This window comes from Nanorana parkeri, unplaced genomic scaffold (assembly GCF_000935625.1).
Source record: "Nanorana parkeri isolate BGI_ZX_2015 unplaced genomic scaffold, ASM93562v1 scaffold1345, whole genome shotgun sequence".
NCBI lineage: Eukaryota > Metazoa > Chordata > Amphibia > Anura > Dicroglossidae > Nanorana > Nanorana parkeri.
Window position 1 is genome coordinate 179,076 of NW_017307613.1, and position 55,560 is coordinate 234,635.

The 55,560-nt window shown below is 43.4% G+C and overlaps 1 protein-coding gene across 1 annotated transcript; it reads left to right on the forward strand.

Moving 5' to 3' along the window:
• Positions 1-22,099: 22,099 nt before the first annotated feature.
• Positions 22,100-45,569, forward strand: SETDB2 (SET domain bifurcated 2). The gene is made up of 13 exons (XM_018569505.1): positions 22,100-22,246; positions 23,290-23,422; positions 25,314-25,379; positions 27,671-27,722; positions 28,997-29,551; positions 31,189-31,308; positions 33,933-34,132; positions 34,827-35,034; positions 37,378-37,486; positions 39,224-39,320; positions 41,397-41,578; positions 43,986-44,074; positions 45,422-45,569. The coding sequence occupies exons 1-13, from the start codon at positions 22,100-22,102 to the stop codon at positions 45,537-45,539; spliced, it is 2,076 nt and encodes a 691-aa protein (XP_018425007.1). The 3' UTR covers positions 45,540-45,569.
• Positions 45,570-55,560: the final 9,991 nt, after the last annotated feature.

A 55,560-nucleotide genomic window follows, 5' to 3' on the forward strand; every position in this document is an offset into this window, starting at 1 on the left:
ACATCAGAGACCTCCCCCGCTTTTAAATGAATGTCCACCTTTCATATAAGAGCCATCCTGCACATCAGAAGTCCCCCATTCACACCAGGAGTCCCCCCTTCAATTTACATCAAAGCCCTCATTCACATCAGAGTCCCCCCACTGAATGTCACTGCCTTGGATTAGCGTCAGATTTTTCCATGGTGCTGGTGGCTGGCCTGTCTCGATAATGGAAAACGCATGTCGCTGTGTAAAAATACAGGGCAAACTGCATCCCATACTCCATACTGAACCATTACGAGGTGCAGCATGTTTTTTGACCGCACCGCTGACAAACCCAGATGGTACCCCGGTTGAGAAAGGTTAACCTAAATGATCGTTGCTATGGTTCAAAGGACAAATTGGAAAAAGCAATGGCTCTAAAAACGTACAATGCATAACAACAAAGAATGTCTCCCCGTTTATTTCTTTACAATCAGAATAATCCCCTCTATGGCTGGCCACACTGTCCTGTCAGAATGATCCATTTATATGGCTGAGCAAAGCATTTCATGTATTGATTGTAACATCTGAATATAAAAGTGATGGTTGCAGAGGATTCAGATGACAGTACAATATGGGTTTAAAGCTGAACTCTGAGCAAATAATAAAATACACAATATAAAGCTGAACTCTTGGCAAATAGTAAGATAAACAATATAAAGTTGAACTCAAGGCTGTGAAGTACAATGGTATTTCTTTCCAGCCTGGAGTTCATCTTTAATGAAGCTCTGTAATCATAATTATCATTAAATTTAGTTTTTTTAAAGCAAGCAGTGTAAGTACCAGAATCAGACCTGGTATCAGCCTCATGCGGTCTCTGTACAGCAGGGCTGGAGTGTGAGAGGAAAAAGCAGGGCAAGTTGCCAATCAGTTCATGTGCTGACAAGGAGCATGCTGATAGGAGGAGAAAGTGACAGAGAGATGAGCTTTTCTCCTTTTAATGTCCCATCACAAGCTGGCACAAGAGGCATTGCAAGACTTACAGTTACAGGCATGACTCCCAGAGGCATGTGGGGATTTGTAGTTAAAGCACAGCCGGAGTTGCCCATCCTTGCACTAGAGAATTTCGCTGCAATCACTCTGCCAGCCTGCTTTGCATATGCGGAGATATCGGCAACACGGTAAAAGCACTGATTCCAGTAAGCCAGCAGACCCACAGACTTGCATTGTCACAAAACACAGGAAAAAAACAAAAAAAGCCCTCCGAAGTATGAAAACGAGGCTACATATGTGACACGTAAAAATGGCTGCCCTTATGTATATACAGTATGCAGTATATTTTAAAACATAAATATAAATACACATTAACCCCTTCACCAACTATGACAGGATAATCCAGTCATGAAGTTTGAAGGGGTTACACAGACAAGCCGCCGGGAGTCTGTTTAGTTTTGTAGAGCTGGCGACCGACTTTACAGTAGAATCGATTATGCCGGCTCAGCTGCCGCCAGATCACTTCTACGATCCGGTAACCGGGCCCCCACCCTCCCTTTAGGTCCTTAAGGGGTTAATAAGATCATTTATACCAAGCTGAACTTTGTACATGAATATCTATAAAAAATAAAAGCCACTGCGAGGACTATACGTTCCATTTGACACAAGCTGGATTTCAGTGTAACAGTTGCAGATTAGTCATCACAGCCGTGTGGTATGCTGCACAAGAATGTATTTTTATCAAAACGGGTCTAGGCTGTTCATACAGGAAGCTTTGAAGGTACTCGTTTCACAAGATAATTCCATGACTTGTCTTTAGGGAAGTAAGAAGGAGCGCGCGTTTAGAATTTTCAAGGGGTTATGTGGAGTCTGTCCTTGCGGTTATAGTCCCAAGTGCTTCCAGCCATGCTATACGGTTTCACTCAACTGATCTGCAGACATTAATAATGTGGAGGTTTGGCATTACAAAGAGATCTGATCAGCTAAAGACGGTTTCCCCTGCCAGACAGTCACACAGAGGAGCACTCTGCCATACTATCAGTAGGCATATAATCAGAGAGCACCCCTCTTATCAGAACAGCAGGCCGAAGCTGGACAGAAATGGGCCGATCCTGCCCTTGATCCAATGTGGGGTCGTTTATGGGTCCATCACATGTATGGTAGAAGAAGGTCCCAGTGTGATCAAAAACCGGTGGGCATTCCTGACCCTCCATTCTCAGGGAGACACCTGCCTATCAATGGCCTGCTTAAAGAGACTCTGTCATTTTGATATGGGCAAAGTAACAGAGTCTCTTACTAGCCCACATCTCGGCTAACTTATACTCGGGGAGCCAATCTCTGTGCGAGTTCTGTAGTAAATGGTGTCGAAATGCAAAGCAGAACTCAGGGTAAATCAAAGACTCTCCCTTCCATTGGTGCTCATTTTGTCTAGGGGCTCAAATAAAACAGATTTACCTACCTGATCCCTGGAGGTCAGCACTCTCTTCCCCTTTGCTCCGACAATGGAATGTCCCTAGGCGTCCTCACGTCTAAGACAAGTCAGTGGGCCTGCATAAGACGGGATGACATCAGCAGTCCTTAGACCACCAGAGCGCAGGGGAGAAGAGGCTGCGGGGACCGGTCTAGCAGAATGGAGGATCAGGTGAATTTATCTGCTTTATTTCAGAACATTATGCCTTCGGTCCGGTGCAATCAAAATAGTGCTTGCAGCATTTTGATCGGACCGGACCACAGGCATAATGTGCCTTGCGATCCTGTGCGGCCAATCGCATTGCGGCCGAAGGGCGTGGCTATGGTGCCATTCACATCAATGGCCCACCCCGCAAAAAAGTGAGCCTGCCACAATGCAAGGCAGTGCGTTCTGGCCAGAATCAGGCCGGAACGCACTGCATCGGTGTGAACGGGCCCTAAGAGCTTAATACTGCATGTTTGAAGGCAGATCCTAAGCAGATGGAGGCTTTGTAGGTTGCCAAAAGCATTTTATTGTACACAATATTACCTTATTGAATAATGTCATAATGTGATGTGTTCTATGTTCCCTTCAGACTTTTATCCGGTAAAGGTAACACTGTAACCTAGATTTTTATGTACAGATGCCTTGTCTACCTATACACAAGCTACCCATTCTCACTAAAAGAGTTTTCCAGAGCTCATCTATGTTTGAAGTAAGCGACACTGACGCCATCCAGAAAGCCAGGTTCTGCTATGAATAGCTGTCATTCAAGTCAGCGTGTGTGAAATGTATTATGGCTAATCAATGAATGACTGTTAGAAATACCTACCTAGCAAGTTCACAGGGTCATACAAGTACAAATCTAGAATCTGAAAACATTACCGATCTCCGCCCTTTAACTCTACCAAGCTTGTACCAGTTCTGATCCGAAAATAACTAAAACAAAAGGAATCCAGAGCGCACTGACATGGTGAAGATAAAAGAAACATTTAATAATATACAGATTGAAACATACTTACAAGTGGCGTATGCAATGCACTGGTAAGGCCTTGTTCACACCAAGCGCGTTCCAGGAGCAGAGCAGAGCAGTTACAGACCGCATCAAAGCTGCGTCCAATGTATTCCAATGGTATTTTGGGCTCTTGTTCACACCACAGCGTTCAGTTCCAGAGCATGTAAAAAATCTGCAGCAAGCTCTATTTACCTTGCTCTGGAACGCATGCAAACGCATCAAACATGCATGCAAACGCACTGGAACGCACTGAAAGCCCATTTTAAACTAAAAAAAACCATTATTATTTATTTTTTTACCAAAAACGGCCCGATACGTATCAAAAATGCGGCACAAAACGCGGCACAACCCACGGCACTGCTTGTGCAGAAACTCATGCAGATCTGGTCTGCAGTTGGTGTGAACAAGCCCGAAAAGGCAGTCTCAAGGGATAAATTTCGTTTAGTTCACCATACTTCCTCGGCCTTATTGAGATCACACAAAATGATAAATCCCCCTCCTCCTTGCTACGCTACACTTGCTGGAGCTTCAGGGTATCCACCACACAGATAAGTGTTTTAATGGTATATGATGGATTCATATTTAAAGCTGAACTCCGGCCTTCCCTTCAATCATTAACAATTGTACCGGCTCGTCTCCTGGACTGCAATTGCTTACTCTGATTGCTCTGCACACTGCGAGCTTCTCACAATGTGCAGCATGTGTAGAAGCTGCAGCAAGTCATATAGAGCCCACCACATTTCCTGCCTAGAGGATGTTCAGCATCATCTAGTTCTTTCCTCCCCAGTATGTTGATGAGAGGGGAAAGAAGGGGAACCAGAAAAGGTATTTATTAAGGGCCCATTCACACCACATCCTGTCGGCTGTCATCATACCTGAACACTGCCTGCATCTGATTGGTTGTACTGTAGGAGTTATTCGGCTGACAATTTTTCAATGGAAGGATGTCAGGTGGGAGTTAGCAGAAAGGGGCCACCCATTGAGCTCAGTGAATAGCCAGCCTTAGCCCCAGAGTAAGAGCTAAACCCTTAGTAGCAAGATCATAAAAAATTACTTTTTGGCCAAAAGATAAATGGCAGGCATGTGTGGCACCAGCTCTTTGGCACGGATTTTTGTTTTAAAGAAAACCTTTACTGGCAGAAATACTTCAGCTGGTCATACACAATTGACATGTCAGCCAATTGAATATTCCTGCTGAATGGTGATGAGGCTGGGTTGCTACAAACCCAGTATGTCTGAGTTCACCAAGCCTGCTCAGAACTCTGACTGCCACCCCTTCCTTCCCACCAAATTAGTGTTATCAGTTGCATTACCGCTTTGTGACGTATAGCTGCGGGTCAGGGAATACGTCTCCCTGCAACTGATTGGGTCGGGAGGAAGCGGTGTCAGTCAGAGTTTTGAGTGGAGTCGGGCAAATTCAGGCAAACTGGGTTTCCACCGACCCAGCCTCATCTCTACTGATGAATCGGGCAAAATTGGAGCTGTGGGTGACCCTGCTGGCACCACCTAGCTCGACAAAAGTCCATTTTCAGTTGATTGTTGAAGTGGAAAAATGTAAGCTGAACAGTGATAGCAGCCAGTCTGCCACTGTGCCTGGGGTGGGGGGAATTGGTGGGAGGGATAAACTGGTTCATCCACACTGTATAGTGTAAATGGGGGAATCGGGTGATTTTTCTTGATTATGCCCAGCTTTAGGATCCATCGCTGACCTCACTCCCCTCCAGATGCCACAATGCCCTTCTTACAGGTTTCCTTTAAAAGTTAAGAGATGTGGAAATGTTCAGTAACTGGCCCTAATCTTTTCTTACTCTACCCAAGGTGTTTTCTATTAATAACTTTCCAACCTTTGCTTAGGACAGCTAATATTCTCTCCACATTTTAGTGTAGAGAAAACAGTGTCCCTTTGTTCCAAACTCATCAGGTAGCACAATGTCACATGGGAGACGGGTCCCTGCAATGCTTGCAGGCGCTATAATAATGGAGCTCTTTGTGCTGTTGTTCAGTGTATTTTCACGTGACTTTCAGGGGGATAAAGAATTCAGATTTGAGCTATTATGAACTAGTGCTTTTTGGCACTGGCATGTGATTATGAAGCAGCAATTGTGGGCGCAATATCTCCATGTTGCTTGGTTTTGGCACAGGGAGCGAGTGGTCTCAGTGTTGATCCCGGCACAGAAATGTCTGAGACCTTTAGTGGGAGAAGGGTAAGTACAGATAAGAAGGAGAGCACATCTAAACCCAACGTAGAAAAATGGACAGCGGCACTCCAAGGCAAATCAAGTACGTCTATTTATTCAAACACTCAGTGCAACGTTCCAGGGTCTCACAGGATCCCCTTCATCAGGCCAACAAGTGATGATGGACTGTATCACATCTAAATCCAAACACAAAAAATATATTGCAGCTTACCAATGTGTAGATGTGGCATCTGCATTAGTTTTCTTTATCAGGCTAAGGACATTTTCAGCAAACACAGGAAATACCTGTTGATCTTGCCACAAATGAAGTATCCTGGTCACTTCCTGTGAACTAAAAACACAAACATCCTTATCTTCCTTGTGTAAACCACTACAATCAATCCACCATTTAATGGAGATGAATGAAAGAGGATGTGCAAAGTCCAGCCTGTGTGGCAACCATGGATCCCTCTATAGATACAATGGAGAAATCAAAGTAGCCACAAAAGGGACATAGAAGGACTAGTAAGCTGCGATGCATCACATGTTTGTTTTTTGGGTTAGCTATGCTGCATCTTAGTGTTGGGGGATGATCTTAAAGTGCATGAATAGGCAAAACTTGTTTAGGTTTTCCATAGAGAAATAAAGGGTTAGGTCCCCTGTCAGGCTTTCATAGCTGTCTGGTCCCCAACTAGGTAGATCCACCCAGTACATTTTTCCTGTGACCTTGAGACAGAAAATGGGGAAAAATCCAAAATTTGACAGTTGTCACTAGAAGTAAAGTTGATGGTAATTCTTCCAATGAAGACACCTGTTCCAGCAAACGCTACCTTAATTCTGGTATACATGTGTCTATTTTTTTTTAACCTGTACGTTGAACGGAAAAAAAAAAAAATGAAACAGATTCCTACATCAACGCTTATGAGGACAGAGAGGAATCCCTCGCTGTGTCTACTGTATTCTGACAGCGGCTGCTGGAATACCCAAACAGAGCCTGTAGCCGATTGGCTGCAGGCACCGGCTCCTTTGATCAGCTGATCAAGGGATGCCGACAGCGGTGGACGTATACCTTACTTAAGAAGGAATTCACTGCACTTTACAGACTTTTCCGGTCACTTCCTGTTTCGTCTACAGGACAGAAAGTTATAGGAAATCTCCCCAACAGGACACAAACAACCAAAAGATAAAATGACAAATGTTGCCTTCTCTATTGTTACCCAATGTTCTCCCTAGAGAAGGGTTACCCAAGGGTTGTCCATAGAGAACCATTGCCTTCTCTATTCGGCATGCGTGTTGTGTTAGGCTGCTGTGCGGGTTCCTTGTCAGCTATTATCATCATGTGTGTTGGGTTCAATTCATAGGAAATGGCCCCGCACTGCGTTCACACAAACTACAAGCAGCGGAGTTTCAATTAAAATTTAAGTAAGCATTTAAAAGCTAAGGGAAATATGGAGACTGCCATTGCTGATATCCTTCTAAAAAAGCTACACGCCTGGCAGTCTCTGGCTTCTATCCTTTCCAAAATCACAGACACAGAACAAGCATGCAGTAAGGGAAGTCAGAACTCTAATCTGTATATTTATTTTAGGTCAGCAGCTGAGGAGGTGTTGAGCACACTGGATCAGTATAACAGCCAGAACTCAGTAATACGCCTTTATATTTCCCTCTGCACGGGTCTCCTTTAAAATGTTTTTTCATGTCACCGAGATTCTGTGTGTAATGGGTGACCTGCTTTGTTTTCATTCAAATTTCCCACAGAGTTAGCCAGTATGTGCGTAACACTACGTCATCACAGGGCTGGTAAATTACCATGTAATTTCTTACTATTTGCGCACACATGATAAAATATACATCTTTGGCTAGAAAACAGCTTCAAACCCCCAAACAATTATATATGCTCTGAAAGCAGAGGACCTGTAGAATAAAAAGATGCTAGTTGCAATTTTTTATGTTGCACGGTTTTTGCACAAATGTTTATCAAATCAGTATTTTTAGGCTCCAATACACTAAATTAAAACTTAGTGCACAGAAACATAATATAATACCCAATTTCTTGGTAAAATATAAAAGACGGGGACACGTCGGGTAAATAGATACCAAACATGTCATGCCTTAAAATTGCATTCGCCGTGAAGCCGCAAAAAACTTCAATACCCAAAATTTCCCATAGGGGACACTTTAAATGCTTTTACCGCTCACAAGTTTAGTGCAAACAGTGATTGATGGGCCTAGAATTATTGCTCACTCCGGCGTTCGCGACGATCTGTAAAAAAGTGTAGCGTAATTGTCGTTTTCGCACTTAGGCACACCGACACGTGTTTGCATGTGTATGTACGTGGGGGCGGGGGACTGCATTTTTTTTATTTTTCTTATATGTTACTTTTATTTTTAAACTTTTTTTTTTTTACACTAACCCTATGGCTATCACATAGGGAGCTAACAAGCCCCCTGTGTAATAGCAGATAAGGTGTGACAGGTCCTCTTTTTGGAGACATCAGGCGTCTTTCAGACCCCTAATGTCTCCTAGTGACCCCAAAAGAAGCTGAGGAAGCAGAGATCTGCTTCCCCAGTTTCTTCTCCTTGCTCTAAGAGCCGGAGACTGTAACGAGTGACACCAGAAGTTATGTAATACACATCACTTCCAGGTCCAGTGATTGGGGACAGCGGTGCCTGGTGAAGCGGCGGCAGGGAGAGGGGTGGGGGGGGTGAATGTATAGATGCCGGATCGCTTGTACAGTAACAGCAATCACCTGCTGTTAAAAACGATACCAAGAACACAGCTGCTGCAGCAGCCGCGTTCTTGTTTTAACCACTTCTGTGGGCCGCCGCCTATAGCACACTATCCGTTGACTTAACAAGTCAATTTTTGTGCATTGAAGTGTGTTGTGTTTAAATGCAGTATACTCACCTTCAATGTTTCCCCTGCAGTACCAGTCTGCCCATGGCTGGCATGGAGATGCCCGCTGGGAGGACATCATCAATCATCACACTACCTGGGCTCACAGTACTCCTGGGCTAGGAGCAAGCACTGCCCACCACTTCCACTGAAGAACCCATGACATCACCAGACTGGTCTGAAGACTACAGGTAAAAGGCATTTATAGGCTATTCAAAAAAAAAAAGGTCTGAGGAGTTTTCAGGGAGGGAAGCTGCACTTTAAAGAAGAACTGCACCCTACCCAAGTAAAATTAGATTTAACCTTTTCAATGAATGTCCCAGTATAATCATAATAATAATTAATAGCTATAGTTTTCCAAGAGCTTCCTGCCAAGTCCTCTTCCTGGTTTTTATATCGCATTCACAGACATGTCATGGGTTTTGGGATCTGGCAGATTTTGTGGTGTGTGAACGCATGTGCTGCGATTCCAGAACATGCGCAGACACACTGTGGGTCTCAGACCTGGAAGATTTTGCAGCATGTCATGTATGCACAGGAATCCCTGCACATGCGTAGAAACCTCATTAGGTGTTAGCTAGGTCCCAAAGACCTAACAAAGGCCTGCGGCATGTCTTCCCACACACAGGAATCCCCACACATGTGCAGACACCCTGCAAAGTCTACCAGGTCCCAGAGAGTGACTGCAAATGTGCCATACTGAAACTGCGCAATACTTGGCCCCACTGAGCTACAGGAGACAGAAGCTGGCCAATCTACGCCATCCTTGTGTAAGCAAGGAATCTGGGGAAAAAAAGTCATACTTTATGAAAAACAAAAGAACAAATCCTGCAAATGTGTAAGGATGGGCGAGGGAAGCAGAGGAGAGAAAAAGGGGATTTCCCCAACAACAAACACAGCTCTGGACTGTGTCACTTCATTGCCAGCCTCTGCGTGTCTCTCAGTACAGCATTCCTTTTAGTTACCGAAAAAATGTAAACTTACAACCTAATAACCTATGTACACACACTCAGCTATTCGGACTGACACATAAAAATACCCACAAGAAAACGAATGCTGTTCAAAATAGAAAAACACTTTCCAGTTCATATACAGAGAACTCTTTTTGGTAGAGACATTTATTATCTTGGTTCTCAAACTCCCAACCAGCAGTCCGCTTTACCTTCGATATATGCGTGTCAGAGGACATCACAAGTCTGCAGAGAACCTTCTAACATACACCAGAAAGCCTTTCCTCCAAACAATCACACATTTTTATCCAGCATAAGACAAATATTCCCAAGAGGCAGATTGACAGGATACATTTTACATTTCCCATCCCAAACTATTGGCCCTGCACTGTATCTGATGACGTCAGCGTCCTCCGACTCGTCTCTAAGACAAAGCATCCTAGAGAAGAGGCTTGGGGGATCAGCCGCAAAGATGGAAGGAAGCCTACCGAAGCGAGGAAGAAGTATTACACCTTATTCCTCTACATCAGGGGTCTCAAACCTACGGCCCTCCAGCTGTGGTGAAACTACAAATCCCATGATGCATCTCTCTTCGGGAGTCATGTCTGTGGCTGTCAGAATCGTGCAGTGCCTCATGGGATTTGTAGTTCCACCACAGCTGGAGGGCCGGAGGTTTGAGACCACTGCTCTACAACAAGGTAAAAACAAGCATTGAAGTTTTTTTTTTCAATTACTGGAGTTCAGTTTTAATACAAACAAGGACTAAACTCAGGAGTTCAATCTTAAAAATGCATTCAAGGACCCCAACTATTAACAAAAATGTATCTTATTTGTTATTTGTATCTTATTACACTGCGACAAAGTAAATCTGTCATTAATAAGATATACCTAAGATACAAAGTCACTGTACAAAGCAGGGCAGGTGTGGGCGAGGAATCATTCAAACTGTCATATGGCTTTTAAGAATTTTCCACAGGGCTTCCTTAGACGAACGTAACACATGAAGAAAAGTGTTGCAAAAGCTTCAGGCCCCTTTCACACAGGCACTGTCTGTTCCGATCATCAGGGGAATCGTGCACAGAACCTCTGATCGGAGCAGAACAGATGTCCCTCTTGTGGCATCCCTGTCCGCTCAGTTTTTTTTCCTCCATCGCAAGATTGAGCTTTACAACCCATGTTAGGTTTATGGGGAGTCAGATGTAAGTGGGCATGCGTCTGTTTATATCAGATTACCTCCATTCCATCACCATAAGGTCTGCCATCACAGAACTATGTTACGCTTTTTATTCCAGACCGATGCACGTCCGTTTACATCAGGCTGCCCACAGATTAACACTGGACTCCCTAGTTGATCAGTCTGAAAGACTGACAGGCGGATCTGGTCAGACTGACGGTACGAAAGGGGCCTAACTCAGTGGTGTCACGATGGGAGTGACACCAAAATGATTGACAGTCATTTTGGTTACACCCCCTCTGAAAAGTCGGGCACTCATGGAAGGAGAGCTCGACAGTTGAATGAGAGAGGAGGGGACCCGGCGGCATACCTTATCCTGCCGGGAGAACGTCCCCTCCTCTCACTGCCGGTGTCCACCACCAAGATGGCCACCGGAAGGTAACGGCGTATTTGTTTTAGTCAAGTAAATGTGACTATTGTATGAGTATTCAGTGCGATTTACTAAGGCTAAAGGCATCCAGAGGTGTGGTGTCACTCAGAGAGGCCATCGGGTGACACCCCCCACCCTCACACTCGTGCGCGATCAGGTCGCGGTGGGGAGTCCCCCGGTGGCCGCTCTGGATGACACCACACCTCGGGATGCCCCTAGCCTTAGTAAATCGCACTGAATACTCACATACAATAAAATGTACTTGACTAAAACAAATACGCTGTTACCTGCAGGTGGCCATCTTGGTGGTGACTAAAACCAAGATGACTAAAACAAATATTTCTATTTTAAAATATGATCATTGAGTCCTGAGCATAATAAAGAAATAAAATACAACGTCGCTGTACATTCCCTCTAAAGCAGGGCAGGTGTGGACGAGGAATTATTCTGGATTCATACAGGTGAAACTCGAATAATTAGAATATCGTGCAAAGTTCATTTCTTTCACTAATGCAACTTAAAAGGTGAAACTAATATATGAGATAGACTCATTACATGCAAAGCAAGATAATTCAAGCCGTGATTTGTCATAATTGTGATGATTATGGCTTACAGCTCATGAAAACCCCAAGAACCCCAAATCCACAACCTCAAAAAAGTAGATTATTACATGCAATCAATAAAACAAGGATTGTACATAGAACAATATCGGATCTCTGAAAAGTACAAACATGCATATGTACTCAGTACTTGGTTTGGGCCCCTTTTGCAGCACTTACTGCAATTACTTTTGCACGATATTCTAATTATTCGAGTTTCACCTGTATTTAGGGAGATTAGTTCATTTGTATAATAGTATCCCTCCCATCTTCAGGAACTGAGACACCATTGTTAATAGGTTATTTATAACAGCATACACAGCTCTGCAATTAGAAGCTAAAGGTAGATTCTCATTTATAGTACGGCACGGCTTCCCATTACAATGACTAAAATGTTTGAAAAAGGCGTGTCAGCCCATAATGAAACCCGTCAGCAAATGTTTTCTTGTGATTATAAAACAATATAAAGAAAATCCAGTGCTGAGTCACAATCATAACACACTCCATTGTTAGAAGTTTAATGATGTCACACGGCTTGGTCAACATCATATGAAACTGAATAGAAAGCCATCTGAAATGTCAGGATCAAAACACACTACACTAATACACAATGGGGTTCATCCACTTTAATGAATACAGCAGTGTCCATCCTGAGCCTACTGACTGCACAGTGGAAAAGCAGACATAGGCTAATGAGGTCTTCTCTCTGCTCACTCTGCTCTTCCTATTAGCATTTTCATTGTCAGCACATCTCCAAGTCTGAGTGCTGCTGTATAAGCGATAGCCAGAGGCTCATCCTGTACACAGTCAGGTACTTCCACTAGAAGCATTTAAAAATATATAAGCTCCCTCGTCAACTCCTCGCATGCTCGCCTGCAGGACTTCTCTAGAGTCTCTCCCATCCTCAGGAATTCTTTACCCCAACCTGTCGGTCTATCTCCCACTCTGACTGCCTTTAGGCGATCCCTTAAGACTCATCTCTTGAGGGAAACCTATCCCACCTCAACCTAACCACTCATCCCTCATGTTCTCATACAATTCATCCCCACACAGCTACCTCCTCATGTATCACTGGCCCCTCCCTTTTAGATTGTAAGCCCTCAGGGGCAGGGCCCTCCATACCATCTTGTCTTGAATTGTATTGTAATGTCTTCCTTATATTGTAAAGCGCTGCCCAAACTGTTGGCGCTATATAAATCCTGTATAATAATAATAATAATAATAATAATATATATTTAATGATGAATACAGAGCTGCACTAATATGTGACATGTATATTTGTCTGCAGTTCAGCTTTCAAGAAGAACTCTGGCAACATTTTTATTGACCCTTGCAGTGATGGATAGAGGACACCATCTAGGGAGGAAAAGAAAAAAGCTATACTCACCCGAACCTCCGAGCCGACTTAGTCCGGTCCCTTCCGCCTTGCTCCCCCTCCACACTGCAGCAGTCTAAGGTCCCGGAGTAATTATATTCTATACAACGTGTATAGGACTTGAAGATGCGAGGGACATACCATCACTGCAGTGGAGGAAGAGACAGGCAGGAAGGAGCGCTATCACAGCCGGCCATCTCCGAGGCTCAGGTGATTGTAACTTTTTTCTTCAATGCAGGAAAACAAGCAGTTAACCCTTGCAGTGCGTGGGTAGCCCCATTGCAAGGGTTAATACATATACATAATACTCTGTGCCAACATTATAGAGAGAATTCATAATACCGTGCACAGCAAACACTGGAATCTGGCAGAGTGCCCAGGTGACATTGTCTAAACTGACGGAAGGACCAAGTATTGTAATCTCATCATCAGATACATCGCATGTCACCCTGTGTAAACATGAACACCGACAGGACTAGCTTGTTCACAAATCACACCACACCCTCCCTTCATATGAACTCTCAGGGGAAAAAGACAATCCAAGCACATCCTTCCCAATAACTGGAGGCTCCAACAGCTACTGACAGTCACTAGATGAGCAACGCACTTTATTTATAGAATTCCAATCTACATAAAATTACTATGGCTGCATGAGGCCTGCACAGAAGTCAACGATTACCAGCTATGTGCATAAAATAAGTCAGGGGTAGGCACTCTCAGCACTCCAGCTGTGATGAAACTACAACTCCTATCATGCCTCTGGGAGTCAGGCCTGTGGCTGTCAGAGTCTTGAAATTCCTCATGGGACTTGTAGTGCCACAACAATGGAGTGTCAAGCTTGCTTACCCCTTAAGTAAGAGACTATTATAAAACCAAAAAGTAGGTGACTCCTCCTGGCTATATAGTAGTTTTTTCCTACGGCAGGATAGTCAGTGAGATCTATGTATTACCTATTACAGCCCAACTGAAGACTGAGTCAGGCCGCATAACAAAACATGGGCATGTATGGTCAAATCTAAAAATACATATTTCTATATTCAAGTTCCATGAGTTCTACCCCACTCCTAATAATCAGATCCATCTAGAAGTTTGTAAACTTACTGATTGAAGATGCCTATAGGATGTACTTCCTCAATGCACTGACACCATTGCACTCAGCCCTGTGACTATACACTTCCTGGTGTCACCACTCTAACTAAAGCTGCCCACACACCTTACAATTTTTTTTTTTAACAATGAATTTATTAGGTTTTGTCAATAGAACATAATAACAAAAATAATACAACATAGATACAGACATATAGAAAATAAAATCTTGCTATAAATACATAAACAAAATCAGTATATAGAAGGACCTGACATCTGAACTACAACTCAACATCTGAACAATGTAACATCATCACTGCTTGCTGGAAGCAATGCATGATAGGATATGTAGTCTTGAGATATGGAGATCACATCACATCAAGCAGCAGGGAAAGAGAGTAAAGCCCTCTGGGAATCCAGGAAGTTGGTGAAAGTGATGGGCGGACGGAAGGCAGCACTCACTACATAAAAGGGATTTTTTCACGTAAGCTTTGATTGCTTTATCAGAAACAACAACAGATATGTATTCCTATTACGATGCTGATGTTATAACAGGACAGTATATGCTGGGACTTTACAACTCCTTTCAGTGTGTGTGTGTGTGTGTGATTATAACTGCAAGATGCCTTATGTATGCAGCACACTTCAGTGTCAAACTGCTTTTCTCATACAGACTTCAGCAATCTGGGCTTCTAGCACAAGGGAGGCTCCATAGGGCCCTGCAAGGGAATAGAACTACCCTAAAACAGGATACTGGGGCCAGTGATCAAGGGACCAGCTGACTCTGCTAAAACGTTTAAACATATAGAAGCATTATCCATTGTAAGTGATTTCATCGGCCTCACTCTGGAGGGCCCGGGTGGAGAGACCGTGCTCCCGCTTGCATCGCCTGAGGGGTGATCCGGGGGAGTCGGATTGTGGCTTCGAGAGCTGGGGGGGGGATAAGGGACGTGGTTGATCTGAGTGGAGCTCCTTAGAACACTCCCCCCCTGCCTCTGGAAAAAGTGATTTCATCAGTATTTAAAATAGATTAAAAACCTTTTGACAAAGTTAAAGTGAACCGGTCACTTGAAGACTGTAGAGGAAGCTACTGATAAAGAAAACGTGCAGAAAAGAAAATGGGAAAAATTCAAAAGAAACCAATCAAGCTTTAGATTTCATTCTCTGGGCAAAGTAAAGGAATCTGATGGGTTACTATATTCTTTTCTCCAACTTTTTTTTTATAAAATCGCCTCCTCTGTAGTCTACATGTGACAGGTTCACTTTACTTGTATTTGATTTTATGGCTGCATGCTTAAAGGGGAACTACACCCTCCTATCCTTTACAGCAGAGGTGGAGAACCTCCGGCCCTCCAGCTGTGGTGAAACTAGGAATCCCATGATGCATCTGTCTCTGGGAGTATCTTGCAATGCCTCATGGGATTTGTAGTTTAACCACAGCTGGAGGGCCGGAGGATCCCCACCCCTGCTTTACAGCCAAGGTGCCATCTTAGCCTCTATTTGGATTGCAGTTGCCATGGTGTTACATATGAGATCAGCTATGACCGCAGAGGCGTGTCCACTTGCTCAGCCAAGCACTAAGTAGCTGTTCTGCAGTACTTCAGTTCACTGCAGCAGCTTCACTGAACACTTTGGTTGCACAGTGCTCAGCAAAATTGTGCAGGATAACATTTTTGACTAATAAATACCAATTTCCAACCAATATTTAGTGTGCTCGTCCACCAAAACATAAAAGGAGAACTATGGGGTTAAGGCTTTTAGCTGTAGCTCGCGGTATACTCAGACGCCACAGTACACCGTGAGCTACTGTTCGCGGTATACTGAGACGCCGCAGCGGATCCCGACAATTATGTCTGGATCCGCCCAGCTGCGTGACTGACAGCTGGCTCTGCCTATCTAGAGGCAGAACCAGCTGTACCCGCCCCCTCCCCCGTTTGTTCCACCAGTCAGCGCTGGCGGATCGGAGCAAATGTCTACCGGTGCTCTGTCTTCACCTTCACACTCAGCATCCACATTCACTTCCGCTGCGAGTGCTACATTAGCAGTGCTGAGCGCTGACTTTCAGGGGCCGTTTGCTAACTCTGCACACGCAGCGGCTGAGCGAATGAACACGACTCGGCCATTTGAGGGTTTGAAAGTTTGGTTGAGAGCTGAAACAAGCACACTGACAACCTTGACAGTTGGCATGTCCAAAAAGTGACAGTTTGGGCAGACATTAGGTTGGTGGGTTTGGTTCCTCTTTGAAGTATAACTAACAGCAAAACTTTTGGATTTGGATAGCGTGGTGAGGGGTTAGAACCCCTTTCAGGTTTTTATTCCTGTCCATGTCCTGGTTAAGTAGCTTCACTCTCTCTAATTCTCCTGTAGCAATGAGAGGGAACCAAAATGTTAAGTTGCCACCAAAACAGGAAAAGAGGGGAAATCTTCCAACGGGGACACTTGTTCCCATGACAACAACCATGTAAGAGGGGATTTACTTCACATTGGGAAGATATCATCTCACTTCCTGTTAAGGCTACAGGACAGGAAGTGAAGAGAAATCTCCCTAACTAGACAAATATGGTTAAAAATCGGTTTTAATCCTTCTCTACTCTATAAAAAATGTAATACAAATAAGTTTGGCCTTTAGATATACTTAAGGGTTTGTAAGGCCTGCCTGCAGAAACTCCACACATGTTCCAGCTCTTGCGCAGAGCCACAGGTCGTTCACAGCACAATGGATGGGAAGTGTCATACAGGCCTGAACGGAGCGGCTTAGTTTAGAGTCATGTCACAGCTCTGACTGCACACGCATGACCCCCTCGCACTGTCCCATGACACACAGACACGTTCATGTATGTACAGAGTGTGACAGAAAGAAAGAGCACATACCTGCCTGTAACCACCTCTGGCCGCCGCTGTCTCCTCTATCTCCCACCTCTCGTGTCAGGAAGAGCCGGTGATCGATCAAAACTACGAACTTATCGAGTTGTGGGACCGCATTACTTCCGGTTTCCTCACAACTACGAGGTTTTTAGACAAAACATGTTGTGCACGAGCGCCATCCACGGCATTGCCCTATAGACATAGACCACAGCAATAAAGTAATAAAATGATGTAGGATGACACTAAGCCAGCGCGTTCTTTATCTCAGGTGCCACACTCAAGCGGCGGCCATATTGAGTGGGGCACCGGAGATAAAGAACGTGCTGGCTTACTGTCATCCTACATCATTTTATTACTTTATTGCTGCGGTCTATGTGTATAGGGCAATGCCGTGGATGGCGCTCGTGCACAACATGTTTTGTGTGCAAACATCGTAGTTCTGAGGAAACCGGAAGTCATGCGGTCCCACAACTCGATAAGTTCGCACTTTCGACACATCACCGGCGCTTCCGTACTGGGCTGCCCAGCTGTGACACTGCTCCGCTGCCATGGTAACAGGCGTGAGTGACACGAGGGAGGAGCGGCGAGGGGCGGGACCCCGGCGCACTGTAAACAAAACCAAACTTTATTGCGCAACCGATGCACGAGAGCCAGCCAGTCAGCAGCGGGAGAGGAAGCGGCAGCTGGAGATACACTTCTGGTTGCGGCTGGACACCTGTGCCTCCGCTGCCACACGCAAGATGGCGGCCAGGATGTGCGTTAAAAGGGTTGATGCGAAAGTGAAAATTTTGTTCCGGGTTCACCGTGGATGATATTTTACGGTCGGAGGAGGGTTTGGGTTCGGTGGGTGTTAAACGGCGATGGTTGGGTGTGTATGGCTCTCCTGCTGCTGTAGAAGTGACTTCACGGCGATCAGGAGTCAGGCTTCCTGTGGTGACAACTGCTGTGTTGTGGTTTCTGTGTGTGTGAGGTGTTGTCATCGTATGTATCAGTACTATAGCCTGTTCACATTTCACAAGCTAATATTTATATTAACTTCCCATTTACAGGCAGGTAGAGCTGCCCCGGGAAAGTGACAGAGGCAGGGGTTGGGATTGACCATAACACTTCTGGTCTTGCTTTCAATGGTCACATTTTTTTCAAATAGTTTATATCTTAAAAAAGAGTGTAAACCAGAGGTAAGGCCTTACCATAACCATACCACTGCACTGGGCTTTGAATACACAGCATTCAAAACCCGGAATGTAAGAATTGAAGCCTGCAGAGCATTGCAACTGTGATCAATGCATTGCAGCAGCAATGTACAGGCTCCTATAGCCTATTCCTGCAGCCTTTCTGGTATGGGAGTGGAGGAGGAACTCAATGGACTACAGGCGTGATGATGTCACTGCTCTGCTGTTTGAGCGATCTAGGAGTCCTTCTGGCACAGTGGCAGATGGGACTTGTAGTCTTCCCATTCACAGAGCCCTGTAAATGAATGATGCAGCTGTGTGGTAGCAGCCACATACTGCTGAGCTACATTCAAAACAACACATCTATGCAGGGAAAAGAACCCCACAATTCAGGTGAGAATGGTGGGGGGCTGGGGAAGGTGACCATGTTGCATTCTGAGTAAGGGTGAAACATGGTATCAAAGGTGGACTGAGCCTTTAAAAAAAACAGTGCACAGCTGTAAAGCACAGCACTGAAGCTTCATCCAGATGAATGCATAGAGCTGGGAAGGGAGCCAAGTCAAAGTCATTTGACCAGCTTCTCCTCCAATCACCGAAGGCAGCCGTACAAGCCAGAAGTGAATCGCCGAACAGTGCTCGGCTCAGGTATTCACTTGGCAGCTTAGTGAAATACCCTCTATATGTTCAACTGGTGATCATGCTAATACCACACTTCCTGCCCTAGAGTGACAACACTCACTGTACTTTATCTATGGAGGAGCTCTGTTGTCACCCTAGGCTACTCTCCTCATTTGGTCTACAAACACCTCTCCCTTTCATCTCCATAACATAGGGAAGAGTTCTTCTTTTGTTTACAGAGGGAAAACTGAGAAGGCTAAAAACATTGCTTGCCGAAAATATACTTAAAAGAAGGAAAACTAATGCAGCCCACACATCTGAGGACTGGTATTCTGCAGTATATTGCATTTTTGTTCTTGGGTTTAGGTATACCTTTTAAGGGGGTATGGAATTTGTTGGTACTAGACATGATAGTAGCAATAGACCTATATACGGGAATGAGCGGGGACTGTGGAAATTGTTCCCAAAACAGGCCAAGCTAAACATAAAGGACTAGTCACCAGTTTTGTCTGTTTTCCCCATTCCTGCCATACCATGCCTTGTTCTGTAGTGTGTCTCTTGTGGAGGTGGCCATCTTGATGGAGTAACAGGGCTTTGCTTCATCGGGTCAGAGCTGTCACCTGATGACTGGTGGGGGGATGTTTGGGGAAACGTCAGGAGAGGTCCAGAAAGCACGGATCCTCAAAATGGATAAAGCAATGTAGGTCCTAAGGTGCATCTTTCTCTCCACCAGGGAAGACCATGAACAGCCCAGTAAAAACATCACTATGGGCCTGTGTTTTGATGTGCATTTGGCATTAACAGACAAGTTTATTGGAATGCTAAGCCTGCTTGAGGGCTAGTTCACACCAGATGCAGTCCGTTCCGTATTTGAGCTGCATCAAAAACACATCACAATGCTTTTCTATGGGATTTCTTTTGCTCTGTTCACACCATTACAGTCCGTTCCGATGCAGCCAGAAAAATACTGCTTGCTCTATTTTAGCTCTGTCGGAAAGCATCAAAAGGCACCTGAAATCCCATTTTTAGCACACAAAAAACCCCCAAAACGCATCAATCGAGGCAAAACGCATAATTCCACAGGTGTCTAGACACATGCGGATCTCATGCAGTTCTGGTGTGAACTAGATGCCGGTTACATGCAGCTGTCAATCAATTCTGAATGATCCCCGAAGTGTCTCAAAATAATGCCAAACATGCCGTCAACACAAGTCCAAAGCCTGTCAACGCGGGCCCCAAACTTCGCTCAAAATCTGTGTGGCAGGCTTGGTGGCTTAGATGATCTCACGCTGGAGATATGCGGCTGTAGCCACAGGAAGTCCACTGCTATTTTTCAGGAGGAATTGATGATAAAAGGTCCTCTATAGCATAGCAACCCTTTACAGTTCAGTCTAAAGGGATTGAAATTTTGCTGCAATGAGCTTTGGTCGTTTATGTTTTCATGTTATTTCAGGTATGATGAGAAGCAATGAAACACACTGAGATTGTGGCCGATGCCTTTGATGTTTCTCCTGTTTTTGAAGAACAGAAAAACATTTCTACCTGTGAGTATTCTGGTTTTCTTCTTCAGCATTCAAGTTTGGTCAGGGCCCATCAACCATAGGGAGCTTCACTAGGTGAACAAAAGCTGACAGCACCTCAAGCCGTTTAAATACATTACATTAAATGTGCTTACAATTAAAGTGACAAACTCGGGAATTAAATCTTAAAAATGCATTCAAGTACCTTTTCTCAAGGAGAACTATGAGTTGAGTGCTTTTCACTCACCTCATAGTTCTAGCCGACCTGTGACAATGAGACTGTCACAGGTCGGCTCAGTAGATCGGGAGGAGAGCAAACACATACCGGCGTTCGCTCACCTCTCGATCCTGTCACGGCTCTCTGCCGTGCCAGGGGAGGGGCTGGATTCCCCCCTCCCCCAGCGCTGACTGGCGGAACGGACGGGGAGGGTACAGCTGGCTCTGCCTCTAGATAGGCAGAGCCAGCTGTCACTCACGCAGCTGGGCAGATCCAGACATAATTGTCGGGATCCGCTTCAGCTGCGGCGTCTCAGTATACCGTGAGCTGTAGCTTGCGGTATATACTGAGCTTAGGGTGACGGGAGGACGCTAGTTGGTGTCCTCCCGTTACCCTAAGGAGAACTATGGGGAAAAGCCTTAACCCCATAGTTCTCCTTTAACCACTTGCTGCCCCTAGCAACTAGGTGATGCACCGATACCAAGTACGGTACGAGTACATGTACCGATACTTTTCGAGCACCAAGACTAGACTAGAGAAAAATTCAAAAGTTAGGAGGCAGCTGTCATTTGTAAGGAGCAACCGGGATTTTTAAATCTCTGTTTTTAACGTATGGTTTTGTTTTTATAATTAAAGTGATGCACTGATAAGTTTTGCGAGTACAAGTACTGATACACTTTTATTTATTGTCATGTGAGTTTTTCTAAAACAATATCCACTAATGATTTCAGGACAGTGGTGGAGCGCTAGAGCCAGGTCCCAGCTGCAACCCTGGTAGTTTTTGTGTAAATGCCAAGTATCGGCACTGGTACTCAAAACGTATCTGTGCATCCCTACCAGCAACTTTCTCTCTACATTTGCGCACACACATGATAAAATCTGAATTTTTGGCTAGAAAACAGTTTCAAACCCCCAAACCATTATATATTTTCTGAAAGCAGAGGCCCTGTAGAATACAAAGATGCTGGTTGCAATTTTTTATGTTGCACGGTTTTTGCACAAATGTTTATCAAACCAGTATTTTTAGGATAAAATACACTAAAATTAAATTTAGTGCACAGAAACAGGAAATAATGCCAAATTCTTTGGTAAAATATAAGACAGGGACACGCCGGGTAAATAGATACCAAACATTTCAGGCCTTAAAATTGCGTCAGTCTGCGGAACCACAAAAAACTACAATACCTAAAATTTCCCACAGGCGACGCTTTTAAATTTTTTTTTTACGGCTCGTCAGTTTAGTGCTAACCGTGATTGATGGGCCTAGAATTATTGCTCTCACTCCGCCGCTCGCAACAATATGTAATGTGTGGTGCAATTTTTGCTTTTGCACGAAGTCGCATCTGGCGCTTGTATGTGGGAGTGGCGGGGGGCTTAAAAAAAAAATGTTTATGCTAACACTCGGCTTTATTGCTATTGCATAGGGGGCTAACAAGTCCCCTATGTAATAGCAAATATAATGTGACAGGTCCTCCTTCCAGACCCCTAATGTCACTTAGGGGCCCCAAAGAAGCTGAGGAAGCGGAGATCTGCTTCACCAGCTTCTTCTGGCTCTAGGAGCCAGAGAGTGTGCACTGTGACATCGGAAGTGATGTAATGCAATGCACATCACTTACGGGTCCAATGATCGGCGGAGAGATTCGCGGCTAGAAGCCGCTGATCTTTCCTCCGATTATATCAGGGAAGACCCTCACACGAGGGACAGTGGAGCCTGGGAAGCCAACGGCGACATCGACGAGCATGCACTGGTGCCACCACAACATCTACTTAGCTGCTGGTGGCACCCATGCAGGAGGTGAAGGGAAAGCGCCTCAGGGACCCACTAGAAAACGAGGAATTAAAGGAATAATAAAAAAAAAAAGCACACAGGATCTGCATCCCACACGGGTGTCCTGTGTATACAAATAAGAAAAAAAAAAAAAAAGTTAAGCTTTAATGTCACTTAAAATAAAAACATGGCATCCTCTGTAGAGAAATTGTATTGCAGTATCCCAAAACGGCCACTAGATGGCAGTGATGCTTAAGTTTACAATAGCCATATACTTTTATAGTTTGACACAAATTGATATAAGGGGCCCTGAGGAAAATCAGCAGCCTGATTCATCCCATGATAGTAGAAATACAGTATCTTGCTCCACATTTAACATTTTGACTAAGGGATCTAATCTGTGAATCCAGCTAGTCTCTTCAGTACTCGGGTTCTTGAAATGAATGTGCTTTGCTCATTCTCTGTCTCCTTGCCAGAGCACCAGGATCCACTACAGTTTTCTTTCGGTCATGGTTGATAACACAGTATAGCAAACGTAGGCTGACTGTTTTGTCCCTATTTGGGGGCAAACAATCAAACGTTGGTTAGTGCAGAGATACAAATGCCAGCAAATATTTTAATTGCCCTTTGTAACCCTATTGGAGCTAATTCTCTATCACCACAAGACAAACTGAGGAAATGGTGTTACAAGGAGTTGGAGACGAGGGCAGCTGAAGCTAGGCTTCAATGTAAATTTAAACCTACGAACAGTCCAAATTATGAAAGGAGCCTAGGGTGTCAATGCTGCTTCATCGATACAGTACAGTGAATGAGAGTTGTCACACTAGGATAGGAAGTGTTACAGGCAGGATCAATAGATGAAAATAAGGTGAAAGCAGCCTGAAAAAGGAAATTACTGCAAAATTCTTTTGTGTGTTTTATAGCTTTATAAGTAACCTGATGAACGGTACTAGCTGTACATATTATTCTTAACTAACCTCAGTACACAGCTAAAAAATTTTTTTTTTTTTTTTTAAGGTGAAGCAAAATAGTAAAACAAAATCATTCTGGCTAGATCAGCAAGCACAGGGGAAGGTGGACATAATATTTAAAAAAGTAGAGAAGAAATTAAGGCTGCTGTGGCAAAAAATCAAAGATGGGTCTGCAACAGACAAAGGTAGGTTAGCAAATAATTTCTGGCTAATCCTGGATCCAATCATTTCACTTTCATTGTGCTTGAATTGGGTTTTCCTTTCTTGATGTTTGTAATGCACTTGTAAGACCCTTGTTTAAGAATACTCGCTGTAAGAGATGGCCCTTTTCCCAGAGGCATTCTTTATGATGCCCCAATTCCTACTGCAGCCCCTGAAAGATCTTATTCAAATACTGACCATACCCTCTGGCCCCCATCAGATAACATTACTTTTGCCTATCATCTGACTGTCTGCACTCTCACATTCAATGCCTCATCTCTCCTACGATATTCTTGAAACTGTCACACGTCGGCTTTATTGATCGGGAAGCCAGCGAACCAATACCGCTGATCGCTTACTTCCCGATCATCTCCCTACAGAGTGTGGTGACTATTGGTCATCGCTCGCCGCAGGGATTTCCCCCCTCCATTCTCCGATCCTCCCAGCGCTGACTGGAGGAACGGACAGGGGAGGGGTCGGGCACAGCTGGCTCTGACTCTAGATAGGCAGAGCCCGCTGTCAATCATCCAGCGGGGTGGATCTCAACAGTATTGTCGGCATCCTTTCCTGTTGCGATGCGGCTCTGCGATCTTGGTATATAGCAGGCAATAGAGTTTTGGGTCACCAGAGGACATTAATATATGTCCTCTCATGACCATGAAGTGAACTATGGGCAAAAAAGTTTGCCCCATAGTTCTTCTTTAATACTAAAAGCAGCCCCCCCCCCCCAGTTCCCTCCATATTAAAGGAGAACTATGAAGTGAGTGCTTTTCACTCAGCCTCATAATCTGAGCCGACCTGTGACAATGAAACTGTCACAGGTCGTCTCAGTAGATCGGGAAGTGAGCGAACACATACCGGCGCTCGCTCACTTCTCGATCCTGTCACTGCAGAGAGCCGTGACAGGGGAGTGACTGGATTCTCCCCTCCCCTGTCCGATCCTCCAGTGCTGACTGGCTGAACGGACGGGGAGGGGGTGGGTACAGCTGGCTCTGCCACTAGATGGGCAGAGCCAGCTGTCACTCACGCAGCTGGGCGGATCCAGACATAATTATCGGGATCCATTTCAGCTGCGGCGTCTCAGTATACCGCAGTATACTGAGCTTTGGGTAACAGGAGGACACTAGTTTGTGTCCTCCCGTTACCCTTCGGAGAACTATAGGGAAAAGCCCTAACCCCATAGTTCTCCTTTTAAAGTGACACTAAACTCAGGAGTTAAATCTTAATACATTTAATACCATAACTCTTTAAAAAAAAATGTTATCTCATTTGTGTATCACTCGGCTGTAGATCCTCAAATCATCTCTGAATTGGTGCAGACACTGTCCTTTCTACTGGAGGGGGGCTACTTTTGGTGCCTGGGTGTGTTGTAAAGTAGACCCAGTGATGATTTTTAGGACCTTCAGCCGAGTGATACATAAATAAGATACACACACCACTGTTCCTCACAGCAAAATAACGGTCCTTGACTTTGGGATTTGTAACACGATATGTAGTGCTGTATGTGGAAGACTAATTATCCCACCTCTGCACAATTGACTACTCCAATTTCGCAGAGACATCTACAGTACATGTGATGGCATTGGTGATAGAGGTTTCACAGCTACAATCCAGGGATTGGTAGAGAGCCGTGGCATGAGAAGGGCAATCAGTAAAGAGCTTAGTACAACCTCTATGCACCGGTACTGTTAGATGGGATACTAAGAACAGTGGCATGAGTCACTTTCAATATTATTTCTGATCTTTTCCTGGAATATAGCTGCTATTAAACATTTTAACATAAAAAGTTACAATTTATGTTTAGTGGTCCTACAAGTCTGCATCATTATGCGTTTTGCTGTAGGTGATCTGCGTTTTAATGTTTTGCTTTTTTAGAATACTCAAGTGCCTACCTGTTGGTGAGTGAAGACGTTTTACTAGCTCAAGAATCTTATGACTGCAGTAAGTAGGCCTTTTTGAGGCCATCTTTGCATTACAGCAACAGTGTCAAAGGAGTCCCTGCAGCCTGCTATAAATCTGAGATTCATAAAGCTGCACTTAAAGGAGAATTATGAGGCGAGTGATTTTCACTCAGCCTCATAATCTGAGCCGACCTGTGACAATGAAACTGTCACAGGTCGGCTCAGTAGATCGGGAAGTGAGTGAACACCTAGTCGCTCACTTCTCGCTCCACCCCAGCAGAGAGCCATGACTGTCACGGCTCCCTGCAGGGATTCCCCCCCTCCCCTGTCTGATCATGCTCGCGTTATACTGAGCTTTGGGTCACAGGAGAACGCTAGCTTGTCTTCTCCCGTGACCCTTAGGAGAACTATGGGCAAAAGCCCTGACCCCATAGTTCTCCTTTTTTAAGCTCAATTTCTGCATGATTGTTCCTTTCCTTAGATGCTTTATTCTGTGTTAGGCATGGTTTTGTGACTAATAAGCAGAAGCCAAGTAATGCATACCTGAATAGAGAGCATGTCAAGATAGAAGATTTGGAACATGCCCTGCTGGCTTGTTTTTTTTCTAAGATGTAGGCTTTGGGGTGTCATCCTTGTACTTCCCCGGTTAACAGCAAAAACATTTAAACATGTCTGCACTTGGAAATTGGCTGTATGAAGATGCAGCTGGCACCTTCAGGTTCCTACTCACATTTAGGGGTTGATTTCCTAAAGGGAATTTGCACTTTGCAGGGAAAGTTTGCCTTTAGTTTGGTGAATGTGGTGACATTTCACTTTGCAAAGAATACCCAATCACATGCAAAGAAAAAAAGAAAAGAAATTAAAGTGTTTCTGCTTGCACATTAATTTGGGTGGTGGAATGTCAGCAGAGCTTCCCCACATTTACTAAAGTGACAGTTCCCATGCAAAGTGCAAATTCACTTTCAGAGTGAACAGCCTATTTGCCTTTAGTAAATCAACCTGTTAGTTTCTATCCAGAGCCACTCAGGATCCACAACACCTGAGACACTCTATTATGCAAATAGTAATCAGACCTTGTTTGGTTACGTTGTGATCTGCCCTCCCTCTGCTCTGTATTGACCTCTAAAGCTGCCCATACACCTTACAACCATTGCGTGACTTTTGTTGTGCGATGGTAATAAGGTGATTTAAAATTTCGTACGAACTGCCCATCTTGGACAGGCAGATCGTACATGCGATCATCGCAAGCCCTCCCCGGCTGAGGGGAGGGCTTGCCGATAATTGCAATGCCGAGCGGGCAGTGTGCACTTGCGCACTTCGGCCCGTGCGGCTTTCGTCTTGCGATCGCGCTACCAACCTGCCGAAAATCGCACGATTTTGTGGCGGGTTTTCTAGCGCGCGCGTAAGACGAAAGTCGTGCCACCGTAAGTAAATGTGGTCGCACGCTGCCCATTCACCTGTCTATTATCGTACGATCGCGGGATCACCTGCGATTATCGTACGATAATCGTCAGGTGTATAGGCACCTTTAGTGTAATTAGTTGCAAAAGAGGATGCAATTTAAAACTTTTTTGCATGTCATGACATTACCACATTGGCCTGCAGTAGTGTCATACTCTGCTACTTTCTTGTTGCACACTTGAGAGCTATACCTGGAAGGGAATTCCCATTTATGTGCCCAAAAGTTGGAAACCCCCTTTAAAATTTGTGTGTGTGACAATCGTCTGTCTCCCTTTTTTTTCTTCTCCCTCACTTTTTTTTGTTGTTGTTTTTTCAGTTTTACAAAATATTATTATGGACAATGCAGGCACATTTATTAGCTCTATTGTTTTTTCTTTTAAACATGCCCCACTGTGTTTAATGTTAAATGGCAATGCAGAATGTTAAATGGCACTGTACTGTAATACAAGGAATACATAAACATGAGTTTTCCCACTGGTATTCACGTATCTGTAAGGCCCCATTCACACACAAATCGGCCAGCATGTACAGCTGCGTGCGGGGCCGTACCATGCAGCTGCCGGGAAGTACAGGTGCTGCGTTTGATTAGTACGCAGCCCCCGTCCTTCTCTATGGGGCAACATGGCCTTACGCCCCCCTACGCTGGCCTACGATTTGTGTGTGAATGGGGCCTAAGCCCTAACAATGGACTTCTCTTTTCTCCTTCCTTTTGTTCTGAATATCTAGATATATATAATATTTTGTTCTTGGTTTTAGATGCATTTTAATGCTGTGGTAAAGTAGAGCAGGGAAAATACATTGTACTATAAAAGAGCATTGTAGCTCAAAGTGTTCATGTCATTTTATTTTCATTCCTTCTTGTTCTTGCAGATAAAAATACAGTTGAACTGCCAAAAAATGAGGATCAATCACCAGAAAGGTGGTAAGAATTATCAGACCACATCAAATCGAAGCTACATGTGTGAATTGACTTTATTAACCAACTTTTTTAAATGGGGGAGTGTATTATTTTGAGATTTTAGAAAAGCAATATTTTTCAGTTACTTTTATAATCTGTATTCTTATCACTGTATTACCTGGTCTGTTTGACACTTTTTTTAATTGAGGTTTGTAAACTTGGTAACCTTGTTATTAAATAAGAACCAATGACGTCCAAGGTCCTCTAAAATTGGGCTTTGACACTTTTGGTGGGATGTGCAGGTGCAATTTGGCTGCCCTCAGACAACCAGCTTTCCCAGAAAGGCACTTATGATGTAGCCTTCCCAGGATGCATCTGTGAAGCCAGGGCTACATCACCAGTGCTTCACTCAAACTGGAAGTGGAAAAATAGTAATTGCAAGTAAATGCAAAAATTTTTGTTTAAAGGAGAACTATGGGGAGAGTGAAATGCACTCATCCCCATAGTTAGGGCCGATCTGCGACAGCTGCAGTTTCACACAGGCAGCTCTACTAATTGGGAGCTGAGCGGTAACATACCGCTGATCACTCGGCTCCCAATCTTCTCCCTGCAGAGAGTAGTGACTGTTAGTCACCACTCCCGCAGTGATTCTCTTCTCCCCTCTCTCTGTCCCTCCAGTGCTGGGGGGGGGGGGGGGGCAGAGGTGAGCATTGACAGCTGACTCTGCCTCTCAAATCAGGTAGCGGGGTGGATCCTTTATGGCTGCTGCGCGGTTCTGCCCACTATATGCTGTGTTTTCGGCCACCGGAGGACATGGTAAATGTCCTCCTGTGACCTAAAAGAGAACGAATGCCAAAAAAGGTTTGGCCATAGTTTTCTTTTAACTATTGTAAGAAATGTTCAAATCAGCATGCATAGCTGCATGCTGATGTAGTTTTAGTGAAAGGAGGGTAAAGGTCCATTTTGATCAAATGGAAAAACTAGTGAAAGGGGGGTAAAGGTCCACTTTGATGGAAGAAAAAACATTTCTGCTGAATTCTTTCAGATTCACCTGCCTGTTAGAGGCACACAGACCCAATAAAGATAAATAATTTATCCAACCAATATCTTATTTTCTACTGTTCTTTTTCTCAAATTGTATTGGCACTATTATGCATTATTTTTTGATGGGAATAGTGCTCAGCTTATCTTATTTTTTTCTCCTATTATTGGGTAATTTGCAATCATATTTGGGTCAGGTTTTATTACATTTGATTATAACTTTGATGACATTTGCATTGTGTTGTGTTCCTCTGCAGTAAAGAAGAGGTGACAGGCCCAGACCCTGATGTATCTGACACACCTTTACCGTTCATCACACAACATGTTTGTTTTTTGGAACATACCTGTAGAGAGACATGCCTCTCTGAAGTTAATCCATACTTCAACAGAAGAGGAAATCCACTCCGGTTCCCGCTCCTGTGTCAATTCCATCGGTGGCATGCCAAGTCTGACCTTCTTTCCCGGCAGTTGGATGTCATCTACAAAGCCCCTTGTGGAAAGAGTCTGCGAAACTATGAAGATGTGCATTCTTACCTCTTTGAGACAAAGTGTCACTTTTTATTTCTGGACTATTTTTCATTCAACACTTTCCTTCAGCTGGAGAGAAAGCCAGTGACGGATCCAGCAGTTCAGGAAGCAGATATAAGCAGAGATGTGGAGCTGGTGCCAGTCTCCCTCTGCAATGAGATTGATGACACCAAACCATCTCCTTTTACATATAGGAAGAGCCCATGGCCGCGGGGATACTTTGTTAATAATTTTACCGACCTTTTTATCGGATGCTGTGACTGTACAGATGGCTGTTTAGATGTGTAAGGAAAATTTCTTAAAAATTTAACCAGCAGGGATGGGCACCACACCCCTTAATAAACATATATAAGAACAAAAAAAGTAAAATGGGGCGGTTACAATGTCCAAACCATACAACAGGTCCATCAGATCCACAAAATCTTTGTTGTGGAAACAGAAGGCTGTATGTACGTACAGTCTATATTTTTTGTGGGGGGGGGAATAAATGGTATGGAACAAGCTAGAGTTGAACACTCCCAGGTCTTCACTGCTGTTCAGGTGCTGCAGAAACCACTATTGTTACCAGCTATACATTCCTATGGAGAATCTAGAAGCATGAGGAGCAATAATATTGCATCATCTACTCTCTAGTGCAACCTTCTCAACATTTTTGACTCCAGAATTTTCAGGTCTCGGGAAAACTCCTGCTAAACCGAATTCATTGGGGGTGATTGGGAAGAATGCCAATGTTACAGTGGTGGTCAGAATCCCATCCTTACAGACCACTAAAAAGATTATTGGTGTTGCCCAGCTGGCTCTTTCATGTGGCACTGGCTGCAAAGCTGTGAAGACTCCATTAAATGGAGGGTTAATCAGCCATAGCTCAAGGAATCCCTAGGATACTTTGCAAGAACCCTGGTTAAAAAAGCTGCACTAGTGTTTTCTCCATAGACATAGAGGGGGGAATTTATCAAAACTGAAGCAGATAAAATCTGGAGCAGTTGCCTGTGGCAACCAAATCCGCTTCTCTTTCCAGTTTGTTCAGTTAAGGTTTGAACATGAAAGGTGGATGCTGATTGGTTGCCATTGACAACTGCTTCAGACTCTGCCTGCTCCAGTTTTGATAAATTCCCTTCAGAGTGTATTGAAAACTCACAGGATAAAGACAGTTAGCTCTGAAGATACAGCTGAGCAAATAACTGCCCCACTCCTGACTACTTTTTATTTGTTAAAGCTAAAGTAAACTGTTGTGAGAAGGTTCTGTTTTTTGCCCTAATGTGCAAGTATGCATAGGATGCTTGCACATTAGGGCATACTTGCTTTACAAGTGCGCCCTTCTCCAGTGCTATCGGAAAGATCTTCGGTCTTCTGCTCCAGTCCCCTTCTGCCACCAACACTTCTGGGTTCCTTGGGGCTCCTCTTCAGCCATTGGGTGGCCACAGAGGATGTACATTCTGCCCATGGGTACATAGGAGTTACAGCCTCCCTATCATCAGACCCATTCACAGCTTCTTAGAGATGCCATGAGTGGGCGAAGTGTGTACAGTGCATGGCGGCGCTGTACAGTGTACACAGAAAATAGAAGTTCGCTGGGGAAAATAGGAAAACATTTGGGGGGGGGGGCAGAAGAGACTTTGCAAACTTTTGTCAAAAATTCCTACCTCCCAGCAAAGTTTCATGTTTCTGACTTTACCTTCACCTCAGAGCTGCCATTTTTTTTTTTTGCCATATCGCCAATTTCTTGTTACTATACCTATTAGTCATATTCTTCACACATTTTCTTTTCCCACATAATTGGGTTTGTATGTAAACATGGTTTATCGATTGTGTAATGTCTGCCCAAAACCAATAAAGCAAATGCTTAAACTTGTAAATGAATATGATGCTACAATATTGTTTTCTTCTATTAACTTTTCTTTATCATGTTATTTCTTTTTAGGTCAACATGTACATGTTTGCAACTGACAGCCAAAGCATATAATAATTATGTGTCATCACCCAAGCAGATGCCTACAAATGGTTATAAGTATAAACGCCTCCAGGTTCCTATTCCCACTGGGTAAGTAGGAGGCATGTACGCTAGTTTTGAGTAGGGGCAAATACATTTCTGTGAGGTTTGCAGTATGTATATTGTACAAAAACCAAATGATCTCACACATCACCTTTTAAAGAGAATCTGCACAATGCCGTTACAAATCTTGCTTGAAAAAGGGTTGGTTAGGACCTGAAATGTAGCATCTTTAGTATGGAGTAATAATAGTGTTACATTTCTGATGCATTTTTAGGAATTAAAGCATTGTATGCATTGAAAGTCCCTTGTGCTGATTATCCTATAAAGTAGTTGTATTTGTCATTGTATGGCTAGCATGACTACCATATATCCCCCCACGTGAACAAATGTATAGCAACAGCAATTTTTCTCTGTGCCCTTATTTAATTTGTTAAAGTGAACCTGTACTCAAAAAGTGAAACTTTACTAAGTTCTTGGGAGCATCTTACCTAGGAACTGTTCCCTGAAAAATGTACCCCTTTTTTCGGGGTTTTTTTTCGTCTTCATTTTCCTCATGAAAAATAGTGCTGCAGATCTAAGACACTGCTGTCTGTGATTGCTATTTTCAGAAGATTTGGAGAGGAGATTTGGTGATGTCAATGCTGTGCTTCTTACAAAACCCAAACATTTCCAAACACACTTACCAGCATGCGTGCAAAAAAAAGAAGCTTACTGTCCCACAATGTGCGTTAAAGACAGAGGTTTTAGTTGCACAACTTTTCGAAAGTACGTGGAAACCACTCTGCCTTTGTAAGGCTCCTCTGTGTATTGTGGTCCTAACTCTAATCTATGAGAGCCTCCATCTTGGAGCATGTATAGCAAAGGACAAATTGAGTGCAGGTATGCCTGAAGGTAGCCCATCCCTCCTTAAAGGCACAGGGACACACCAGAAGCCCAGCACATCACCATGACAGCTGAAGCCCCCAGTGTGTTTTACTGCTGTGCTTCTCTGTTCCCCGTGTTGACTGCTCTGACATGAGGAAGCAAAGCTCTGTTTCCACCAAGAGGGCCGCTTCTACAAAGAGACACAGTGGCAGACCTAATAACCAAAGGGCCCTGGTGCAAGCTTTTATCTTGGGGGGGCCCCCCTCCCGAGAGCGGATCACACTGGCCCCCGCCTCCTCCATTGATCTGTTGCAGTAGCGTGCTGGACTTACCTGAGACCCTGCAGAGCACACCATAGATCCTGCATAGCCCACCTGAGACTCTCTATGATGGGCTCTGCAGGGTCCCAGGTGGTCTGTTCGTCGGGATCCCTTTACCTCCTCCCAACTCTTCTTACCTGCTGGGGCCTGGCCTCCTCCACCCCCTCCCCTGTCACCTCTGCCATGCCGCCCCGGTACAGTTGATACCCATGTAAGAGGCCCCTCACATGGGTACCGGCTAGGGATGCACGAATACCGGTGTTTTGGTACCTAGAATTTTTTTTCGGTACTCGCCGATACCAATTACCGAGTAACGGAAGTCCCAATCAGGAAGCCAGGCGGCGTTTGATGACTCGCCACCTGGCTTCCTGATTAGCCGGGCAGCATGTAAAGACTTGCCACCCGGCTTCCCGATTTAACAAGAATGTCCCCTCTTACCTTTTAGTATGTGCAGCCTGTCACCCCTGGGGCCTCTCCAGCGAGAACGCGGCCTTCCTCCGCTGTCTGGCCGGCCAATCAGGAAGCCGGGCGCCGATTACTTAGGTAAGGTAATCTTACCTCACAAGGCCAACTTCCTGATTGGCCAGCTTCCCGGCCAATCAAAAAGCCGGGCAGCGCGTCATTTCACTCTGCCCGGCTTCCTGATACCAGAAGTACTTCTGCTAGGCATCGGAGCATTTGGACAAGTACTCGCCAAAATACTCGGAATCGGCACCGATATCGATACTAGTATCTGTATCGGTGCATCCCTAGTACCGGCCATACCCCCCTGATGGCGGTGTTCTATCCAAGGTTGTGACTACCTTGGAATGTGTGACCGGTGACGTGGTCACACATTTCAATGTAATCCCGCCCAGTTTTTCGGCGGTGGAATGTGTGACCGCCAATAGGTGAAGCATTCCAGCGCTTTTCCAGCTGTTCCAGGGCAGATCGGCATCACAAATCGCATGTGCAGGAGAACCGATCTGCCCTGAAACAGCTGATCTGTGACAGTTTTATTGTCACAGGTCGGCTCAGATTATGAGGCTGAGTAAAAATCAGTCGCCTCATAATTCTCCTTTTAAGGGTCTTGGCTACAAAAAAAAACCCCTCCTAGCCCTAAACCAAACAAAACCATACAAAAAAAAAACAACGAAATTTCACAATCTTTAAATCTAAGCTTTGATTGCTATGAAATGCATGTGGAAATTCAGCCTGCTTTCCTAGAACTACTGTCAACATCATTTTATCCAGGTGTGGGTAACATCCAGCCCTCCAGCTAAAAGTCCCATGAGTCATTGCAAGACTCACCGTCACGGGCATGACTTGCAGAGGCATGTTGGGATTCGTAGTTAAAGCATAGTTGAAGGGCCAGAGTTGCCCATCCCTGATCTTATCTCTGACTGATGAAGTGTATTAAATGTGTAGTGGGATGTTTGCTATAGGAACATACAAAAATTGTTAAGCTCTATGATTTTTGTATCTTACAAACACTATCCTTCACTGCAGGCTATATGAATGTAATGTTTCTTGTAAATGTGATCGAAGAATGTGTCAGAACCGGGTTGTACAGCACGGTCTTCAAGTCCGACTTCAGGTGTACAAAACCATAGAGAAAGGCTGGGGGGTGCGCTGTCTGGATGATATTGACAAAGGGACCTTTGTGTGCATCTATGCAGGCAAGTTGCATCTTTATATTCAGGATTTAAGTACAATACTTTTTTCCCCAGCGAACTGCAAGACAACAGTGTGAACTGGCCCCACTCACACCTATACATTTTTGGGTTCCCTTGCGTTGGCTGTGCCAATGGATGTCAACGCAACAGATCTGGTGTGAATGGGGCTTAAATATGTATTATATTTTACTATTAAAATCTCCTAGCGCTTTTAGAACTTTTGACCTGTTTTATAGTTTGATCCCGAACTTTCAGTTAACCAATCTCTTAATGTGCGATAAACGTTTATAATAAAAAATGTATAACTGAAAATATGCATTTATAAACCACATGGGACATACAATATTGGGGCTACTGTGTTTTTTGTTCTATAGGTCCTCTGCTTTCAAAACATATATAATTGGGGGTGCCTCCCCAACTTCTTTAAAGCAGAAGTTGGGGAGGCACAAATATTGTCTAAATACAAAAGACTTGTGTACTCTTACATCTTGTGAAACTTTACCTCGAATCAGGAGCTTCCTGTAATAAAGACCGGTCACTGCTGCTCTCTCTCCTTGTGCAGGGTGACTGGTCTTGTATCTACCTCCAGCCTGTACTGGGTGTGCCTGTTGGGCCCTTGCCACAGTTAATAATTTTTCAAATGGCAAAAAGTTTAAATGCCATCTACATTTACATCTTTGATTTTTATATATATATTACATTTTATTTATATTTTTGGTTTTTGTAGGTCAGATTTTAATGAATTCTTCAAATGTAAACACACAGGATACCAGTCCATGTGTGAAGCCCGCTTCCATTTTTTCTAAAAGAAAACGTCCCATTTCCCTCTCGGACTCTGAGGTCACTAATCCTCCACCAAATTCTTCCAGCAGACAGAAGCCTGGAGATACTCGAGTAACTTCAGGCTCAAGTCATCAACCTAAAATCACAATCAGGTATACATCTTAGGTATTGTATCTATATTATAGCTTTGTTGCAGTGGCTCATGGTCAGAAAATATAATGCATCAGAAAAGATTGAGGGGTGAAAGTCCTTACACATGCAGTAAAGCTACAAGGGAAATCATTTTTTTGTTTGTTTTTGATATACAGTATACGCACCATATAGATAAACTTTAAAGGGAAACCATATTATTTTTATACTTTAGTTATACTGTACTTGTGAAACAGCGATTGTGTACAATAGTGTAACTGGGCACACATAAGCGCCGGTACAAGATGTCAGCCGTGGAGCATCCCTAAATTCTATTACCCTCTCTGCAGCTAACTTGATTAGCTTTTCTTCCTGACCATTTCCCCAACTCCTTTGACCTTCTCCAACATGCACAATACAGTTGTGTGAAAAAGTGTTGTCCCCCTTCCTGATTTTTTATTGTTTTGCACGTTTGTCACACTTTAATGTTTCAGATCAGCAAACAAATTTAAATATTAGTCAAAGATAACACAAGTAACACAACATGCAGTTTTTAAAAGAAAGGTTTTTATTATTAAGGGAAAACAAAATCCAAACCCACATGGCCATTGCAAGTTATCGCAAACGCTTGATTGCAGTTCTTGCTCCTAAGGGTGGCCCAACCAGTTATTGGGTGGCCCAACCAGTTATTAGGTTTAGGGGGCACACTTTTTCACACAGGGCCATGTTGGTTTGGATTTTGTTTTCCCCTAATAAAAACCTTTCTTTAAAAACTGCATGTTGTGTTTACTTGTGTTTATCTTTGACTAATATTTACATTTGTTTGATCTGAAACATTAAAGTGTGACAAATGTGCAAAACAATGAAAAATCAGGAAGGGGGCCAACACTTTTTCACACAACTGTATGTCCCTTCTCCTCGTTAACCCCACACTTGCTCAAAGTGATGACAAAGCAGCAAGTGTCTTTGGATATGGCTAGGTAGGCCCTTATATGCCTCCTTCCACCTGAGCTGAGAGCCAGTTGCAGCTCCTCTTCCTACACAATGCATTGTGCCTCTCTGTTCTCTTATCGCAAGGCCACCCACTTGCTATGATTGATTTAAAGTTATGGAATCTCTCTGTGGCTGAAATGTTATTTCAGCAGTAGTTGTTAAAGGAGAACTATGAGGTGAGTGCTTTTCACTCACCTCATAGTTCTAGCCGACCTGTGACTATGAGACTGTCACAGGTCGGCTCAGTAGATCGGGAGGTGAGCGAACACATACCGGCGTTCGATCGCCTCTCGATCCTGTCACGGCTCTCTGCGGATACAGCTGGCTCTGCCTCTAGATAGGCAGAGCCAGCTGTCACTCACGCAGCTGGGCTGATCTCGGCATCAATGTCGGGATCAGCTCCGGCTGCGGCGTCCCAGTATACCGCAAGCTGTAGCTCGCTGTATACTGAGCTTGGGGTAACGGGAGGACGCTAGTTTGTGTCCTCCCGTTACCCTAAGGAGAACTATGGGGAAAAGCCCTGACCCCATAGTTCTCCTTTTAATTACGGTCATTTTAATTAAGGTCATTCTAACCTGTTATTAGAAATGTGGAGGCTACCATTGTGGCATTTATTTTTATTTTTTTTTGTCAAACTTTTATATTTGATTAGCATAACCTAAAGGTCAATCAACTAGCTTCAACAATGGCAGTTCTGATTTCACTATCAGTTTAATTACACATGCTTGTTCCTTGTCAACATCTATTAATGTTTTCTGTCTTTTATTTTTTTTTAGATGTGGCATTAACCATTCGCTAATTTTATCTAAAACTGAAAAAAATAAAATGTAAAGCAAGGGACAGCCAGGCATTTTAGAGGTAAATTGGCAATGGTAGACTTTATCTCCATCGGCACAATTTTCCTTCGCATGAGTCCAACCGCTTATCAGTGAGACCATCCCAAAGAACTGGTTCACGCCATGTCCATTGAGCTGTTTATTATTTTTTTCTCTGCAAACTGTCGCATATACATGCTGTGAACAGACCACATAGAAAACAGTTGTTTTCTATGTGTCCTGTTCACACATACAATACATGTGCAGTAGTGTGCAGAAAAATGCAGCTCAGTGGACATGGTGTGAACAAGACCTAAGATGTGGGGGCCCATGGCAAGGTGCAGGTGGTGGGAAGGTGGTTAATGCTATTGCTAACTTTGTGATCTAGAGCAGATATAGATGGCTAGATATTGCCTAATTAAACAATATACCAACATATGGTGATCTGCAAATATTAATTGAACATATCAAAGGCTAAAAAATGCATCCTCGGTTAAGTATTTGCATTTCTTTCTATTTTATTTCTCGTCTTCGTCTTTTTTTTTTTTTTTCCCCCAGAAACAAAATAAGCCGATATCAAGTAGGAAATACAGGCCTTCCATCTGTTAAAAGACCTAAAACCAAGACTGCCATTCTCCAGCAACGCAGAAGGCGGCTCATGGAAAAGGTCAGGTTTTAGATGGTTCCATACCCTTTACCTGTACAAGAGATCCAATGAGATTATACAGTATCACGTAGGCCTAAAAACCATCCACCTTCTGTAACTGTTATCGCATTTGGCTTAAGAGTAGATAAAGAACTGACTAAGTGGCTCAGCCCCTTACCCCTGAAGCTAAGCATGATTAAATAATGGCCAGGGTGGGAATATGATGGGAGATAAAAGATCTTGATGCTGGAACTCCAGAAATAGATACGTTCATACATGCATATGTAGAGGGGCGCAAGCTATTATACACCAAACAAATCCATTCCACAAGAATAGGGGAAAATGTTATTTCCAAGTAAGTGGTATCCATTTTCTGGAATAAGATTCTTTAAAGTGACATTAAAGGATATTTTTTTTCCCCTCCCCAATGTTAATGTCAGCACTTACCTTAAATTATGTCTCTTTATCTGATCTTCTTTCCTGATGTTTTCATCTGTCCCTCCAGCAGTGAGGCGGCTCTCCGATCCAGCATTGACTCCTCTCTGCTTGCAGGCACTTCCGATCCAGCGGTGTCTGCATGCGGGTGCACGCGTCCATAGACTTACCTTGCGTCTCTGCTCATCTCCCGGCCGAGAATCCGAACTGCGCATGCGCCCGCCTCAAGATGCTTTGCGGCCGCCGGAGCAGTTTCGTTTTCTCAGACGGGAGCGCGCTGCGAAAACAAGGTAAGTTTAAACCGCTGTTTAAGCATTTTTTGTTTTTTAAACTTTTTGCCTATATCTACTGCTTGATAGCAGTAGATATAGGCAAAAAAAACAGAGACTTTAGAACCCCTTTTTAAAGCAGTGGTTCTCAACCTGTGTAACCTCAGGACCCACATTAGTCTTTGGTCAAGTTGCACTGGAACGAATGGCATTGCGGTACCTCGCCTTCTAGTGCAGGTGATCGAACTTTGGGCGGGAGGTGCGTTTGGGGTGCTATTCAAATGACTAGCAACGCACCTCCCGCACCAGAACGTGCGATTGAGTGGTACAGTGCGATTTAACATACTGTGCTAGTGTGAACGGGCCCTTTAAACACTGACGGGCACAATACCACACACTAAAAAAAAAAATGTTGTTGTTTTGAGATCCACCCAGTCTCCCCAAACGTGTGAGATCTGAAGTGGAACCTCAGCCTAGGGTCCAGTGTGGGCCACCCCACCTCAAGTGGACACTCGGGCCCGGACAACATATTTTGAATAGCTATTCGGCGTGAGAACTGACAGTGCTGCGTTAGGGGGAAGCTGAGGAGCCTCTCACCTAGCACAGTGGAAGGCACGCCGCGACCCACTGAACTTGGGGTTGGGACCCACCAGTTAAGAACCACGGCTTTAAAGGATATGCAAGAGGTAGTTCATGCAAGATTCCCAGTAAACAGACTGACACATGGCTCCACATCTCCTAAAGCAGAGGGAGTTGGAGTAGAAGCCTACTTTGAGCAGTTTAGAGGGAGAATATCAAAACTGATAGAAGTGAGTTTAATTTCCTCATCTCTAGAGGCGATTACCAAGGTCATATAAATGGATTCATATTCTGGCCAGTCCTCAGGGTTAATATGCGGTATTGGGTTCTGCCACCTCTCCTTGGCCTTGTTATATCTAGTATGTTTGGTCAAAAGTAATATTGAATAATATTTAGAGATCAACATAGCCCCATATGCCTAAAGCAGAAGTTAAAGGTGCAAATGTTTTTACTAAATTGTCTTTTGTACACTTAGGGTGCGGTCACAGTGCAGCACAGTTCTGATGAAGAGGAGTTTGTCATACCTGTCAGTTCTCCAAAACCAATGCACACAAGCTGCTTAGGACATGAAGGTACGCACGTGTTCTATATGGCAGTTTGTAGCATAGCATTCAGATACCTGCAGGTCAAGTTTAATCATTTAAAAGTAGAACTCCACTCAAAGTTTTTTGTTTTTAATTATGGACAGTGTAGAATGGTTGAAACCATTGTCCGGTAATAAAAATTTGGTAGAGGTTCTATAATCCTTTCCTGATTTATTCAAATTAAAAAGCGGTTTTGATTAGAGTTCCATTTGAAGAACAAATCACAACATATAAACTGTTGTATTGGTGGCAGACATAGCCACATATTCAGCCATGCTGTGTAGTGTTGCAGATGGATACAACATACATCCATCCTACCTGTTTAAAGTCCATTACTTGTTACCATTAATACAGAGAACAGCATTTTGGAAACGTTATAACCTGGCTAGCTGGTTCCCAGGGTTTGCCAAGATGTCAAAAAGCAGTATTGATGAACATCATAGTAGGAGTTTATTTCTGCCTGAAGTTTTTCTTTTATTCTAACCTTATAGTTTCCTAATTATACAAAAATCCAACATAAGCTTGAGTTTTAATATAATATACTGTGGGCGGGGCTAAGCTCCATGCTGAGAACCGATCCCGACCGCATCCTCCCATTAAGTGACAGAGGCTAGTAGGAGCCGCTTTGTGTTCATGAATACCCGCTCCGTCCCCGCAGCTCCATCCCCGCCTCCCCTCCACTCTGCTGTCTCGGGACATACACCTAACACATTGGGAATTAAAGCAAGCACACCAGCTCCATCTCTGCAGCCCTGTCTCTGCCTCCATGCTGCTGTTTCAGGACATACATCTAACTCGTCTGCACCAGCTCCGCCCCCTGTCCCTGCTTCCCCTACACGCTGCTGTCTCGGGGCATGCACATAACACATTGGTAATAACACAATGGAGATCTGCAGCAGCACTTCAGAACTGATCTTACCTTGTCCGGTTACTGAAGCACTGCTGCAGATGTTCTGAGATTTTCGTACTCCCATTACACAGCACAACTGTCTGGCAGGCGACCTGATTATTTTTTCTCTCCTCAAGTTAAGTAGGGCTTAAATTTCTACAGACCGTGAGAGGAGAAGCAGCTAACTAATTAGCTCATCTCTCCGTCACTGTGCTCCTTCTTGCTACCTGTATGTCAATTTGTAGAACACAAGGACCGCAGCGCAGCCTTTGGCATTTTGTACTGCTTCCTGTCCCAGTCTGAGCTGCAAGGTGCTGATACAAAGTCAATTCCGTGTACAGTAAACTCTCTTATCTTGAATTCAGCTAACCCACAAAAAAATCCCCTATGTTCTGGATGATCTGCCACCTTCTAGGGGTGAGAGCGGGCTATGGAGCATGGAAAGATACAGGAACAGGCTGAAAAGTGCTGGATTATCCTGACAATGAGTGTCTGAATGATCGCTGAAAAGTGCTGTGGTGTCCTGGTCTGGTCATGGTGAGAAGCGGGTGTTCAGTGGGCAGATGTGGATCCTTGGGAAGGGGGGTTGATGAAGCGTCAGACTCGGCGTGGAGGAAAGAAAAATACACGGTGGTCAGAATCTATGTAAATGTACAAAAAAGAAGTGTACTACCTTTTTCATACATTTCCACAAATTCTGACCTCCACGCAGAATCTGATGCATCCTCATCCCCCCCCCCCTTCCCAAGGATCCACATCTGCCCACTGAACACCCGCCTGTCACCATGACCAGACAACATCACCAGGAGATCACCACCATTGTGCTAATCCATACCATCACACGTGAGTGCCTAATTTCCATTCCCACTTCATTTTACCTTGATTTACTGTAATTTTCTGGTCAATCTCCTTCCACGCAGTCTGCGCCAGTTATTTGCGCTCCTTCCCTTTTTTTCCGTTCAGTAGTTTACTGTACTTACACTGCTTGTATTTAAAGCAGTACACTCACTGCTGCTTAATTTCTGTCTTATTTTGGCTTGGAGTTTAGTTTCACCAGGTTTATAATGTATCGTTTAAGTGTGGGGGGGTTTTTTGTGGGTTTTTTTGTTTTTTGTTATACAATAACTATGATGCAATGGATGATACTGAGACTTACAAGTTGTTCCACACAACAGGAGGAGATGCTGAGAAGACAGATGCAGGTTATTTATCAGATAATAGCACCTTGTCTATACAGTCCACTGAGACTCAGCGGTCTGCTTGTAAACAAAAGGATGCCCTTCAACACCCAGAGAGCGAAGAAAATATTTGGGTCTTAGATGCTTCGAAGGAAGGGAACGTGGCACGATTTCTAAATGTACGTATTGGACAAATGTAAATATAATAGAGTATTCTTGTGTAAAGAAAGCACTGTAATGGGGGGGGAGTCAGGAAAATCGGTTAGTGGCAATGTTTTATCCAGGGAATAAATTCAGCTGCTACTCTTGGAGTAAAAATGGACAAATCATATGCTAGCCAGTACTCTATGAACTTTTCAGTGTTCACATTCTGTTCCTGGGCCAGGTTACGGGGCATAGATGGTTAACTAAAGCCAGGGCCAGGCTTGCATAGAGGCAGCAAGGCACTCTTTGGCATCTTTGCCCTTGCAAGATCCAGGACAAGTTCCTCTGCCAAGCAAGGTGAAGATGCCAAGTGCACCCTCCTGCTTCTGCCTGACCCTGGGGGTAATTAACCGTCTATACAGGGTAACCTGGCCCAAAAACAAAATTGGATATATTAGCGAGATCCAAGACAAGCTCCTCTGGCAACCAACATTTTTTTCATTCTGTTCCTGGGCCAGATTACCTGACATAGATGGTTAATTAGCACCAGGGCCAGGCAGAAGCAGGAGGGTGCACTTTGGCATCTTCGCCGTGAGTTCCAGAGGACTTTGTCCTGGCACTGACTACAGCCAAACAGCTGACGGAGGACAAACCCACTCTTCGCCTCTCTGCCCAGGACACATGAAGATATAAAAGCGACTCTGATTTAACTTGGTACCAAGTTAAGAAAAGGTTCTATAGTACTTCATCACCCACTGCTTTCTTGTATGTCTCTTGGACTTCAGTGAACTCCCTGGACATGTATTTTATCAACCTAGCTAACTATTTAGCTAATATTTATCTTATCCAGACCTCAGTCACTTAAACTTTGCTGTGCATTTTGTCAGCTGATAATTATAATAGGATTTCAGAGAACTGTCTTTGGGACGGCTTTCCAGTTAATATGGTTTCTATAGCTTTCTTCTTTCAAGCCCTTAAGATCTCCTCTATTTTTTTTATATATGTCAGATCGGGTAGCTTGTTTTGCATGTTAGGAACGTGCTGATACCATAGCAATTTTTTACATGCCTTTTACATGTCAATCCCTGTGCAGAGCTTTTATAAAATTATGGAAAATGAATAGCTAGAGGGGTGCATTCACTATTATGGGCTGTATCACGTAATTGCTCTCAAGTATTATAGGATACAATAGCTCCCAGTGCTTTGGTAATAAGGGTGGTGGGTGATGAAAGTTTAAGAATATAAGAAGAGATATTGATCCCTTTTTCTATGTGCAGTATTCGAATAAAATGAGGAATGTTTTATTAGGTGCCATACTTTCTGTAAGTATTTGCACTTCCTAGATTGGGCACCAGTGCTGGTAGGAAACAAATAATGAAATATTGAGGCTCTCCCCTCATTTTTCAGCAGTATTACAGCAAGTGGTGCAGGTACTTGCCACCACTGCACTACAGTGCAGTTCTCCCTATTTCAATGAACCTACCTGTCCTAATAAGTCACTTTCCATTGCTATTCTCCTAAAAGCATTTGTCAAACACAAGGGCTCAGTACTGGCCGCTTTTTAACCTCTGTGCCCTGAGATTATTGTTTGGAAGGCATAACATTTTGTGCCTGTGACGAGACCTAATCTTCTGCCTCTGACATGTTACTGCTGTGTAGTGGTGACGGCTGTAATACCCAATACAATTTTAAAACCCCTTACCCCCCGCCAAAACCAGTGAGGAGCTTTCATTGTAGGTAAAATATAATTCCAGAACCATATAACCTTTTGATAATTCTTGACATTTGGCTCTCCTTTACATTCCACACACTTTCTGTAAATTGTCATTCGAACCAATACTATACAGATGAACAAAGTGTAGCATAATATTGTACAAGTGGTAAAGCGTCGGGAATACATTTTGCTTTAATCCTAATTTTTTCTTCTGCCACCGCTTACAAACATTGCAGCCTGCACTGGAACAATGAAAGGGATTATACGGGATAATCAACAATTTCTCCCTGGCTTCTGGCTCCCTTTTGTGTAGTAACATATAGATGGGTGTCTCGCTGTCCTGCTTCTCCCGGTAGAAGATTATATGTCCTCAGTCTTTCACTGCAACATCATCTGCATGTGAAGCCTGATACTGTACATGCATTGGTGCTATTTATGTGTCCTGTGATGGATGACTTTTTACATACTGTATGTTTGCTTAATGGAACACAAAATAATTGACCAAAGAAATGTCAACCAATTGTGTGACAAAAGTCATAACTTTGTTGTATTCATACTGTTACTGGTCAACATTTCTGAAATGGAGTGGGTATGACAAAGTGTATGTTTAATAACTATCCTTGCAATAATTATACATTGTATCTAGTGTGTGTATCTCTTATCGCTCTCTGTATCTTCTTTTTTTGTTTTGTTTATATAATTGATTTTATGTTTCCCTCTGTATACAGCATAGCTGTTTACCAAACCTATTTGTACAACCCGTGTTTGTAGAAACGCATTCAAAGAAATTCCCCTGGGTGGCATTTTTTACGAAGAGGTTTGTACCATTTTTGTGTCAATATTCCTTTTTCACTGTTGACTATTTTGATTTGGTAATCTAAAGTAAACTTGTTCGCGGCTAAACTTTAACATGCATTATAATGCAGCTGCTATCGATTTTGTTGGCTTCTACACTCATGAGCACCACACTGATTCTAGTAAAGTTTTCTAAAAGTTCCTAGCTCTGGAAAGGCAGCCACAAACACCTTTTTTAATAACCAGTGATGCATTGTGACCCAGGGACTGAACGTGCACTGAGTGGCATGTGGCGCGACACCCCTAAACCCCACCACCACCACCACCCTGTGGCCATTTGGCTTCATGGGCGGCAAAGCCCTGCTTGCAACGGAGTATCAGCAGAAGAAATTAATGTGGGAGATTTTTTTTTATTTTTTTTTTTTTTTAAATGGAGCTCATCTATCGTGTGTTTTATTTGCTATGTAACACTTTTTTGGTGAATGAGTAAGCAGGGGAGTAACCACCCAATTGGCATACCCCTTACTCCAAATGGGTGGGCAGATATCTGGGGGACCCCTTTTTTCTAAAGGGGGGGGGGGCTTCCGTATTCAAATAAGTCACAGCCACTGAGCCAGGGATGTGGGGGCTTTCCAGGATGGGCCCCTTGCTGGCAACTTACCTTCCACCCATATCCATTCCAGACCCTTATCAATCATGTCTGTTATGGTGGAGGAGGCTGCCAGTGTCCTGCAAACTAACGGATGACAGCCCGGCAGGAGGGCAGATTGGCCAATACTGACTATTTAGTTCACCGGTTGGGAAACGGCTTGGGTTCAGGTTGAACTTGTGGTATACCAAAACCTAGCTCATCCTTGGTCTAGTCAATTAATTTATACAGAGTTCATGCATGTGTGTGACATAAATACAGAATAGCAGCACTTATTGTAGGTCTATCCAAGATTTCAATAAAAGTTGGAATCTGGTGAACCGGATCACCGGCTGGTATCTACTATTTTCGGGCTGTATGGCAATGGTGCAGATCTCTCTTGTCCTAGGTCAGTTTGTCTGCCCAGCAATTATGCATCCTTTTTGATTTGATTCTCAATCCTCATTACTGAATTCCCTATAATGTAAAATAAATTAAGAAAGCCTGTCTTGGTTTTTTGCAATGACCACATTGGTGGGTGTTGCTAAGAACTGCAGTGAGTTTATCTCTTTGGTCCTCCAGCAACAAAATAAGTCACCTGAGGATTCAAACCGCTAGTGTGTGCCCAAAATGTAAATATTTGTATCATTATCCTTTTCTTCTTCTTTTTTTTTTTATGAATCTTCTCATCTTTCCTGTTTTTTGTCATACAGTTTTTCTTTTCTTTTTTTTTTCTTTCAGCTACCTAAAAGCTGGGACTGAACTAACCTGGGATTACAACTACAATACTGGGAGCGTTCCTGAAGAGGAGATTCCATGCCTGTGTGGACAAAAAACATGCCAAAATATAACTGTTTGACTATTTAAATATTCAAAAGCTTCAAGTACAACTTAAGGCTCCTGTATGACAGTCTAATCAAGTCCCAAATCCAGTTACTAAGTAAATAGTCACTTTACCATTCTTACCTAAGCCAAATCCTCCATTTGTGCCTAATGTACACCTGCTCCCAGACACTACAGCTTACAGTGGGGGGGTTTTGGAAACAGGCAGTGCTGCAATCCAGAAAGCAGTGGGCAGGATTAGGTGTGGCTAGTAGCTGATTCACAGGCTAGAGACTTGTTAATCAGCGCTGACAATGCTAATAGCCACACCACCTACAACAGTTTTACATCCCATTGTAGTGAAATCAGGCACAGCCTACATGAGAGTGGCACCGCTGCTCTGAATTTAGGAAGCTGGATTAGGTGGACATCACTGGCAAACTTAACAGGTATTTGTGGGACTTTCCATGTGGACTAAGAGGAAACTGTAAGTGCAGACGCACATATTTTTAGTTCTTTTTTTCCCAGTTTGCATCAATACTCCTTTTTTATATGGTTTTCTTTTAAACAGCAATGAGTTTTGCTCTTTATATGCTGATTATTTAATTCTGATTAGAGATGAGTGAATCTGCCCAGGTTCAACTCGAGGAGGGTTTTGCCTAATATTTAGGGTTAATAGGTGAGCTATTGTCAAAAAGGAAACACGGGGAGCTGGGCACTGCCATGGGGGACATGTGCCACTGCATAGAAAATGTAAATGCACAAACACACACTTTAAAAAAAAGTACTTTAATGAAATAATACACAAACACATGACAAAATTAACACGAAAAAATAAAATGTATGTAATAAGGACAGCTCACTTTTTTTCCCTTATTGCTGTGTAGACTGTTACTTTTTAATCTAAAACATTTTAAAGTTACCCTAAACTCGGGAGTTAAGGTAGTTAAATGTATTTTAAGATTTAACAATAATCAAAAATGTATCTTATTTGTGCATCACTGAGCTATAGATCCTCAAATCATCTCTGAATTCCTGCTGACACTGTCCTTCCTTCTGGAGGGTGGCTACTTTTGTTCCTCATGGTCCCTGAGGGTGTTTTGTGAAGTAGCCACCACTCCAAGCTCATTCCTGTGATGGACTACAATCTCATGTTTAGTTTACTAATTTGTAGTGAGATTGTAGTCCATCAGAGGAGCCAGCTTGGAGCGGTGTCTACTTTACAACACACATGGGGAACAAAAGTAGCCACCCTCTAGAAGGAAGGACAGTGTCAGCACTAATTCAGAGATGGTTGGAGGATCTACAGCTGAGTGATACCAAAAATGTATCTTATTTGTGTAACAGGGTACTTACATAAATGTACAGTATGTGAGTAAAGATTTACCTCCTGAGTTTAGTGTCACTTTAAACTTGATGTATTTTGTTTTACTCTTCATATATACCGATCATCCATAACATTATGACCACTGAGAGGTGAAGTGAATAACTTTCATTATCTTGTTACAATGGCACCTGGAAATGGTTGGGATATTTTAAGTGCGACTCAACATTTTGTCCCTGAAGTTAATGTGTTGGAAGCAGAAACAAAACGGACAAGTCTAAGGATTTGAGTGACTTTGACAAGAGGTAAATTGTGATGGCTAGATGCCTGGGATAGAGCTGCAGCTCTTGTGGGATGTTTCTGGTCTGCAGTGTTTAGGATCTACCCAAAGGTCCAAGGAAGGAAAACTGGTGAACCGGTGCCAGGATCATGTGTGGCTAAGGTTTACTGATGCACGTGGGGAGAGAAGGCTGTGTAGTCTGATCTAATAGAAGAACTACCTTAGCTTAAATTGCTGAAAAACTAAATGCTGGTTCTGCTAGAAAGGTGTCTGAACCTACAGTGTATCTCCTCCGTGTTTTTTTTGTGCATGGGCCTCCATAGCCGTAGACCGGTTAGCGTCGCCATGCTGACACATGTCCACTACCAAAGGCACCTGCAATGGCACATGAGCATCAGACCTGGACCATGGAGCAATGGAAGAAGGTGGGCTGGTCTGTTGAATCTGGTTTTCTTTTAGTGTGTGTGTGTGTGTGTGTGTGTGTGTGTGTGTGTCTTAGCTAGCAAAGACATGGCACAGGATGCATTGTGGGAAGAATGCAAGCTGGCAAAGGCAGTGTGATGCTTTGGGCAATGTTCTGTTGGGAAACCTTGGGTCCTGCCATTCATGTGGATTTTGTTTATGAGTTTTAGATGAAGCACTGAGATCTTGAGGAATGCTGAATTATGTTTTACTTGCTTAGAAGAACATTATATCAAAATGCAGCATACAGTACCTAGACACATACCATCTACCTAAACATTGTTCCTGACCAAGTACACCCCTTCATGAAACTGGTATTCCCCATGGGCGGTGGCCACTTTCAGCAGGATATTGCACCCTGCCATACTGCAAAAAAAGTCTCAAGAATGGTTTGAGGAACACAATGAGTTTGAGGTGTGAAGGCCTCCAGATCTCAATCAAGCATCTGTGGGATGTGCTAGAACATCAAGTCTGATCCATGGAAGCCCCACCTTGCAATTTACAGGACTGAAAGGATCTGCTACTCACACCTTGGTGCCAGATACCACAGCATACCTTCAGTGGTTCAGTGGAGGTCATGCCTCCACGGGTCAAGGCTGTTTTGGTGGCAAAAGGGGAACCTACTCAATATTAAGTGGCTGGTCATGATGTTATGGCTGATTGTTGTACATCACTAGAGAGGTCCAGGGAGTTTCTATAAAACTCTTACTAAAAATGTAAATACTACAGATGGTACAGCAGTGTAAAATTGGCAAGCAGAAGTACATTTTTAAGAAAGACTTGACCAAAATGTACTAGAGGCCTAGAGTACAGGTAGGGAATTTACTACATGAAATAAGGCTGGAGCCAAACTTACTAGAGACAAAGAGCATGGCCTGGGCCTTTACTATAAGAATTAAGACTGCAGAGGACACCGTAGCGAAAAAGTGGCCAGCACAATTACTTTAAAATAATAGCTTTTGGCCCAAATTTACTGGAGACAAAGACCACAGGTAGGGTTTCTTCGACAAGAATTAAGAGTGTGCAGATTACACATTAGCGTAAAAGTGGCCAACAGCAGGATCATTTTAAATAGCAAGGATAGGCACAATTTACATAGTTACATAGTATTTGGGGTTGAATAAAGACATACGTCCATCAAGTCCAACCCAAATAGGTCCACGCATCATCTCATTCTTAGGGATACTGTTATCCCTGGATATTACGGTCCCTCAAGAAATTGTCCAAACGTTTCTTGAACAAATCTACACTCTTGGCTGAAATCACTGCCGATGTCAGTGAGTTACGGTTGAATTTACTATTGATGAAGATCACAGGCTGGGGCTTTACTAGGCTAATTAAGATGCAGCTGACCTGCAGCAGTACATTTTTAAGCAGGGAAAATTGGTTGAAATATACAAGGGAGAGTATAGGCAAGTGTTACTATGAGAATTAAAGCGGATCTTACCAGATCTTTAAAATAACAAACACACCGTTAGAAATGTTTAGTAATGACAATCTACAAAACGCATACTCTATAACGCACTATAATTGCCAGCTTTGTATTCTTTGCATTCCTTATTTCTCTTTTCTTTCCCAGTCTTCTGACAGTGGCCATGTTTACTAAGGGCAGATTGCTAGCTGTCCTTTTTTACTTCCTGGATTTCTAGGACATGTGACCATGCACATCATCTCAGGGGAGGAAAATGCCTTTCCCTGAGCTCTCCTGAGATTACAGATGAGATTTCCCAGCAATGTTCTGCTGACGACAAGGCAATCCCAGTGTGCATTGCTTTGGCAAACTGAAGTCATTTGCACTTTCAAAGCAGGAAGTGAATGCTCTGCAAGTATTTCAGAATCACAGCATTTTACACCTGACATGTCTGTGTAATATATGGAGGGTTTTATTGGTAGAATTAGATTTTTGAGTGTAAAGGTCTGATTTAAGAGACTGCAGGTGACACAAAAATCGGCCAGCAGCAGGACCATTTTGAATAGCAAGGCTGGAGTCAAATTTATAGGAGACAAAGAGCACTGGGCTGGGGCTTTCATTTTAAGTATTAAGATACAGCAGTGTAAAACTGGTCAACAGCAGGACATATTTAATCATTATGAAGTGATTTTTGTAGTGCTCACAGATTTTGCTCTTAGTTTATTGAGGGGTTTTTCATACAGAAGATGCAGCAGCATCCTGCAAAAAAAAGGCAGCTACTCAAACAGATTGGCAACAAAAATAATGCTGCACTTTAGGACCCCAAACCTAAAAAAATACCCTATCAACAGAAGATAAAAATCAAGAAACTCCTCAAAATACCACCACCACATTTAAAATAAAAAAATAACTGCAAAATGAATGAATATACCAAAATACATTATTCAACCACAAAAAAAAAAAAAGCCAGCAAAGGGGTTGATTGCCCAAAGAGCTAGCAATAGAAATAAAGCACAGTTTGCTAACTGACCATAATCTTTTTCTATGCAGTTTGTCAGCTCTCCCTAGCCTTTCCCTAAAGCAGCTTCTCAACACACTTGACACTGGCTGCTCTATGCTAACCCTTTTATAAGTGGGGGTTGACACATACAAAGACCCCATTATTGGCCCTTGTAAGCCAGCTTAACTAAGTTCAAAGACCAGTGCAGTGCACTATGGTTAAAAAGCATTATTCCCAACTAAATCCCACATTAGTTCGCAGGGACTACAAACAGACAGTATCCACCTCAAACCCATGGTAGATATGAACCTCATCCCTATATATGAAATATACTTTAATATAATTTTGTATATCATGTATCTTTAACAATTTTCTATCTTGCTGTATTAGTTCAATAGATTTTTGGAAGGAGAAAGTTTTTTATACTGTTTTTAGGTACAGCTAAAAATTAGCATTTTAACCAGTTGACATCCGCGGTGTTAAACCCCCTTCCCATCCAGGCCATTTTTCAGTATTCAGCGCTGCGGTACTTTGACATTTATTCCGTCATGCAGCGCTAGTGTTTCCACTTGTGCAGTCAAATTTGAGAAAACCCCTCTATACTGTATGTTTATGTGTATCTAGTCACACAGCATACCAAAAATTCATTAAAAACAATTATTTTTGTAACTTTTTTGTTGTAGCAGACAACAAAGCTGATTTCAAGGTTTTTCTCAGCACCTTCACCGTGATCTGTCCTAATAGATAGACTTGGGACTGAAATTTGAGGATTGTGTTTTTCTCATTATCTTCATTAACATACAATGAAGAAGCCACTCACAACCCCTCCTAACATTACAAAAGAAAGAGAAGCAAGTAGAAATTTTAACCTTGTAAGAAACAAATAAATGCTAACCCAAGTAAGAGCAAATTAAACTGCAAGAAATATTTATTTTATTTTATTTAGCATATGCCATGTGAATATAAAACAGGTGTTATCCCAATTTGGTTGCAAAGTGGAAATACACTTTAAGGTCCAAGCTCTTGCTAGTGTATGTGTATATTTACAGTTGTGTGAAAAAGTGCTGGTCCCCTTCCTGATTTTCCATTGTTTTGCACGTTTGTCACACTTTAATGTTTCAGATCATCAAACAAATTTAAATATTAGTCAAAGATAACACAAGTAAACACAACATGCAGTTTTTAAAGGAAGTTTTTTATTATTAGGGAAAACAAAATCCAAACTGTGTGAAAAATGGCGAAAACATGGAACAGTAGTGAACCTTCCCAGGAGTGGGCGGCCAACCAAAATTACCCCAAGAGCGCAGCGACGACTCATCCAAGAGGTCACAAAAGACCCCACAACAACATCCAAAGAACTGCAGGCCTCACTTGCCTCAGTTCAGGTCAGTGTTCATGACTCCACCTTAAGAAAGAGACTGGGCAAAAATGGCCTGCATGGCAGAGTTCCAAGACAAAAACCGCTGCTGAGCAAAAAGAACATAAAAGCTCGTCTCCGTTATGCCAGAAAACATCTTGATGATCCCCAAGACTTTTGGGGTAAATACTCTGTGGACTGACGAGACAAAAGTTGAACTTGTTGGAAGGTGTGTGTCCCATTTACATCTGGCGTAAGAGTAACATAAATAGATTACAGTGCCAGGTTGCGGTAAGCAAAGCAAGCCGAATCCTGTCCTGCATCATGAAGGGAATGTTTTGCAGGGATAGGTCTATAAATAGCATGCGTGTTTAAATATATACTATTATTATACAGGATTTATATAGCGCCAACAGTTTGGGCGGAGCTTTACAATATAATGAAGACATTACAATCACAATACAATTCAAGACAAGATGGTAAAGAGGGCCCTGCCCATTAGGGCTTACAATTTAATATACTGTTTATACACGCCAGATTTATTGTATCTGGAGTTCAGCAGTTGACCTGAACACAGATTGCTGGTGCAAAGGTGCGGTAAGTGGACCTTGTCAATTTTTTTTATATAGGAGGTATGAGGGGCTTAGAAATGGAAATCCAACTAGAGTTCCACTTTGAAAAAACTTTGAGTATCATTGGAGTAGGCAGAAAGATGTAGACTAGTGAGCATTTCCAAAGAATCAAGAATGCATTGCTTGTCTGTGCCTTCGGATCCCAAAACGTAGACGTGTACATCGGAGGAAGAAAGTTCTAATGGGAGACCATTAGATCCATTGTCTGAATAGCCCAGCAGCTGAACATCTGGTACAGGTACTTAATGTTCAGACACCACACATTTGAATCTACAAATTTTCGACTCGTATGGTCTGCTACAGAGTGCTGGGGACCCAGGATGCAAACTGTGGAGAGTTCCAGTACTTAAGGTTCCGTCCTGGTGATGATTTTGGTGACTTCTAACAGCAAGACTAGACTTTGAGTTCTTCCTTATTTTAGAATACTGTATATGAAAGTTTGCCCATCCACATCCTGACCTTCCAGTCTATAAGGTGCTATTTGAACACTTTCAGTGCCATGAAGGCAGCTGAAAGGTGTTAGACAAAGATGTGTCAATCTGATTCGGTTTGACCTGCCTTAGCAATGCACTCCCCAGCCCTGCAGACTGTCAACTAACAACAATGATCCAGTGTGTAGGACTAAGGAACCTGTCACTTGAAAGGCTGGAAGTCTCCAAACACCAGAAGAGTCAGCTGTTTACCCTCTAAGATATCCAGATCAGCTGGTCTTCTGATCCCACTGGTGAAGGAAGGAAATCTCCTGTACCATCTTGCCCATGATACTTCCAGATTAGAACAGACAGTATTGCCAGAAGATGAAGACACTGGTGTTCTGAGAGATCAAAAGAGTCTATAACTTTGCTCACATTGGACTGAGTGATCTGAATCTTGTGCACGGGAAGCAACACCGTCCAATTCTGGGTATCGAACAGCACAACTAAATTGACATGTAAGATTTGTTTTGTTCCGAATGTAAATTTCTACATATTCGAATGCATCCAAATGAAAGAAATAACTAATACAAACGTATCCGAATTGCATCCAAAAATGTTCCCGCATGTCATTCGGAATTAATTTATGTTGTTAAGCATTACAAAAAAAAAACAGCACAGTGTTCCCCCCTGCACCATACCTGGCCACATGCCCTCAACATGGGGAGGTTGCTTTGCCAGTGGGGACCCCCTGGCAAGCACCTTGTCCCCATATTGATGAGGACCACGGCCTCTTCCCCACAACCCTGGCCCGGGGTTGTGTGGGTCTGTGGGCAGGGGGGCTTATCTTTCAGGAACAGCCAAATAACCTTAGCGACACTGAGCATCACATGCACTACACCATGTCAGGCTCAGATGTCACTAAAGACTTCTGATCATTGTGGCTGCGTGCCACAACGATCAGAAGCCTGAAAAAGGCAGCTTTTGCCTCTATGCTGATGCATTCAGCAAAATGCCAGTGCACATTGGGATTTGCTAATCCCTATGTACCCGGCTGCCTAGCAGTGCGGTGTAAACTCTACTTCCTATCACTGTTATCACTGTCCAAACCCGATCACTGAAAGCGATCAGGTGTCTGAAACTGCTTAAAACATTTCATTGGAGGCCTCGTTAGTGATCTCAGTTTTTACCGGCATTTCAGAGCCTTAAATAGCTGCAAATGTACAATGTATGTCCGCAGTCATTTGGGCACTTAATGCCCAAGGGATGTACAGTGTGCGTCTTCTGTTGCTAAAGGGTTAATCTTAACATAGAAGCATAACAAATAGAGAGGGGAGGACATAAGTAGTTATTCTCACCCATAAACATCTATAGATCTATGTGTACCTGCACCACATACATACTGTATATCATCACATCAACATACCTTTCATGCATAGATAGCTAATGGCTAAGGGTAATTTAGAGTCTCCATCCAGTGGTGCATGCTGGAGGAGTGCATAAATATTCAGGGATTGCCATGTGCTCAAGGGCAGTCGCCCCCAGGCTTGGCCTGGGGAGTGGCATGTACAATGTTGGAGAAGCAATAGGCCTCAAGACTGGAGGAGGCCACATGTGGACCCAGGTGGGGTCTGCAACTGTCTGGAAAGAAGAACCAGAGAAGCCCTATGACTGTTGGAGATACCAGGAGCTGATATGGATCTCAGGAACCAGTCTGGTGTCTCTCCCATGGAAGATCTCTTGCACATCCCTATTCAGCCGTTGCCCTATTGCCCAGTGTCAGCCTGTTCTCTTAATATTTCTGCACTGTGGAAGTCTGAAGGGATTGGTGAGTCAGGTATCTGTTCTATTTTTGCTATGGATGTCTGAGGCCCTATACCCTTTCTCCCAGTTTGATGATCTGCAACAAAGCATTTAAAAAGGCACTTAAAGTGACTGGCGCCCAATGCATTACATATTCATATACATAAACATATACTTTATGATACGCTGTAAGTAGGTGTACCCCATTTCCTAAATAAATGGTGAAAATGTAGTTATTCTCTAACAGGCATCATTTAAATTACAATAAGAATGGGATCATGAAGAGTAAAAGTTGCTCAGGAATGTTCTAGCTCTAAACAGCTATACATGCACACCCGGAACTTTAAGAATTTGAAAATAAACCCTTTTGTATTACAGACTGGCCCATCCTACAGCCTGTGACACATCCAACCGTTAATAGAAAAAGAAAGCTAGCCATGGGCTCTGTGGCTGATGTACCAGAAGACATCTGCGCCTTCTGTAAGGATGGGAAAGAAGCTGGAAGGCTGCGGAACACTTCTGATGAGGACATCCTTGCCCATTATCATTGCCTGGTTAGTAAATCCTTCCTGTACCAGCTGATACCCTGGACGTCCCTGGAAGGAAATTACCCTAATTTTCAGTACTGACAGCTGCACATGATATCCCTCTTTATGCGTAAAATGATTCAATTTTCAGCACTGACTGTACATTGGAAAACTGATCTATACTCTTTATAAATCGTGAAAAGACCTCCTTTTTGTTGTTTATATTGAATATAGGGAGTTGAGGTCTGTCCAGGAATTAATATGTTTCTGTTTATTAAACAATTAGTTCCTTTTTCCCTTTTGCTTTAGTTGCTATACACTATTATAGGAATGCATAGATCCCTAACTCTGTTTTATTTGGAGCTATATGCATTTTTTATACCAAAACCTATCCCTGTTTTCATCCTGAGCATACAGTACATCCCGAATTCCAGAGATGAGAAAGATGGACTTGTTTAGCACATAGTTTGTTGGCAATATAGGGTGAAAATATAGAAACACAATTGGGAAACCAGGGGTCACAGCATTATCACCAGGGCCATCCCTACATTATATTATGCTGTCAGAGGCGGGGGGATGAGGAGGGGGTGCTTTGTGGCATCATGGGTTGCTACACCGGACAGAAAGCTGTGCTGTCAGCTGCTCTCTGTCCGGTCCCACCTAGTCAGGAGCTAAGCAGGATGACAGCCAGAGCGTTCCGCGCAGCTCACTGGCAACTGATGACATATCAGTGAGCTGGGCAGGAAGCCAGACAGAGCGTCACAGATTGCTAAGAGCTCTTAGCGGCCTGGGACACTGTGGCTACCCCTCCTTGCCCCCCCCCCCCCCACACCCCACACCACACCACAC

What these genes read in the sequence shown, in the direction of transcription:
- SETDB2 (XM_018569505.1), top strand. Translation starts at nt 22,100, where the DNA reads ATGCACATCACTTACGGGTCCAATGATCGGCGGAGAGATTCGCGGCTA. An exon ending in ACAGATGGCTGTTTAGATGT is followed by an intron (nt 29,552 to 31,188) that starts GTAAGGAAAATT and finishes ATTTCTTTTTAG; the next exon opens with GTCAACATGTACATGTTTGC. An exon ending in TCTTTATATTCAGGATTTAA is followed by an intron (nt 34,133 to 34,826) that starts GTACAATACTTT and finishes TGGTTTTTGTAG; the next exon opens with GTCAGATTTTAATGAATTCT.